The sequence below is a fragment of the Carex rostrata genome, chromosome 6, assembly GCF_964058835.1.
Source record: "Carex rostrata chromosome 6, lpCarRost1.2, whole genome shotgun sequence".
In the NCBI taxonomy this organism is placed as follows: Eukaryota; Viridiplantae; Streptophyta; class Magnoliopsida; order Poales; family Cyperaceae; genus Carex; species Carex rostrata.
In genome coordinates this window covers 11,205,003-11,276,478 of record NC_135923.1, presented here as the reverse complement: position 1 = coordinate 11,276,478, position 71,476 = coordinate 11,205,003, and the positions used below count along the sequence as shown (strand labels likewise).

Below are 71,476 nucleotides of genomic sequence, written 5' to 3'. Positions count from 1 at the left end.
CTCAGGTTGATAAAAAACCACAAGAAGAGCACGACAATAATTTTTTGTTGATCGAGGCTGTCGTGTTCTCAGTTCTGGGGACATCATTAGTGGCGTTTATCCTCTTTTGCTGCTATAGATGTAAGAAAAACCGGGATTTCCATGCATACAGCCAGAAGGATGACCGACCACTTTTGAGCTTGAATTTGAGCGATTTTTCAGGTAATTACAAATAAATAAAAAAAAATACATGTGCTTGACCAAGACCTAACTAATAAAACTTTAAACCCGTAAAAAATGATTGATTTGTGAAATGGTGCCAGAACTCTTTTGGTGCCCAGTGGTTTGTACTGCTACCCCTGCCTGGCATGGTCTTTAAAGGGCAGGTATTATGATCGAAATTTAATGATATAGAAATATCAAGATATATGAAAGGGTTGCTTTGCCAAGTAGAATGTATTTTATGACTCCATATAAATCTGAGATCAATGTTCTTTTGGTAATGATGATCAATTGTTTATTAAATTAGGGTCGTCTCGTAGTTCGTGCTCAACTCCCATTGATGTCAATAAGCTTGGTGCTCTCAAGTCAGATTCTGGCCACCATCAAAATGGATTTCATCATAACGGGTCGCAGCATGGTCATGTGTCCTCCTTGAAACCAAGCAATGCCACTGCTAACACTGTGCTATTAGAAACCGTAGAGACCAAAATGACTGAACTGACCCCCAGCAAAGGCCTCCCATCTACTCCATCAGCTGCACCTCCACCACCGCCGCCGCCCTTGCCACAGAAAACCACGCCTGGCCCTCCACTTCCTCCTCCAAATGGCCCACGGCCTCCAGTTGGAAGTAGGCCGGGTCCACCACCTCCACCAGCCAGCGGTGGGTCAGGCCTGTCACCCCCACCGCCTCCAGGTGGAAACAAGCCGGGCGCGCCACCCCGACCGCCAGGGCCCCCAGTCCCATCAAAATCCCGGCCCCCGCCTCTAAAGACTTCACCGGGCACGGCATCTACTGCAGGGGGGCAGAAGCCAAAGCTGAAGCCATTCTTCTGGGATAAGGTCTCAGCAAATACCGAGCAAGCCGAGGTTTGGAACCAAATCAAATCCGGCTCTTTCCAGTATGCTTCTACCATATTCTTTTTGTTGTTTCTTTTATTTTAAGATTCTAAGTGTTACTGTTGCTTTCTTTATTACTAGTATTTCATTTTGCTCCAGGATGTTGAGTTGTTCCAGTTAGGTAGTTGTTACCAATATTAGATGTTTTTCACTTGTATGGAAATACCCTAGTTCAACCTGCTCAAATAGTCAGCATAATTTCCAAAATGAAATCTCTGGTGTTGCATCTATTGCATGCCAAGAAAGTTATCAGTTAACCTCTTGGTTAAGTCGGTAATCTTGCCTGAATTTATGAGCATATTATTGTCCCTACTCTGGTAAACTTTCCTAATATCAATTTTAGCAGCATTTTTTATCTTTAAAATGTGCAGTGTTTTTTTCAGGTCTTATTGGCATTTTTAAAAATAAAGGGCAAAGTGGTTGATTTCCACCTTCGTGTCTTCACAAATCAAATTGTCTGATGTATTGTATGCATGTTACCTTGCTGTTATAATATGGCCGTTGCATTTATAGAAAGTTAAAAACTGAGTTCAAACAGGCAAACAACGCCTTGCATTTTTTTTTTCTGTGGAACACCCATAGCACGCCATTATTGCTAATTCACCAAATATGCTTCTTTAGTAATTTCTCCGAAAGTGTATTAGCTTTTCATTTTATAAATTTGAGTTTGCCTCTTATATTATGTCTATCAAATTGTCTGATGTATTGTATGCATGTTACCTTGCTGTTATAATATGGCCGTTGCATTTATAGAAAGTTAAAAACTGAGTTCAAACAGGCAAACAACATCTTGCATTTTTTTCTGTGGAACACCCATAGCACGCCATTATTGCTAATTCACCAAATATGTTTCTTTAGTAATATCTCCGAAAGTGTATTAGCTTCTCATTTTATACATTTGAGTTTGCCTCTTATATTATTTCTTTCAACTTGTATAGCGATTATCTTATCACCTTTTTACCATCTTGAAAGTTGAAAGGACAAGATGGACATTTTCATACCGTATAACACTGAGTCTAACCAGAAAAAATGTGAAAAATGAAAACAGATTTAGTGAGGAAATGATAGAGAACCTCTTTGGGTACCAAGCGAATGATAAGAGCAAGACTACTGGCACGAAAGGAGCCGGCCAGTCAGATCTCCAGTCCCCATGTGTCAGGCTACTAGAAGGCAAGAAGTCCCAGAATCTCGCCATCTCTCTCAAGGCCTTAAATGTGAAGATTGAGGATGTGATTGCTGCTGTAAATGAAGGTGACTTTTATGTTTCCATACTAGTTGCTATGAATGCAAAATAACCATATCAGAGGGTTTGTAGGGCTTCTATATTGTGGTGATGCCATGTGTATACCTGCAGAATTAAATATAACAACCTATAAACAATGGATTTGTGATAATACCACCTTTAAAATTTGAAAATTTTCCTCGGTACTATTATCTTCCCTACTTTGCTTCCTAACATGCCAAGTTCCCTCTTTCCTGAGGGAAAGGGTTAATGGATAGCTTTCATTTTTGCTAGTGGCACGAACTCAAAATATTCCTTTTTGTTCTATTTATTTGTTTTGTTATTTTACAAAAATCTCAAAGACCTGCTCCATCTCTATGCCGATCCTTTAGTGTCATGCAGTCTGTTTTGTTTGGGAACCCACCCACCTTTGTAAAAGTTCTAAGGACCTGCTTGCTTAATTGCAAAACAATATAGACTTAAACATTGGTGTAAATTGATTTCTCTCAAAATAGGAAATGAACTTCCTGCTGAATTGATTGAGATATTGCTCAAGATGTGGCCAACTACGCAAGAGGAGAATAAGTTGCTGTTGTATAGTGGGGACCTTGCTCTTTTGGGCCCTGCCGAGCAGTTTTTAACTGAGTTGATAAAGGTTGATCATGTTTATGACAGACTTGACTGCTTGTATTTCATGTCTTCCTTGCAAGAGGAGTTAACCACATGCAGAGAAGCTTTCTCCACTTTAGAGGTACCTACTATTACAGTTGCACCCATTGCATTGTGTTCTGAAACAACTGGTGCCGGAAAGGAAAAAAGAAAGATGGTGCATTTAATTGCATTGAAATTTAATCACTTAACCCCAAGATAAAGGGCTTTTTCTGTTAAAAAAATAAATACAAAAAGTCAAATAGTTGAAGGCCTTTTTCTACGAAGAGAACAAGGGGCTTTTAATGATATGTTATATCTATTTTGTATAAAACTTTTAAACCTGTTTGTGTTTATTTTATTTCTGTCTTCCCTATTTGCAATAATTATATTTGTATATTTGCCAAATAAGGTTTCTCAATTTTCAGATAGTTTAATATCATCTCTTCATGTGCGGTACAGGTAGCTTGCAAGGAGCTTAAGGACAGCCGGCTCTTCAAAAAGATTCTAGAAGCAGTTATAAAGATCGGGAATTTTATTAATAAAGACACCAATCGTGGTGGGGCCGTGGCAATCAAGCTTGACAACCTGCTTAAACTACGTGACTTAAAGGCCAAAGATGGAAAAACTACTCTTCTCCATGTTGTTTTACAAGAAATTATCCGTTCAGAGGGAAAACGCATGGCGTCCCAAAACCCTAACCGTAGCAGTGAATCTGATGAAGATTACTACGAAGCCCTTGGTCTACAAGTCATCTCTGGCATCGGTAACGAGCTCGAAAACGTGAAAAAATCAGCCGGGCTAGACATGGACGTCATAACCAGCACTGTGGAGCACCTAGGTAAAAAATTAGAGGTTATTAAAAGAGTTCTGGAAACCAAGATAAAAAAGATACAAGGAGAGTGCGGATTTCGGAATGTGTTGGAGTATTTTGTGAACCAGGCCGAAGGGGAGGTAAAATTCCTGTCACAGGAGAAGAAACGGGTTTGGGATTTGGTTGAAGACACAGCCAAATCTTTTTATCCCAGCACAAAAAAGGATGAGGGTTTGAGATTGTTTGTAGTGGTGCGGGATTTTCTGTGGATGTGGGATAGGGCATGCAAAGATGTGAAAGAGGCAGCGGCGGCTGCCGCGAGGCCAACTAGACCGAGACGGGCAGGTTCGCTAGGAGAAGGTTCTGGGTCGGGTTCAGGGTCAATGGTACGTGACCCAAGGCAGCATCTGGTTCCAGCAATAAAAAATCAGCGGGTAGACGACTCCAGTTCTGATGAAGAGAGTTAGAACAGTTCATTAGAAGGTACATGAATACTAACCCCTCTCATCCCCTCCACCTCTGCTCCGCTCTCTTCCTCCCGTTCCTGCTTTTCTTTTTAATAAGAAAAGAAATGTTACTGGTGTTAAACAAGTGGTAAATATATACTGGGCCATTGATTGTGGTGACTGTCATAAAATAGGTTGCTGTAGTCACAGAAAGATCTGACTGCAGAGGAAGAAGTTTGTTCTGTATGCAGTATTTGGCATCGTATATGGGGCCAACTCTTGTTTCCTTTTTGGGGTCTCATAAATATCATATGTTTGAACAGCAGGGACTTGAGATAAATAGAAATGAGTGTTTATGCATATCTGGCTGTCTAGACATCCTTTATTTATCCTAGTGGCCAGTGAGATATAGTAAGAAGCTTTTCAGATACAGTTGTAGAATATGGATATGGGTACAGTTTAGAGTTTTGCCAGATATCTGATGTGGAAACGAAGGGTCCAAATTCACTTACTGTCAGTTAGATTTAAATGTATAATCTAACCTAATTTTTTTGGGTACTCAGCAATTTTCTGTTAGTGATGTTATATGCGCAGCACTTTGTTGGGTGTTAATATCAAACGAGCTGACTCTATTTATATTGATAGAGTTCATTTCCTAATTTATTTTCAGAAGTTTCTTTTAAATAGTGGTTTAATTTCTTTCCATTTCTGAGTTATTAGTTATATTATTCTAGATGCGTAGCTATGCCACACTCAATTCCTTTAGATTTCATTTCTTTGATGTCAGGTTCAAGCAGCTGGCAGTATTTCTTTGTTATCTTCATTGTTGGGCTAATTTTATTGCCTGAGGTCTGTACGAGCAACGGAGGTGACCTTGTTGGAATAAAGGTGAGTGTTGCTGCTACAACAATACAGTGTGCTCAATTCAATTCAGGGGAAGAGATGTAAAAATTAGATCAGCTATTTGTTGACCCATAAAAAATAAAAATAAAAATAAAAAACAGAGAGAAAAATAAAAAGAGGAGGTGTCCAGCAGCGTACGAAATGGAGAAGTTTACTATCTCTTAAGCTGGAAAAGAACCAGATCAAGAAAGGAGAAATTGGGCCGAAGAAAAGAAAAGAAGAAGCTGAGCTATAATCTGGGCCGAGGAGAAGAAATCGAAAAAGGGAAAAAATTGAATTGGGCTGAAAGAAAGAAGTGGGGCCGGCAGCCTCCGGTTCTGGGCGCGCTGGAGAAGAGCATAGAAAAGAGGCGGAACCCTTCCTCTCTTGAATCTTGATTAATGCCGACATGTGGCCTCTCTTTTGTTATATTTCTTGAGCACACTTGGTTCACAAGACCTCTGTATAGGCTGGTTGTGTGGTTCACATAAGCCTAGTCCAACGATCTATAGGGGGTTATCTTCATCATCTAAATCTTGCAAACTGCCGAACCCAAGAAATACGCAAACGCAAAAGAAACTGGAGAAAGCATTGCTGGAACCTTTAGCTCAAATGAAATCAGTCAATACAAAATCAAGCACTATTATTTTGTTGGGATCAACTAACAGTCCCCCTACTTCAGTTCCCTAAATGTCCCCCTAACTAACTGATATATAAAGTACGATAGGGACCACTAACTATATAGGAGACTAGACTACTAACTACTTAGGGGACCACCTATATTTGAAAAAATTTACAACTGGCATGTGCATGTATGTATACTTATATGTGCAAGTATTACCATATAATATATTAAGTATTCATACCTAAGACATTAAGTATTAAAAATAAAAACTGGACATCAACTTTCTTTTGTACACCCATCTTTTACACGTTTTTAGAAGCGGATTTGTTTTGTCCATTTAATATCGTCAATATTTCTAACGATTTGTGAGAAATTTTGTGAATTTAAAATCACAAACATCTTCTACATAATTTTCTCTTTCAAATGAGATCCATGATGAAGTACTTTCGGGTTCTTCGTCATTCAAGCATTCATACCTCAGTGTGAAAATATTCATACATTGTCAAGTATTCTTCTCTAAAATGCCGAGTATTCATACTTACTCAATAAAGTGTGAATATTTATGTTGTAAATTATTTCTGAGAAACCCACAGATGTGTCTTTGGCATTAACTACCTGGAGATCACTACTGACTTTGGGGGGCCACAAACGTCGCTTGAAAGCGACTACGATAGGGACCACATGAAAAAAACCAAGGACAAGCGAATGCGTAATAACCATCTCAAGTGTCGGCGTTGTAATTATTGTAAACATTCATTTTTAAAATATCAAATATTCATATTTACACATTAAAGTGTGAATTTTTATATTATAAAATATTTGTGAAAAATTCCTAAATGTGCTTCATGAATTAACTACCTGGTTGGACTACCACTACACAATCACCAGCACGGTAGTTTTTGTAATATGAATTGTTTACATATGACATTTATATTTCCAAAAAAGTATATAACACATTAAGTGTTCATACTTACACATTGAAGTTGAATTGTTATGCTGTAATGTAACTTAAATTAATTAATTTGTTTGGTACTTGAACATATTGATAGGTACCCAGAAATATATTCATACTAATAATTGAAGTATGAATTGTTACATTGTAATGTATCTTAATTTAACATTTTTTAAAATTGATGATATTCAAGCTATTAATATATGAAACGGTAAATAACAATAGTTAAGACAACAAGTATTCATATCTAGTTGGTCAAATTTTGTTGTTACTGTGATGCATATGTTTTTACTAATTTTTAAGACATGAAGTATTCATATCTACTTGTACAAATTTTGGTGTTACTGTGATGCATATGTTTTACCAATAGTTAATACATGAAGTATTTGTATCTAGTCATTTATGTTATTATTTTTTTCATACATACTTTATTTGATTTATTGATATCTAAAACACTTAGTATTCCTACTTAAGCGTGAAGATGTGTATTGTTATTTATAGATAATAGCAATCATATTAACAATTGTATACATACCTATGAATTTATGTACAAATATTAATGTTAAAAAAAAACTTTAATAAATCTCAACCATCTCCAATATTTATCAACAAATTTGTACATGCTGGTAATAAACACCTAGACGCTCCCAGTACCTATCAATACATATACACTTTACAATATAAATATTTACACTTTACTTATTAAGTATGAATACTCGGCATTTTAAAGAAGAATACTTGACAAGATATGAATATTTGCACACTGAGGTATGAATACTTGAACGACGAAGAACCCGAAAGTACTTCATCATGGATCTCATTTGAAAGAGAAAATTACGCAGAAGATGTTTGTGATTTTAGATTCGCAAAATTCATCACAGATCGTTAGAAATATTGATGAGATTAAACGGACAAGAAAAACTCACTTCTAAAAATGTATAAAAGATGAGAGTGTAAAAGAAAGTTAATGTCCAGTTTTTATTTTTAATACTTAATGTATTAGGTATGAATACTTAATATATTATATGGTAATACTTGCGCGTATAAATATCCATACATGTGTGCGCCAGTTGTAATTTTTTTCAAATATAAGTGGTCTCCTAAGTAGTTAGTAGTCCCCCCATGTAATTAGTGGTCCCCATCGTACTTTATGCATTAGTTAGTTAGGGGGACATTTAGGGGACAAACTCAAGGGGGACAACATATTTACTCTATTTTGTTACTTAGGTTCTGGTAATAAAGAATATGTAGTGAGGAACTAATTTTAATTGGATTATTTTCTCTCAGTGCGAATAAATCTACTAATCAGTGTACATACTTTACTGATCAAAAGAAGTCCTCGTAGGATTTTCCTTTACCTCAGGCAAGTTGACGAATATTGGAAATTAGTTTGTCTAACATTAACAATTAATGGGACTGATGGAATTGAACAGACCGGACAAGACAAGCGGTTTGTGGAGTTGATCTTAAGAAACAATTATACGACTTACTGGAGTATATATAATTTGATGTAAGTTGGATAATTTATCATAATATTCCCGGAAACGAATCAACGTAAGTAGAGAGAGTAGCATCTTAATACGAACTTCCAAGGCTTTTTTGTATTAAACCAGTATGACAAACACATCTAAACACCGGAGACATTCTTAGAATAAATATGATTTCAGATTTTCAGCCGTCCTCAAGACCGAATATTTAGTTATTTACAAATATAAGCCAACTATTGTTTGATGTAAGATATAACCAGTTCAATAGCAGTCGGTTTCTGTATTGAATTATAAATTGGTTGCGCACTTGCGCACCAAAACTTCATTAATTACTTCACCACAAGATAATTAAAAGAGAAATCAATTTCATGGCGTCCCTTTGATCCGAGGTCAAATACTTTATCTAGGCCGTTCAAACTGATCTGATCTAGAGTTCTAGACAGTTCGATTAAGATCGGGTGGCTTGTCGGTAGAACTGTCTACTGTTATGCGTAAGATAAACAACTGGAGAGTAGGAATGTTTCTACATCAACACCCATTGAAATGTTTCGTATCGATCTACGTATCCTCTCCGGTTTCACAGCTCCCAATATGGACATGTCCGGTAGATAGTTCTGATTTGAAAAATTGATGGTCCAGTAATCATCAGAATTGAGAGGTGGCACGGCTCCATCACCAAAGCTCTTGTTCAAAATGACACGGCTTTTAATTGGTAGTTGGTAACCACAAAATCTAGAAGGAGAGAAATAATCAGGAGAAAAAAAATCTTATATTACATTGTGTATTTCAATTATAATTATATAGAATCTATTTATAAACTTGACTCTAATACTTTTCTAAATATTTTCAACTAAAAATCTCATTGTTGTAAACAGCATTGTTTACCGCTCTTATATTTGTAATTATCTTTCACAATATACACAACATTGTTGTAAATAATAATATGCGTTTGTTGGACGGATAAAGTACCGTCAAGTGATTAATCAGAATTTTGAGGACAATTTTATATTTTAATTAGAGTTATATACATATACTCGTAATTTATTAAAATAATTATTTTAAACTATCAAACTTATTAAATAAACTTTTTTAACTTAGTTTTATTGTTCATTAATAAAGATTTATAAAATTTTCAAGTGGAAAAAGGTTAAAATAAAAATAAACGAACTAAATTGAACAAATCGGATTAGAATAAAACGAATCATGGTCGAATAAATGACCGGCTAAACGGACTAAATGGTAATTTATATGAAAAGAAGGACGATTAATCAGACAAATCAGCTGATTTGACGTCCTCGTATGCAAACATTCTTTCACATTCTTTGTTCGAGACAGTTTGGTCATTGTCTCCGACTAAATGAATCGGATGACTTGATCGATTTTTACCAGTGTTGTAAATAATGATATGCGGTTATCGAACGGACAGGTTACCGTTAAGCAATTAATCGAGAATAATCGAAAATAATATGCTATAATTGAAAATAATCGATCAATTAATTGAAAAAATCCGTAATAATTTACGACTAATTAATCGCCTAAACGGACGTTTTTTACAACACTAATGCACGAACATCTCGTCTAATATATTTTTAACTGTAACACTACTAGAATACTGATTGTCTAAACCGGTGATACGGAATTTGTCTAAATCAGCACAACCATTGTGCCACCTGGTACTCACTCTATTACATTCCGACAACAGTTCTTATCATATCATTAGTTCTAGTTCATAACATTATGAAATCGTCGACTTATAAATAATACACGGTTTATCACGCTGTCACACAGAACCTTTCACAGACAATCTGTTGCTATTTGTCCGAATGACCAAATCAGTCGGACCAATTATGCCTGGACTCGTTCTCTCTTTCCAGTTTGGAAATAGACTCTCTTTCCATTTTCCTCCACAGCTCTACTTGTAAGTTTAATCATTGCCACATTTGATATTCCAAGAAATTCAAAATACGCGGTAATTAATATTGAAAACCTATTCAATGCTTGCGACGAATTAATTGGAGAATTTGTTTCATTTTCTCCCCCTCCCTTTGCTACTTCCCTACATTTCAAAAGTTCGATTTTTAAACGCGCTTCTCCTCTTCTCTTCCCGTACTCTCTGTCTTTCAAAATTTGACCTTGGATCTGAGCAGAGAGGAAGGAAGAGATGAGTAATATAAACTGGGAACTGAAGAACTGTTGCGACCGCGATCAGAAGGTTTTTATTGCTACAATCGGGATTTTTACTGTCGTTATCTTGGCTGTGAGTATCCCTTTCGAATCTGTTCTTAGTTATTCAGTATTTTTTTTTTCTGATGCCTTTGATGTCTCTGAGATAGATCTATCTGACTATCTATGCTGTTTCTAAAAAAAATGGGCTTTCCCTGAATATGATTCATTTAGTGCGATTTTTTTTTTTTTTGGCAACAAGTATTTATCACAGTCGTTGTCTGTTTCTTAGAAAAGAAATCAGTCATTACCTTTTACAATCACAAAAGCTATAGTGAGAAATTCTTACATATATTTATGATAATATTTTCTTCTGTTAAATGTAGCTATGGAGGACTGTTTTGCTAACCCCTTTCAAGCTTATAACAGTGTTTCTTCATGAGACAAGCCATGCTCTTGCTTGTAAACTGACCTGTGGCGATGTAAGTATAGTTTTATTTTGGTAAATAATGCCTGTAGGCTGTGAATTAAGTATTGTTGATAAGTTATTTATGCAAAACACCTCGTATATCACTCAATTATCTCTTTGCTCCTATCCTACTAATTGTGATTGTTTAGTCCAGCTATCCTAAGAGCGTAAAAATAATATGATGACCTTCTTCATCAGATAAATCCTTTTAGCTTGAATTGGTAATCACTCCTCTTGTATCTTAATTACTAACCAGATGATTGTCACCCTTTATCCTCGATAGAATAACCCACTTATCCATTGTATAGGGTGGTACCGAGATATACTGAACCAATGTACCCCTTGATCGTTTGATACATCTTTTTATCTGAATATTTAAATTAGATCTTTATATGATGCCTTACCTATTCATACATAGCCCAAAAATGGACCTCAAAATTGGTACTGCCTTTTCCTAAACCATTCAGGAATTAACGAAAATAGGTAATATAGTTTTGACTGTTAGATCTCCCTTCTAGCCTTCTAGGAATGTTTATTATTTGCTTTTGCATTTGGGTAATTACTGGAAAATGTACTATATAGGTTGAGGGAATGGAAGTGCATGCAAATGAGGGAGGTGTTACCAAAACCCGTGGTGGCATCTACTGGATTATTCTCCCAGCTGGCTGTATTGGATTTCTCCTTTCCTAATATCAATTATCTTTTTTTCGTAAAAAAAACAGCCAGAATATTGCTTTTGTCAATAATTAAACCACCAAGTTATTACATCCAAGAGTAGTAACTCTGCATCTCAAACCCTAACAACAACAACAACCAAGCCTTCAGTCCCAAACAAGTTTGGGTAAGCTAGAAATGAAACCCCATTGGAGCCAGTAGGGCTTCATTTCCATCAAAGAGGTTGTGGTTTTTTTACGCTGGCTCGCATGCCTTATCACAACCCTCCTCCTTTTTCCTGGCTTGGGACAGACTGCATAGAAATTACAACTCAACCCTCTCAAACCCTGTAAATTGCAGCATGCATTCATTAATTACCCAGTTTTTCGCATTATATTGATTATCTTATTACATATATCTTATGTCGCCTTAGAATAATGAAAACGTCAAACATAGACCTCATTAGCTCTTTACTTTTTTGCCTTTCTGATATATATTATCTTCACATACATTTAAATGGGTCAATCTGAACTTGACTATTATGATACTGTTTGCCAACGCCAGTAGCAGTAGTGTAAGTTCAATACCTCTTCAAATACAGTTGTATTCTGCTTTGTTCTTCTTATTTTCATTGTAATTATTTACAACCTTTTGTATCAATCACTATAGTCTTTCCTTTTTGTGATATATATGGGTTTTAAAATATAACTGTTCATGATTTTTGTGAAATACCTCTCTCCTTATTTTACCATATTTTCTGATCTTGTCGTTCCTTTTTTTACCCCTTGAATTTACGTATTGCAGATCTTGGTTCATCATTTTGGGGAATGATATTCATACTCGCATCAACAAATAGTCTCACCACACGAATTGCAGCTGGTTTATTTATTCTTGCCTTGTTTATCGTCCTTTTTATTGCTCATAATGTAAGCTCCCTTTTTTTTCTTTTTTTTAAGAATTTAACATGAAATTTAATTGAGTGATTTCAAATTACTTAGCGGCCTTCATTCTTTTGAAATATTGCAGTGGACCCTGCGAAGTCTTTGCATAGGTATGTACAAGTTCGCAGTTAGATGCCTAATTTTGTTAAAAAAAATTAACCCTGGTGTTTAAGAAGTTGCTTACTAGATGTGTACTTGGTGCAGGATTTATCTTATTTCTTGCTGTGATTTGGGTTTGTCAGGAGCTGACGAAATTCAAAATTCTCCGTTATGTTATACTCTTCATAGGTGCCAATTATATGCTTTCTAATGTACTTTTGTATTATGTAATCATCCCTGAGAGAAGCCAATTTTGTTGTTACCAAGATGTGATTCTTATGCCACAGGCCCACAACTCCAACCATAAGAAAAATTCAAGGACCTGATTCTACATCATCATTTTGTTAGTAAAACTGCCAAAAGAACATTTGCCACAAAAGAAAATACTAGTGGAACTTAAGTGTATTCTTTCGATTCTTTTTCTGTTAGAAAATGCAGATTCTATAAGCTAATTTTCAGTAATTTCTGTCAACCTGCAGGCGTGATGAATAGCTTATTTTCTGTTTATGGTGAGAACTTTGTCTGATATGTTTCTTTTCTACTATTGAATCTTAACACAATAAAGGAACTATCTCATTATTTTTTATTAGACCTATCTAATTGTTTTGTATTCTTTTAGATATATATGATGATTTAATATCAAGGAGAGTCAATTCAAGTGATGCTGAAAAATTTGCTGAGATTTGCCCCTGCCCCTGTGGTGGTGTTGGATGGGGTGTGATATGGTTAGTACCAAGATACATATAATTACTATAACAATATATGAAAGAAAAATAAATACTAACTCAATTTTGAACTTTTTTGTTTTCGGATATATTCTTTTATTGATTTCCTGTTATTGTTGTTTTCGGATATTAAACTAAAGATGGACATAGACATGCATCTTGTTCATTCTTGTTTTAATATAGGATCATTTCATTCAAGGTTGACTGACATACAGTAACAATTGAGCCCCAACTAAAATCTGATAAAAAATTATATTTACAACCGTGTAATGGTGATAATGTTTGTGGCATGCTTTGTTCTAATTGTAAACTTATATGCAGGGGTTTCATATCATTTATCTTCCTATGTGCATCCATTTACCTCGGGCTAGTTATTTTGTCTTAAGGTCTCTCTCTCTCTCTCATACACACACACACACACACACACACAATTTGGTTATGTTTTCTAAATTATTTCAGTGTTTGCTATTTTCAGGTATGAGATTGCTATAATTCTGATTGAATAGGCAGGTTATTCTTGTCAATATGACTCTCTTAAATTGTTTTGGTCGATTGGAGCTCATATTCTTTCCATAGTGTATCAATATATTGGGGAAAATATTTATAAATTTGTTCATTTTCTGGTTTTTGCGTTGACAGGGAGATCAGATAGTTCATAGTTGTACTGATATATTCCAGATTTGTGATTGTTTCTTAAATGGACCTATCTGGGCCTCTTCATCTCTATTTTATTTTATTATTATTATTTATTTTTTGCAAGGCAGTGTGCCTCAAGGTCAATTTAACCTCAATTCAAGGTCAGCAATGGAAAGAAAGTGCAAACAAGTCCGAAAGGATAATTGAGTTCGTGTAATCGGCAAATAACCCAAATAAGAATTGATTTCATGCCAAGTGCCAACTATTTTTTATTTTTTGCTTCAGTAGGTAGTTACGTATATGTAATGAGGAGAGGTCAAATAATTCATCTCCGTCTTACCTCTATTTTAATTTTTATTTACTAAAAATCTATTTTTTTAAAGCGCCCAAGTGCCCGTTGCGTTGGTTGAAACATTAATTACAATTTGGAAAACAAAAAAAAACCGAGACTAGTGAGCATGAACGAGTTGAGGTATGTTCATGCTCGACTTATTAAGTTAAGGAGCTAGTTAATAATGAGTGAGTTGTTAATGAATTTTTAGTGAGCGAGTTATAAGTGAGTCATGAGTTATGCATTATAGAATTTAACAAATTATCATAATCCATTTAACCTTTGCTAAGCAAATTAACAAAAAAATAGTCTATAAGCAAATTTAATGAAATCAAACAGAAAAATAGTCTATAAGCAAATTTAATGAAATCAAACAGTACATAATTTAAGTATTTAACAAAATCAAACAGTACATAATTTAACAAAAAATAGTACAGAGAGCGCTTTAGGTTTTGATCTGCCGGTTGCTGTGCGTTTTTCATTGACCTAAAATTTTCAATGACAAAACTTGATTTATTTGAATTTCATTCATGAGATTGTGTGTGGCAGAAACCTGATTTATTTGGATTTAATACAGTTTGAGATTGAATGCAGTAGGATTCATGTAACTCAGTTCTTAATGAGCGAGTTGGGGATATGCCCATTCTCGGCTCATTAAGTTAACAAGCGAGTTGATAATAAACTTTTAGTGAACGAGTTATGAGCGAGTCACAAGTGATGAGCAATTTACTCGCCCCTACTCCTATGGCTCTTAATTGATCTCAGCAACACGCACTGCTTCATCAAACACCCAAAAGTTCTTCTCACTTCTTATGCTACCGGGGACCAGTGAAGCTGGTACAGTCAACAAAAGATAGCAAAAGGTGTTTCTACTCCCTTCTTGACATCAATGACCTACCATAAACTCAAAATCCTAGCATACTTTGTGTCTCGCTCATAAAAGGGACCTCACTGTAAGCCCTGGCAGGCTGGTACCAGTCGCATTCTGAGTCAAATAAAAAATAATAAAATAAAAACAGTTGCATTCTGAGCAAAATCTGACAGCATTCTTTTTTACAACCACCCACATTTTTTTTTTGAGTGAAACAACCACCAGCATATTAAAGTGTAAGATACTTAAAATGATATCCGTCACTTCTCCTAAACAGGGGCAATGGGTTCTAGCAGATCAGTTGCATTTTCTGGGCCATTAGTGATACGAAAAGCAACAAAGATTGTGGCTTTGTGCAAAATTGTTATAGAATCCACAGAAATAGTGGCAAAAATTTCCAATTATTCTATGCATGTAGCGAAATTCAAAACGAAAAGGATTAGATAACACCACCTATTTTATCATTTCAGTTCAAATTTATGTTTGCTTTTTAGTTAGTAGGAACTTTTTTTCTTACTATTTTGGTAACTTGCCGACTATTAGGCAAACTTATAATTTGCCTCTTGTAGCTTATAATATGTAACTAGTATCGTGACTGTATGAAAAAAAAATCATACAAAATGACAAATTTTTATAAAAAGTAAACTAAATAATATTTAATATTCTTTAAATAACATCTTACATGTAAATAATATTATTTAAATGATATATATATTTTTCAATCTTTTGCTAAGAATTTTTTTTGGAATTTGAACCATTTAAAATAGGTGGTTGGTCACATTTGCGTGCAATTGTTACACTTGTTATCAATGGCATCAATCGCAGCAGAATGGAAGTCCCGCAATAAATTTTTTCCCTTATTATCGGTCCTCAGTGAGACAGTGACAGAGTTAATTTTATAAAAAAAAAATGCTTTTAAAATTATGTGTTTCTTTTTTTGGGAAAGTAAAATATGTATTTATTTGATTTTTTTTTCTGTCCATCTAATTTGTACTCATCTGCTTTGGGATGACACAGAATTGAAATTGGTGTTTATGTGCTTTGTAGTACCACAAATGATTTTGCCATTGTCCTTTTCCTTTATGTTTCTTTTTACCAATTTTTATAAATTATATATGGTCGGTAGTGGAACAGCAACGGAAATTTAGCCTTGGGGCTGGGCCCTTGACGCCTATTAATAAAAACTTTTATCTATTTGCGCAGCAATTTGCTTAAACGCCAAGCATTTAGCATGCTTTAAAAAGTGATTTTGATATTAGATGCACACTAAATCTTTTAATGTACAATTGAAAAACCAACTATATCTGTGTTATATAGTTGGTTCTCTGTCTTCTTCAAAGTCTGACTTCATTTCCCCAGTGAAGAATTACGGCATGTTCGGCAAATAGGGATTTTTATGGGAATAAGGATTTTAATTTGTCACAACTAAAGTCATATAAGCAATGAATTTTTTTAAAATATAGGTATTTGACAAATGCATGAAAATTTTGTTAGGATGCTGTATTCTTTAGTGTAATACTCAAATTAAACTATATAGAAATGTAATACTCAAATTAAACTATATTTAGTGTATTGATACTCATCACTTATTATGATCAACATAATTGTATATTTCTCAAAAAAAAAAAGAGTGAACATAAATGAACAACTGTGAAATTACAGAGAATTATTTAATCTCCATCATGCACAATTTAAATTGTATTGGAATTGTGCTTGTTTATGGAAAACAAAGTAGTTTCAAAGTAAATATGGTTTTGAAAATTATAGTTCATATATAAAATGAATAAATTTCATGATTAAATATGATTTCAACTATTGTAATAAATAATTGGAGAATTATAAATTTAATTTTTAAATACTGTTTGTCCTAAATTCCTAATTGTGAAACTAATGCCTATACAGTTAAGAACTTAAAAATATGATTTTAAGTACTGTTTGTCCTATACGGTTAAAATATTAATGTTTTTAAAGTTGTTTTAATGCATGGTAAGTGGCTGTAATTAACGCCTTCTCTTAAATATCAAATAATTAATGTCTTCTCTTTTAAACAAGCAACAAATTAATGCCTCATAAAAACGGAGCTTGGAGTTATTGTTTTTTTCTTAAAGAGCAACAAGGAAAAGATGGAAGCGGGGGCGTTCCGATGCCCATCGGATCAAGTCTGGTCCGATGGTTAGTGTTGATCGTTCGATTTTGTTTAGATTTGCGTGGAGTAATATCGCTAGATGATGCCGTTTAGTTGAAACGAAGTTTAATTTCTCTCCGTCTCCGTCAGCGGGATGGGACAAAAAAAAGATAGAAAATAATCTCTCCTTTCCTCTCCTCTCTCAACTCCCTCTCTCTCTCACCTTCGTGCCCCTTAGTGCGACCAAAGAGGGGAGGCACCCCAAGACCCACAGCGCAACCCACGCCATGACCTGCTTCTCTCCCCGACTCCGATTGATCAGACCGTAGCGTCGCACCAAAAGCATCGAGGCATTGAGCAATGAGCGATAGTCAGTCTGCTTTCTCTCTCACTACTTTCAGGTTCAATCTCTCTCTCGCACCTCAGTAAGTAACTACCTTGAAATTAAACCACGTACATCAGATTTTCTTTTTTCTTTTCATTTTTGGGTAAAATTGGTACGAACTACAAAGTACCACCTGTTTCAAATTTTATTTGAAGTGACCTAAATCTAAACCACATATTATGATTATCCTTTGTCGAATTTGAGGCTGATTGTTATGGGCTTGTATGAATTTCATATGTTTTGTGTTTATTTTATTCCAGGTTAAAAAGATTCAATTGGTGACTCTTAATATTGGAGTCATATACAGGCAAGTTTCTACTTGTATCTTTCCCTCTGAACTAGTGTGCTTGGATGCTAGAACTCAGATTGACAATTGCCTTGCAATTTTGTGTGTGTGTGTTTGCATCAATGTATGTAAAAGAAGTCAATGAAATGGATTCTTGTCCTTCCAACTAGATGTTCTACTTATATGCTTTGATATATCTAATATTTGCTTATTTTATATCTAATATTTGCTTAAAACTAACAAAGGACCAGACTTATAATAGAGTGTGATTAGCATTTGATTTAGCACCATAATCATACATTATCAATTTATATTAAATTGATAGTTGGCCCTTAACACCGACTTCACATCTTTTTTTTTTTTATTAAGTAATTACATATGCAATTTGGTACATATGTTTAAACTTTGGACTGGTAATGATAAAAAAAGCTAAAGACTGGTACATATGTATTTCGAATAGGTATATAGTGCTTCAACTCTTTAAATTTCTAATGGATTCAGATTTTACTTATGACAAACATAAGAGTGAAACAAAGGAGGAAACAAAGACTGCAGTCCAAGCATAGAGCTCTGCAACTGAGACAAAAAGACAGGACTTGACCAGACCATGAGAACAGAAATCACACAAAGCATGCCGAAGAGTGCGCTTGGGAATTAGATTGAGGCTGTGACAAAAGCTTTCTTTAAGAGCTTGTCAGATGACATGATTATAGAACTGAAGTCATTATGTACAAAATCGGTACATGAGCTCTGAGCTTGTACATTAGTCAAAACATTTATGACTAAATTGACCATGAATCAAACAGTTGAACTTCACTCACAGAGAACAAGCCATATGCAGGTTGGCCTTTGATCAGTGCCAACTGATTTTGTGACAATTAAATCTTCATTGATCTTACCAACACCATAGAGATAATCCATTTGCCCAAAACCAGAAATGAGCTTGGAATTGAAAACTTTACAAATAAGGTGTGAAGAGCCTGACCCCAAATGAGAATAATTGGTCTTTTGAAATGGGAAATAGGTGATGCTATAAACAGTGATGATGTCTGTGCCAGCTATGGTAATTTGGGACAACTATCGAGGTAAGAAGTTGGGGCTTAGTTAGAAAGGTAGAATATAAAGCCATTTTGGTTGGAGGGATGGATTAGTGAAGGAGCTCAGCAACGACTTAATTTTTAAGAGAATCACTCTTCTTTGTAAGCTGTATTATTTGTCCTTTTTGTTTCTCTTCTGCTTTCAATCTATTCTAGGTGAGGTGGAAAGAAAAATATAGATATCCGTTGGATTGGCATTCACATAATTTTGGATTACCCTTCTAGTCCTCTCTTCTTCCTCTCTAGTCTTGTCTCAATTGGAGTCGGGGAGAGAAGCAGGTCATGGCGTGGGTCGCCTCTCAGAGCTGTGGGTCTTGCGATGCCTCCCCTCTTCGGTCGCATCAAGTTATTGAGAGGAGCCCAAAGGTGAGAGAGATAGAGAGGGAGTAGAGAGAAGTGAGCGGGAGAGGAGAGGATCAGCTGATGCACTGACGGAGACGGAGAGAAATTAAACTTCGTTTCAATTAAACGGTATCATCTAGCAATACTACTCGCCACGCAAATCTAAATAAAATCGAACGATCAATACTACCCATCGGACCATACTTGGTCCAATGGGCATCGGAACGCCCACGCTCCCGGAAAAGATGGGAAAAGTTCTCAGCGGATTTTGAAAATGGTTACTGTAACCAGCTGCCGAACAAACTATTATGACATATTTGGCAATATGGAAATTTTGTAGAAATGAGAATTTTTAATATGAAAATGGAAATTTCAATTTGTCAAAATTAAAGCAATTTACATGAGAAAATTTTTAATATAAATGTTCAGCAAATGCATGAGAATTTGGTAGGATGTTGGTTTTTTTTTTTTTCTCTTTTTGTATCTATGTATTTTAAACTATTTTTTCTTAATCACAATTTAATGATAAAATTAGATCTTGTTGTTGATGATGCCATGTGATCATGATAAAATTAGATCTTGTTGTTGATGATACCATGTGATCATGATAAAATTAGATCTTGTTGTTGATGACATCATGATAAAATTGTAGCAGCTCCTCCAAATGAAAAAAAATACGGAACTCTGACCAAATTTATTTTTCATCATGCATTCTCACAGTTAAAAAGGAAAAAAGAGCAGCTGTTTGAAAATTTAATTAGGTAAAAAACTATGGTGCCGAACAATTCTACTATAAAAAAATACCAACTTGTTACTTTTATCTTGAAAAATCCATGGAAAATGGGATTGCCGAACAGACCTGTACCGTCTTAAGGCCCTGTTCGGCCTCCAATTAAGAGTATGGGCACAGGAATTGAACTGAAAAGTACTGTTCCGGTGGGAAAAAAAAAATTCAGTTCAACTGAATTTTTTTTTTCCCACGGAAACAGTAATGCAGCCGAACAGGGCCTAAGTGTGCATCTAATATTATAGTATATCTTTAGTATGGCCCGTTAATTTAACAGGATATTGCATTTGCACGCTATAAAACAATTTTAATATTTTAATCATAACTGGAATCTGATCGGCGTGATGTGTCAAAATGCAGGAAAAAAATACAAAAAAGTTTGATAATGTCTTTGATACCATATGTTTCAGCAAAACTCTTAATTTGGAAAATTAATTTAAACTAACACCTCTTGCTTCATAACAAGAGTCGAGCAATATTAAGCTCATAATGATTCTTTTATGCTCTTGTGCTATGAAAATGGCGACAAAAATTCGTGTAAACAGTAGGTGTTTCTTTATAAGAATTTGTTCGAAGCAGTTATTAGTTCCACAAGAATATTAGCATAATTTTTTTTTTAAAAGACATGCAATTGGTTCTTGAAAAAACAACAACAACAACTTTGTTGTACTTAAAATCCACGACTTAACAGAAAAGAAATCTAAAAATTGAACATAAGATCAGAAAACTCTACTTTTTGAAAACATCAGATAAAATATTTCTTCATCTAATTATTAACAAAATGTCGATGAAAATTCAAATTTTCCCATCCTCCTCTTCCTCCCTTCCGTTTTTTCCCACTCCATTTTGGCTAAAAAAATGGGTTTTAAATATTTTGAATTGCCAGTTTGAAACATTGAATTTCTTGTATTCACTGTTAATAGCATATGGGGATATTTGGTAGAGGCTTAAAATTAAGGAGATTTTAGATTAATTTTTCTAAGTTCGGTCAGTGCAAGTTGTTTTTATTGGTGGATGTTTAAAGTTCAGAACACTTCTTAAAGTTAAACATGAGAGGAAAAATAATTAAAACTTTTTTTTTACAGACAGAATCCACCGGTGAAATAAATTGTCTAATGTTAGACTTGTGCTGTCATAAACAAACATAATTATTCGATATTTGATAACCTAAGTGTGTCCTAAGCGAGGAAATTATGTTAAGCTGAAAGATAAATTGGAAATTATGTTATTCTTATCACGAAGGAACTAATTTAGCCATTGATTGAAATTTATACAATAAATTTTAAACGTACACTAAAATTATTCTCTTTTAAAAAAATAATGTGATATTATAATATTTAAGATTGCATTGTGTGATATGCCAGTAACCGAATTCTATATATAAATTAAGAGAACTCCCTATGAGAAAACTATTGGGTTAATTCCACCGAAGAAAAAGGAAAAACCGGAAAGTTGCTTCTTTTCCAATAATGAAACCTCACACTTGAAGGTATTTGGGTCCACAAAAATTTTCTTTTTTATTATTATTATGCAAATATGAAATACCCTCATCAAATTAATGGATGCCCCTTTAAAGAAAAAAATAATATTGCCTCAAAATGCAGTTGAAATAATCATAACAAACCCTTCTAGCACCTTCGTTACAAAAAAACGGTGTCAATTATAAATTTATAATTTCAGGTCTCTTAACAAAAAGTCTGCAGCACAAACTTTTGATCTAATATTTCATCTAGAAAGGTGTAAGTAAAATCAAAATGAAATATGAAATAATATTAAATAAAAATTTAGACTACTCTCACAAATTACGTAGTAAATTAACAACAACAACAATAACAACTAATTCTTTAGTCTCAAAAAATAAATTGTACAAAAAAACTACAAGTTTAGTTATAGAGCTACTTTAACTTTAAATAGTACTTTTAGTGTAAATCTAATTATCCTCCTGAGCATCAATTGTTTGATTAAATCTTGTTCCTAGCACCAGATAAAATGAGTTAAGAATAATTATATCATTCCTCTCACCCGTGTCCCTCCATTTATCCCCTCACTTTCTCTCTCCAAATTAACTTCCTTAACTGTCTTTTATCCCCCCATTAATTCTGCTCAAAATTTTCATTTATTCCCGCATTAATTACTGTCATTTAATAACAATCTCCGCATTAACTATATTGTCATTTTAATAACAATTATCGCATTAATTATACTGTCCTCTAATAACAATTTATGCATTAATTATATTGCCCTTTAATAACAATCCCCGAGCCCGCTAACAATTATTTATCTGTTTATTAATGTTCAAGAAAATATTTATCATTGTTCTGACAAGTATTTATCATTATGTCTCAGAAGTATTTATCGTTGTCCCTGACATGATAATACTTTGATTTGATTAAACATTACTTACTGACAAGTTCAATAACAAAGTTCAAGAAAATATTTATTATTGTTCTGAGAAGTATTTGTCATTGTCTTTGACATACATATGTTTTATTGAAATTGCAATTATGTCTGAGAAATATTTATCCATGTAACATACAGTATTTATCATTATGCTTGAGAAGTATTTATCGTTGTTTTTGACATACATATATTTTACTGAAAATTGCAATTTAAAGTTGATAAAAATTGATAACAACCAATTATTAAAAAAAATAACGTTATATGGTTTAAATTATTTATATGAAAAATATACCTTAAACTTCCATTGAGCCGATTATTATACATGAATTCATATAAAACCATGGAAAATACTAACATATTACAATTCGTGCAACATATATATATATACATAGCCTTTTGTACATGTAATCCCATGTGATCCATATAACATATACTCCTCAAGATCCAATATAATGTTTGTATAGAAGTATGTCCTTAGTAACTATGTGATTAAGCTTTGGCCCAAAATTCGTAAAGTTGGGCTCATGTTGCCAAAACACTTGGTTATGATCTAGTTTGGACCGAAATTTCATACATACCTAGTTGTATTAGATCCAACATATCAAAAAAGGAGTGTGCATGTGATCCATGACATGATGCCTCTTAATTAAAGGTCTCCAACAAATTGCATCTCCAATGAAAAAATACAAATATCAACATATATGTGAATACATACATAAGAAAATTATAATGTGCATGCATACATACATAATAGAGAATAAAAATTATCAGTTAAAATTTTTGTCCAAAATTATAAGAAAATTGCAATTATGTCTGAGAAATATTTATCCATGTAACATAAAATATTTATCCATGTAATATAAAATATTTATCATTATGTCTGAGAAGTACTTATTATTGATGTTTTACTAAAAATTGCAATTATGCTTGAGAAATATTTATCCATGTAGCATAAAATATTTATTATTATGTCTGAGAAGTATTTATTGTTGGGTGAGGGGATTGTTTATTTAATGGTCCCCAATTGTGCGGGGACAATCCAAAAAAAAAAAAAAATTGTGCGGGGATAACTGACAAGTATTTATGAGGGGATTGTTTATTTAATGGTCCCCAGTTGTGCGGGAGGATTCAAAAAAAAAAAAAATTTGTGCGGAGACAATTGATGGATTGATTTATTCTTTCATAAATAGAGATCATTGCATAAGGATTAATATTTTGCAAATTCAAGATAAATATTTTGATGTTTCAAGTTAAATGCTAGCAGTTTATGAAACGCTTATTAATGACTGAGCGATCCCTCCATGATTTTTTTGGCAATTTGTGAGAAGTTTTTTGCGGAAATAAAGCTGCGGAGATTGTTATCAGGATCCATGAGTTAATTATGATCCATAAACTGACCACCCACAAAAAATAGACGGATCCGATGAATAACCAACTGCAATTATATACAAAGACAATTCATTCTTCATTGTTTTTATACCTCATGGGCTCTCATTAATGTATGTGGAAAAATTATATTTAATTTCCATAACTGTGAGATCAGAGAAAAACAACATAATATCTGATCAAAAAAAGGCATGCTCTCACGTGTGTGTGTTACATAGGTGAAGTAGGTCAATTGATTGCTTGATTGGAAATCGCTGATAGCATTAAAATCAAATCTATACCCCCCTCATCAATCATTCACGTGCAAAGACGAGAACAGATTAGGTCTGATCAAAGAAGGCATGGGAATGAGGGAAATGCAATGTATGATCATAGCATGAAATTCGGGAAATGGAAGCATGTTACAACGACACAAGTTAAAATAGGTTGACTAAGGTGGGTAAAATAATATTTATCCAACCTAAAAAGCAGCGATGCTCGCATTTCTACTGGACCCCAGCTCTTGTCGTTTTATTCCCAGTTGGAAATGACACTTGCTGACTTGCTCTTGTATTTCCGTGAGATTTTTGACCCCTCTCTGAAGTCTGAACTCTGGAGAAGGCACACACATAAAAAGCTACTGGATTCCGTGGTTACAGAAAATCTGAACGGATAGGGAAAGGTTCCATGTTTTGTATGTAATGCGGGGGGTGGGGGACCCACGACAAAGACAAAAAGGTGCGTGGCGGTTTGTTGGTCGTTGGATTACACGCAATCATACATAGCTGATGGCTCACTTGATTGGCGAACGAATTTTTATGAGTGGGAACTGGGAACGGATTCAAATAATTGCAGACAAGCCTGCGGGATTTCAGGGCCATTACCTTTCCTGATTTTTCGTCTGTCTACGTGCCTTTCCTTTTCATTTCATTTTGTACCTCATTTTTTCAAAGGCTGCTTCTACCTCAGTGATATGAAAGAAAGTTGAAAAAATAAAATCGTAGGTATTTAACAACAATATAGTATATTAGCAAGCGAAATAATAAAATTAATACGTTTGGATCAATACAAGAATAGAGCCATTGTAATTAGTAGACGAGAATAAAGATAAAAATGGTGATTTTGAATTAGTGTGAAAATTGTGTTAAGAATTATGAACCACGAGTTTAGGGCAGTAGCACAAGTCTTCATTTCTCTAATAAGAAATACATGTTTAATTTTTGAAAATAACATTTAAAAATGCAAAAGTATATCGGGGCTCTTTAGTAAGGTCTCAAACAAATTGTTACGATATGGAGATGACAAAAACGATGTTAACTTCGTTATATTGGAATTGTGTTGGTGGAAATTCGAGAATAATACTGCCGTTTGTAATTCTTAGAAATCCAAACGTAAAATTGGTACTTCAATTCTCTCGTTTTTTTCCATATGCATACATGTTGCCGCACCTTAAAACACTTTAAGCACTTGAGTGATTGGTAATTAGTTCACTAAACGTCACTACTACAAAAATGGTCATTGTACACTGCACATTATACACGGATTTGACAATTTTATATAAAAATCATGTAGAAATTGTAATTTTTTGAAAGTCCGAAATATCTGTGGGATCTCTACACGGATATTTATTAAAGAATCAGTGTAGAAAACCTTGAGAGAGCTACACGGACGTTTATTAGGAATTGTACACGGATTATTGTTTAAATAACAGTGTAGAAAGCCTTGAGAGAGCTACACGGATATTTATTAAAGAACCGTGTAGAAAGGTAGGAATTGTACACAGATGTTTTTTAAATAATAGTGTAGAAAGCTTGAGAGAGCTACACGGACCTTTATATAAAGAGCCGTGTAGAAAGGTAGAAATTGTACACGGTATTATGTTTAAATATCAGTGTAGAAAGCCTTGAGAGAGCTACACGAACGTTTAATAAAGAGCCGTGTAGAAATGTTATTTTAGGGTTTTGATTATATAAAAGACCTTCTCCTTCTAGCATTGTTTTGATCAATTAATACTCTTTCTCTCTGTATTGAATGTTGGTCTGATTTCTGCGCATAAGGAGACCGGATCTGAGATCTTTGAAAGTGAGAAGTAAAGAAAACGCCTAAGGTCTCCATTATCAGATCTGAGGAAAACCGTTGAAGATCAGTACTAACGCTTCCGCCTAAAGATGTCTACACTTTAGAACTATAAGATTTAAATTACTTTGCTATTTTATTTTGGATTTACGGATTCTGATTGCTTGTATTTTTTAATTGCAAAACACATCATGAATTATTAAGACTATCATTTGATATGAGAGCAATCATAAATTCATATAATATGTAATAATTTTTTTTACGAAATTGATTTTCAGTGGTTCGTGTAAAAGCTATATAGATTTAATTAATTTTATGTATAAATATTTTCTTATAATTTTGGACGAAAATATTTACTAAGAATTTTTATTTATTCTCTATTATGTATGCACATATATGTTGATGAATGTCATTTGGAGATGCAATATGTTGGAAATCTTTAACCAAGAGACATCATGTCATGGATCACATGCATACTCTTTTTTGATATGTTGGATCTAATACGTCTTAGTTTGTATGAAATTCGGTCCAAACTAGATCATAACCAAGTGTTTTGGCAATTTGAGCCAAAACTTGATCATGTGGTTACTAAGTGGTAATGATATAACTTTTATACAAGCATTGTGATATTGCTATATCTAAGCTATTGTTTTGACCAATTTCAGTACCAAAACATGTATTTTAAGTCATCAAATAACGTCTATTATAATGAATATATGTAGAATGTGGTACTGCTGCGCTTTCATTCTTACTTTGCAGGAAATTGGTGAAATCAGGAAAATTCTAAAGTTCAGAGATTTTGATGCGACCCGCATCATGATCTACGCGGGTCGCATCCAGTCCTCCGAGTCGCACTGACAACCTCTTCAGGTCGCACCAGCAGGTCGCAGTGCCATCTCATGCGAAGCGCATCAGTCATGTTCCGACGCGGGTCGCAACGGTGGTGACGCGACTCGCATCGCGAGTCTCCAGAGCAGACAGTGAAGGCCCAATATAGGCCCAGAATTGAAGTACTCGTTTTGAAAGGTCTATAAATAGACCACCCCTGCTACCAGAGGAGGGAGTTCAGATTTTAAAGATTTAAAAGTCTCAAGACCTTTGGAGTGTCGTTCAAGAAAGAGAAGAAGCTGAGGAGTGAAGATTTTTCTTAGATCCAATTCCTCCTTCGGTTTTATCATAATTTCTTCTCTTTTCTCTTTCTTTATTATGCTTGAGTAGATCTATCTTGTTTCTAGGGTTGATGTAATCTAAAACCTTGTTTGTGATGCATTGAATTTGAATTTGAGTTGTTCTTGTGTTCATTTGATTGAGTATTATTCTTCCATTGCTTGATTGTGATTGTTTGATTGAATCTTGTTGTCTATTGTTGAATGTTTCTTGCACTTCTTCTAATATTGAGACCTTGATATTTCTTGCAATTTGATCAAGTACTTGAGGTAGGTCTTGAATCTGAAAAGATAGATCAATTGAACCGAGAGGTGAGATTTCCATCTATTGAGAGATAGTGGATACCTTTAGCAAACCGATCAAATGACTTAGATTGAACACTTGTAAACGAAAGTTTGAGGTTGTAGATCTAAGAATGTGAAATTGCAATTCCTTACTAGGTTCATTATGCCAATAAATGAGAGTTGAGGTTCAGGAACTTTAGGTACGGTCAATAGATCCTTACACAAGTAAATAACTCAGAAACGGGTTCAATGCTGCATTCACTCAAGGACCACGCGGGACGCGTCACAAGGGTCGCATGCGAGTCGCGTGAAGGTCCAGAGAGGTAAGGTTGAGGATGAAATCTGAAACCCTGGAAACTTCATTTTAAAATCAATTTAAACAAACATTTACTTTCTGTTATCCTCTGTTATTGAATTTAGAAAATTGAAACGAACTCAAACCAAACTCTTCACTTCTAGTACCTGACTAGGATAAGTAGTAATCTAGACTTGAATTGTACCGTCCCTGAGGATCGATACCTGATTGTACCATTGGACAAAGGTTGTGCACTTGCGACCTAATACGAAAGCTCAATCACGGTTTAAAAGGGTACAGCTAGCTGTACCTGAAACTTTGTGTGCACGCTTTTGTGCGAACAAGTTTTTGGCGCCGTTGTCGGGGACGGCTATCATTTCTTTTCTGGATTTTTGCTTATCCAAGTTAATCTAGATTTTAATTTGTATCTTTACTTTTACTTTTCTCACTTACAAAACTGGCATTCTTACCCCCTTCCGCAGATAACTATCAATTGAGGACCAGAAACAACTACTACCTGAGGAGCAAGGGACCAGTTTTTGACGAAACTCCTCCAACTGACATTGATCCTGCCCAGCCACCTCTGGACGCGACCAAGGTCCCATCCAACGCGACTCGCATTATTACTGACGCGACTCGCATAGAGGTGGACGCGACTCGCGTGACAGAGACAATGTCAGAGCATCCAAGCAGGGAAGATAGGGAAGCAGATGCCAGAGAAAGAGAACTCAGAGAAAGGGAAGCCCTGACTGACCAGTCTGATGATGACATGGATGTCTTCATGCCAAGGACCTTGCGAGAGTTTAATGTACCAAGGGCTGGGATGTCAGAGGTGCGATCAGACTACAACGGATACCTGGTCAGCAGCCGAACTTCAACCCTGGAGTTGTAAACATGGTTCAGCAGAATGTCTTCAATGGCATGGATCACGAGGATCCGCATGCTCATCTCCAAACCTTCCTTGAATGTATCACAACCATCAAGACCAATGGGGCAACAGCTGATTACACAAAACTTGTTTTATTTCCTTTTACTTTTAGGGGCAAGGCCAAGAAATGGTTAGGGTCATTACCAAGGGATTCCATTACCAAGAAATGGTAATGCTCAATATGAATTTGTATAATTTAGTGTACATGAATTATTTATACTGTTGTATAGTTTTGGAATTCTGAGTTTAAAAGACATTTGTTTAATGTTTCTCTGTTTTGAAATTCTAATTTTAAATGGCTAGCAAAATTGAAGGCTAGCCACCAAAAAAAAATGAAAAAAAAAGACAATTCTACACAGACATTTAACTAAAGTATGTGTAGAAAGGTATTTAAACATTAAAAAAAAAAGACAATTCTACACGGACATTTAACTAAAGTTCATATAGAAAGGTATTTAAACATATATATATATATATATATATATATATAGAGAGAGAGAGAGAGAGAGAGATGGGCTACGGTGAGTTGCGAAGTAAAGCGACTATTTTACTTCACGCTCATATTTTGCGATTTTAAGTTCAAAACATCGATCCGAACCGTTTATCTTGTTCTCCATATTGAAATGTGCTTGGAGACAAAATTTTATATTTTTTGGAATTTTTTTACTATTTATTAAGCAATTTTGAAAGTCGCTGATCTGATGGTCCAGAAAATTTTACTGTTCACAGCAAAACAACAATTTTAAAAAATGCTTAATAAATAGTAAAAAAATTCCAAAAAATGTAAAATTTGGTCTCCAAGCACATTTCAATATGGATTAAACATCTAACGGTTCGGATCGGTCATTTGGACTTTCAAAATAAAAATACGGCGTGAAGTAGAAACGCGTTTTATTTCGCAACTCACCGTAGCCCATCTATATATATATATATACAGGACTTGGCTACGGTGCTATGGGTAGCTAAGAGGTCTCCCATGCTACGGCTCAATATTCAACTTTTCAAAATTCTAACGGTCGATCCGAACCGTTCATCTTGTTCTCCATATTAATATGTGCTTGGAGACCAAATTTTACATTTTTTGGAAAATTTTTACTATTTTTTTAGATTTATTGAAAATCATTGTTTTTCAGACAAATCTGGACCATAAAAAACAGCGATATTCAATAAATCTAAAAATATAGTAAAAAATTTCCAAAAAATGAAAAATTTGGTCTCCAAACACATATTAATATGGAGAACAAGATGAACGGTTCGGATCGACCGTTAGGATTTTGAAAAGTCGAATATTGAGTTGTAGCACGGGAGGCCTCTTAGCTACCCATAGCATATTAGCCAAATCCTATATATATGTGTGTGTGTGTGTGTGTGTGTGTGTGAATATGCTAGCATGCTATGCATAACATAGAGCCCCTCCATGCAACGCCTTGGATTTCAACTTTTCAAAATCCTAACGGTCGATCCGAACCGTTCATCTTATTCTCAATATTAATATGTGTTTGGGGACCAAATTTTACATTTTTTGGAATTTTTTTACTATTTCTTTAGATTTATTGAAAATCGCTGTTTTTTTATGGTCCAGATTTGCTGAAAACAACGATTTTCAATAAATCTAAAGAAATAGTAAAAAAATTCCAAAAAATGTAAAATTTGGTCCCCAGACACATATTAATATGGAGAACAAGATGAACGGTTCGGATCGACCGTTAGAATTCCGAAAAGTTGAAATCCAAGGCGTTGCATAGAGGGGCTCTATGCTATGCATAGCATGCTAGCATATTCCTATATATATATATATAACGATATTTATGAGGGGATTGTTTATTTAATGGTCCCTAGTTGTGCGGGGACAATTAAAAAAAAAAAAAAAATTTTGTGCGGGGACAATTAATGGATTGATTTATTCAGTCATAAATAGATATCATTGCATAAGGATTAATACTTTGCACATCCACGATAAATACTTTGATGCTTCAAGTTAAATACTAACAGTTTCTGCGGAGTATTAATGATTTGAGCAGTCCCTCCATGACTTTTTTTGCAGTTTGTGCGGGGTTTTTTGCGGGGTTGAGACTGCGGGTATTGTTATCAGGATCCAAAAAAAAAGGTTGCATATTATAACTGTGAATTTTTCAATTTATAAAATTGCGTTTATTTGTTATTCTTAGTTGTAAATTTTTAAATTACAAATAAAGAGGTGAAAAATCAATGCATTGTTTATTTCTATCTGGAAAGCGACTCGTTATACTGAGAGTGCCTCTCGCAAGTTGTTAAGAAAAAATCGATAGGTGGTATCTCTTTGAATTTTTTTTTAAAAACCATAAATAAAAATAATATTGTACTAAGTTACCAACTTGAATACTTTGATTTTTATAAAAATCATAAGGATCGAAATGTCTCTAATTTTTTTTTTTTTTTTAGACTGAAATGTCATTTCGATCCGAATTATTTTTTTTATTTTTGGGATGAAATGTCATTTTCAGTCCGGAGTGTTTTGACAAGTTTTACCATCATTTTTTTTATTCAAAATATGTGAAAATGGTCCAGACCAAAATATCATGTTAGACGAAATAGTATTTCGGTTCTTATGATTTTTGTAAAAACTAAAGCAATCAAGTTATTTTGATAAAATATTATTTTTATTTAAGGTTTTAAAAAAATTTCTATCTGCTATGCACTGGGAAGACCACAGAATAGTGTCAGACAACTTGCAAATTCTGATTGCTATCCCGAAACAGTATACTGGAATCTCTATGATCACAGGTCAATTATCTGCATGTTGGCTTTGTAAATCACATATTTTGCAGGACCACTTGTATCCTATCAGTTAATTTATCACACCCAAGCTTTGAACCGTGCTCATTTTTACAAGCAAAAGAAACGGAATGGTGCGCACTTTAATAATATTTTCTTGACAAACGAGTAAAGACAATTAATAACGATCGATCGATGCAGTATAAAGAGGAGTTGTGTCTTTGAAACTATCAATCGACATTTATTCATTTATTTTCCTCATGCCTAATTAGGTACGGTTAACAAGTCAATAACGCTGTCTAACAAAGCGACAAAGTTTCACAAAACCCGAAGAGATAGATTAACCATACACTCCATAGATAAATAGATTACTGTGTCTGTGTGCCAAATTTTTAGGTGGGTTGTTTGTCTCTGTGCAATTGAAGCCGCTGATTTTGACATTTTCACCCCAGTGAAGTGAGGATGGAATTTATATTCGAATAGTCTAATCTATTTTTGCACGAATATTAACACAATGTATTTCGCTTTGGACAGAATTGATCGGATGGTTCAGATTTAAACTCAAAATTTAAGCTACCTCAGAGGATCCGGACTCGTAAAGATGTCTCTCAAAAAGAGTTGGGGTGATCTGATGAGGATATGATAAAATTCGGTCCGGTGTTTGATCAGATCATTTCGATTCAAATCAAAATTTGTATTGTATCTAATCTGTACGGATCTTACTATTAGTGTGTTATATGCACACGCTTTAATACATATCGAACAATTGTGACATGATATTGGAACAAATTTAGTTCAAGTGTTCCTCGGACCGCCTCCTATTCCTTGTTTTCTTTTTAAACCTAACCAACGTGTTGAGTTGAAACTTGAAACTCATTTTAATTCGTGAGCAAGGCCTAATTATTAGTTTAAATAGTTAGTATAAAACATTGCAATGTGGAGTGTTTTCAACCCGTGGGTAAATTTTGCACAATTTTTAAGAGGTGATGCGACAGGTGTCACAGGTCAGGGCGAGAAGTGCCAACACATGCACGGAAGAGAGAGTGAGAATCAAATCTCTGTGAAAGTCACTGTTAAATATTTTCTGGTCAAATTGCAAGAAGTTAAAGCTAACTAAAAGAAATTGTTGAGTTTGACATCCAAATCAGCCTACATATTTCAGATGATGAATTTTAATTATAACCTTTGATTTGCTTCTTGAGCCAATATGTGAAATCAAGATGCTCAGTGTTACTGAGAAATAAATGCACTAAAATTGTCTTTCATGATCTTGATCAAGTACAAATGTGTTAGAATCTGAATGAAAATAAACTTACTGAATAAGAATTTGGATCGAAACACACCAAGTTAGGAGCCACAATGCACTCCGCAGCAAAAGCTCATATATAATGAAATAAACCAGACGATATCGGGCCATATATTGGAGAGATTTTCTCGAATTCTTACAAAACAATTTCAAAAATTAAAATATACCTCATCAAATAAATCAAGATTAATCATTCTAATTTATTTTTTGAAGTCAAATCAACAGTTTATAAATTAAAATTCGCAAATTTATTTGGTAAAAATATATATTTGTACTAGCTTAACTTAGAATTTTGTTTATATTTTAAGAACTTTCACAGTCAAGCTAATAGGTGGTGTTTGGTTGTGGATTAAAGCTAATGAGTCCTAACTGTTAGTTTGTAATAAACTAGAAGTCAATAATACGATAAATTAATCATAAAGCTTTGTTCATGAATTGAATGTTTATTTATATCATTTTGTTGCCGTGAGTATTATTGCATTTATGGATCATTTCGAGTTCATGACTGAAATTGTGAAACTCCATAATATAGATGATATATATACTCTTAAAAGGTCACTGACCAAGGTAATTAGCAGGAACACTAATTACCGCTATAAGGTTAGTATGTGGATTAAAAGATGGTTAAGTTTTACAAACCACTTGACACGAGATGTCATTTTAATCACATAGATACATGTTCTAGGAACATGGTATTTGACAGACCCCGAATGAAACATTAAATAGAATTGTGTTCGTGTCATTAATGTTTTCATTCAGTGTCAAAGTTCTACAGTATGAGGTATTTATCGTTCCCACTAAGAAATATATATGAGTAAGTGTTATCTAACACTGTCCGTAAAAAGCTGCCATAACGGTAGCATTTCCATATGTATAACTTAGCTGAGGAAGTGATAGTCTGCCAAGAATACTATTTGTCCCTCGTATCTCTATACGAGCTATAACATCACTGGGCCCCTTGATAGAGTTAGATAATCTGCATACGGTATAATTACAAGAGTAATTATATTTGATAATCTACTCAAGATCAAGAAAAGATACAGTTACCAAGGATGACACACATCTACCTTGAAACTGATCTGATAGCTATGAGACAGAAGAACTGACACAAGTAAATTGTTTACTGGATCGTGATATTGTACAGTACAGCATCATCTGTGTAATTGGATGGTCATGATGTGTTGCCAGACCCCACCCATGATTATAGAAGTTAAAACAGTTTTAACTCTGTTTACCAACATAACACAGATCCTATTGGGTCACACCATATAGGAGCTACTCGGAGAATCTTACTGATTAATTATAAATTGATTATAATTAATATTAAGATGGTTATAATTAATTATACATGATATAATTAAATTATAAATGTCATTTAGAATGACAAGCAGAAACAACGGTTAATTTATAAACGTACACGTTACGTTGTATAAAAGTTACCGAACAACAACCGAAAAGAAATATAATTGTACATGACAATTATATATATTTGATTTGGATTTTAATTTGTTAATTATGGGTTTGAATTATGGATTTAAAAGCCCAAAATAATCAAAGCCTTAATTAAAATTAAAAGCCCAAAAGTCAAAGCCCAAAATAAAAGCCCAACACTATTCATGCCTTAATGGACCAAGGGTAAAATGGTCTTTTTACCTTGGTGCCGACTTCCCATGTGTTGACATGTGTCATGTGAGGTGGCAAGGGTATTTTGGTCATTTCACATGATAAAAGGATGAGGTGTCAAGGGCTTTTGGTAAATAGATTTGTTTTGAGGGGTATTTCGGTCTTTTGCGAACCTCCTCAAAACTCTATAAATAGAGGGGTAGGGGTAGAGAGAAAGACTTGCTAATTCACGTGTTAATCGGTTTTTCTCTCTTCCTTGATTTCGGTTATTTCCAGATTAGTAAATAATATATTTTGTGTAATCCTGCGGTTTAGCTTTTAAGCAAAACCGAGTTACTTCGGGACACAAATATATTTATTTCATCATTTTCTCGGTGAATAGTATTTCTACAGAATTCCGCGGTTTACGGTATTACCGGCAGAAGAAGTAAATCGCTCTCCGGTTAGTCCTAGTGGATAACCAATAGAGGTATCACACGTGTGATACTGCGAGTCGATTTCATCCCTGGTGAGGCTCTACTCGCTCGGTCTGCATTCCTACTGAGATTTGGAATCAAGGTATAAATTGTTATATTAATCTATTTAATTTGTAAATAGATTTAATGCTTTAGAAAATCAATTATGGAGTAGATCTGTAAATAGGATTAAACGAATCTTCTTGATTCATTTAATCCGTAGCTTAAGTTAGATGTAAAAAAAATTTGTTTTACTCTTTTCGCAGCTTAAGCTAATTAAATGGGTTTGAACCATTCTCGAAAACCCAACACTAACTAGTTTATTCCAACTTAGGTCGATCTAAAGTATTCATAATTAATTGATGTCTAAAGTTATTATTAACTTAAGCTATTCCATGTTTGATAGGAATTTGGTGGCTTACGAATATTTTTATCTTAATTTTTTTGTAATATCAATAAAAAAAAACTGTTTTCCTATATTTTATTCATTTTGATTGAAAAAAATTGTACGAGAAAATGAATTATGTACAAATTAATTGTTTATATTAGAGATGCACATTGTATTTAGCGAGTGTTGTTTAATTCAACGTATACCGATTTATTTTGTCAAAATGTGATGGGTCGCTCAACAGAAAAAAAATTATTTATAGTACATTTTCAAAAAATATTTTATTTAATTATTTTTAAGATTGCATATTTTGTTAATGTAGAAATGATTTTTTGTTGATTTTATAATTGATAAAATTACAAGTTATGCTAAAATGAAAATGAAATTAATTGTTTATTTTACATTCTTTAAAAGTGATAGAAAATAATAAAAACAATGAAAAATTAAGTTTCACATTCAAATAAAATAAAACCATTTAAAAAGATGAATTAGTTTAAGCCAATCTAAAATCGTCTCATTTCATCCTAGTCCGACTTAATTAAATCATGTTTCACATAATAACTGAGATGTTATTCCAAAGTTTAATGCACAACCAAACATCCATCATAATTTTCAATGGAGAGCGAGTATTATATATTTGTATTGCAACCGCTAAAATTCCCATAAGACCAAGTATGTTAAAATAAATATTCAACAAACTATCAGACAATAGTAGTTTGTATCCTCTCAAGTACCTGAGTTGCAATATATATAAACGGACGATCCAGATTAATCTCAATCGTATCAAATTCGATCCAATATTTGTGAAAATTATAAAGAGTCTGCTTTGAAATTTGTATAAGGTTAAAAGAACGGTGTAGATTTAATAATTGCATCTCAGCTGTCTGGGGATCTCAATTCAGGCAATATAAGGTGCAGTTAAAATTAAAAATGACGACACAAGGAAATGTTTGGATGTGTCAAGAATAAGAATTATTCGAAATAACAATGTGCATTCAAACAACATTTTTGCTATTGAAAATAGCTAGAATAGCTGCTATTCTTTATTCCTTGTAAATGTTAGAATATCTACTATTCAAAAGTGTGAATAGAGAAAAAAAATAATTCCTTCTTGGATTTACATCAACACAGTTTTAAAATAACAAAATTGACACCACTTTTGTTATCCCTGCATTGTGACAATTTATTTGAGACCCTACTTGCATATCTTTTCTCTTAATTAGCGCATTATTAACACTATCATTTATCAGTTACGACTAATCACTATTTCAAATATACAATCCAAATAATATTTTCACTAATCTAAATAGCACCAATTTCACACTAATCTGAAAATTCTTATTTTTTTTTCTATATTCTCATTTACTATTTTCAAATTTTACTATTCTAGTTTTCATTCAAACTTACCCATAGTGGCATAGTGCAACGCATTCACCGTTGAACCTACACACATTGACACGATGAATCAATAGAAGGAGCGTCGCAGGAGATCTGAACAAACTTTTATGGTGAGGGATAAAGCTGCTTTTCTCAACTGGTAATTAGCCAATTTGCTTAACTGGACCCCTCAGTTTTGTCTTTTGTGGCCGGTCGTTAGTTTTTTGTTTTATTTTGCTTCTGAATAAAAGGACTGACCTGTTTTGGAAGGTGTTACAATAAAGCAATGGAGTTCTCAGACTGTGGGATCTTAGTCCTTGGATCGTTGGCTCCGAACTCGTATCCTCTGCATTTAACTCAGAAAGAAATCTTTTGAGTTAATGCATCTGGACTGTCTGACAAGCATTAAGATTCGTACGAATTAAATCCGCACTAATATTAAAGACTCCCTATGTTTTGGGCCGGAACCGGATGAGCTATGTTTACAATCGGACAGCCTATATGTATTAACTCAAAAGATGCTCTTTTGTGTTAATGCAAACGATGCGGACTCGTTGGCTCCGTAGTCCGCATCTGTAAAACAGCGTAAATATTAAACTTTTCAACCTTTTTTATTTAAACAATTGTTCGGTTTGACTGTTTCAACCTTTTTTAATGATAAGATTGAAGATTAAGCTATCCAACATATTTTTTAAAACTCTGTTATTACGACAAAAAGTATTACCTATAGAAATTTTGAAATCATGATCTTTTACATTAGAAAACATGTATATTTTTCACTTAATTTTTAATACATTCAGCTTTTAGCCTTCCACTCTTTATAAAATATTTTGAAGACTTCCAAATTTTGGAAATAAATATGCTGTGATTCTTCGGGAATCACATGATCCTGCTATTTCAATTCCATCCCTTCATTTATTTTGAGATTCGTACATAGAAAACTACTAATTTTGAAATTTGTACATTTTATAAAGTAAGGGTTGGATTTGGAATAGCAGGGTATTGTGATTTCTGAAGAATCACAGCAGATTTATTCTCCCAAATTTTGGTGCGCAGGGACTGCTGGTGTTGGTGCTCAAGTACTTATTATAATATATTACAACACCGTCAGTCCGAGTTAAGGTCTTTTAATATGACAGCTTGAGTTTGTTTTCCAAGTTGAATATTAACACAAATAATGAAATAATTGTTATACTAAAATCTCATTTAACCAAAACAATTTTTACAAAAGAGGTGTGCCTGAAAAGACATCTTCATTCGTTAAGAGCAAGGATAAAGGCGAAACCTGACTTTTAAGCTACGAGGACAAAAACATATTGGAAAATTAATCATATATAATTTTCATAACATCATTTTTGTTGTAGACTTAATATTTTACTTTAAATTATATAAAAAAAAATTTGACGTCATTTGCTAGCACTGAATCCTAACTTAGCAAGGAAAGCATGCCCATATATTTATCCATAATTATAGAACTTATATAAGCCGAAATTAATATTGAATTCAAACTCATTTTTATAAAATACACATTAAATTTACAAAGAATTTATACATCACGTTTTAAATGATCAACGACTTGGGGATAAATAATGGTTCAAACAACCAAAATCAGTTTTTCCTCTTTACCAAATCATGGCAACATCATGCGGTCCTATTTGCGGCATTTGTTGGGTTCTATATCCATGCACGTTAAACCGATAACATGCAACCACCTGGCACCTGTCTTCTCTTCACTAGGTTAAATAAAACTTGGCCAATTGCTCGGGGGACACAAAAGAACAAACACGGACTAATGACCTTCACAAGAAAAAACCACATTTCAGCCAATTGAAGGATTACAACCGCCAAAACCTCCACTTGCGCCCCTAATTAATTAAAGCCATTAAAGTTACCGACTTACATAAATACACATTCTCTCCATTTTCCATCGACACGTATACTTCATAATGATACCTGTCCCCAAAAAGGATCAATAATTAATTTACAGTTGAATATTAACATAGACTTTTTTTTTGTTGGTTTCGGAACTAGCAAATACTGTTCAGTTTCATAGAAACGAGTTTATTAATAGTAAGAGATGCATTTTGTGTAATTTTATGTTAACACATTTATCGATATTTTTACCAATGTCGTATAGATTAAAAAGTGTAAAATATTATTTAAATTTTATTCGATCATCCATCAATTAACATGTAAAATTCAAGGTGGAGGACATTCACGCTGCGTCAAATTAAAACATGGAGAGTGTATATCAATTATAGTTTTAAAATTTAAATATTACCGACAAATGTATTATTTAATATATATAATAAATGCATACCATTTATATTCTTTTCAATTTTAGTGTATAAGTAAAATTAAAAATACAACTAGAAGAATGATCATAAGAACTTTTCAGTTACAAATGGTATACATTTATTATGATGTATTAAATAAAAGATAACATGATAACATTTAAATTTACATTTAAGTTCTTATTGGTATACATTTAAATTTACATTTAAGTTCTTATTGGTATACATTTAAATTTAAATATTACAGACAATTTTAGTAAAATATTACCGACAAATATATTGTTTTATCTCTTTTGAATGAAAATAACAATATTTAAGTTAGAATTTACTGTATAAGTAAAATTATAGTTTTTATAATCTTTATTTCTAATAACATAAAATATAAATAATATTATTAAATATAGTTTCTTCTCAAATATAAATATTTTCCATTAGAAGTGTAAATATGTTTGAGAAGTTAGATGCACCCAATCGTAGTTAGTAGTAACTATCACACTTTTTTATTTGTTTCATATCCAAACCTAGGTGCAGACGTGCGGTCCCATCAAGGCTTAACCTATGCCTCCTGTTTATATTATAATGGAGAGAGGCTTCTGACCTTCTGTTAAAAAGTGCCAAACTAAACGTGGACCCCACGCAACCACACGTTGGCACTTGGCACTTTCGTATTTTCTCTCCACGCGGCCACGCCCCTCCCGTGCTTCCTTGTGTCTTTTCTTTCGAGCCCCCAGCTGCTCTACAAAATTATAGAAGTACCCTTTCACCCGATACATGCTATTCGCACGTAACCCAACCGTACAACCCGGCTCTTGTCACGTGTATCCGGCGATGTTTTCCCTTTTTTATCCCCATAAAATAAAAGAGAAATTTGTATATATCCCCATCAAAACTTCTCTTTTTAGATATATCCCCGTCACAACTCTAAATTTAGTTATATCCCCATCAAAACTTAATTGTTTTATTTATATCTCCGTTTCTTCATTTGACCTCTTAAAATTTTAAATAAATATGAATAAAATATTTAAAAGACTATTTTATCCTTCATCAAAATTACAGCACTAATTCCTTTTCGTTTTCTTTGTCTTTCTTTCCCTCCCGCTAAAACTTCCTTTTGTTTTCTGTTTTCCTTGAGCATTTTCCAAATCTCAAACACTTCTTTGTAGGCTCTCCAATCAGCCTCAGTAGGGGAGGCAATATTTGCACATAAATTTGCCAATGTCTGACAATCTGTATAAAAGATGCAGCTCTCGATTCCCATGGCTCTTGCTTGTGTCACAGCCGCTTTCAATGCTTGAGCATCTACCTGCAGTGGGCAGCAAGCCTGAGATGTCGATGATTCATATACCAGCAGGTCGTTCTTCCTCTTTATGACATAGCCTATCCCACCGTGCCACATGTCACTCCATGATCCATCTGAATATGCCGCATGCTCTTCTTCAAGATCCAATTGGGGATCTGGATCATGTCTTCTATTGATCAATTTGGTGTTTGTTAGCATAGTTTCTTACGAGGTCTCGTTGAGGTGGAACTTAAAATCTCAAAAGATGGCTGCTTTGCTCCGTATGCCATGCCAATTCTGCACCTCCACAAAGACCATATCACATTGGCCATTAAGATATTTACACATACTTAAATCTAATTTATAAGATTTAAATATCATCGAAAGAATAGTATGTTATCTAGCTTAACATTTAATCAAGTGGTAAAAAACATTCAACTTATCTATATTGGTACAGTTTATAAATAACATACTGGTACAATTGAATCATGTTAATAAGATAAACATGAGGTCACCAAATGATATTTATCCATTGTGGTTGGTTTATTAAAGCCATTTTTTTTTCTTTTCCATTTTTCCTTTCCATACTTTATAATTCTTGATAGACATACTGATAAATCGAGGGTAAATTGGTTTTAATTAAGGAATAACTGAGGCACAGTTAAGCTATGTCAGTCATATCCATGTACTGTACCAATATGTCTATATCATAAAAACTAATTTCATATAAGTGAGATTTCCAATCAGCTTAATGACAATTTTTTTTAATCCAGCCTAGAATACTAATTGCAACGATTAATACAACACCCATGACTTCAATTGATCAAAGAATGTAAGAATTGAACAAAGAACAAACAAAATCAATTTGATTAAATCTAAAAAAAATGATACAAATGGCACAAATGTCAAGTCTTAGGTGGAAATCATATACAATCCCTTCATAATTCGCTAATTGACTCCACAATTACATTCCTTATTTACACATGATCCAAACTAGGGGTGTCAATGGCACCTTTTTAGCCGTTTACTCGACCCATATTGTATTCGATAAGGCGGGTATGGGTAAGGTTTTTTTTTCGTTAGCTTATTGGGTATGGGTATGGGTAAGAATATTTTTTCGTTAAATAAATGGGTAAGGGTATGGGTAATAACTATTTCGTACCCGTTACCCTATAGAGTAATTATAAAATTCAAATATATGTTCAATTCAATTTCCAACCCACTTAAATGTATATTTATTTCAATTTCTAACCCACTTAAATGTATATTCGTGTTTTTGAATTTTTATTCTTTATAAAAAATAATTTAGTTGGAATTGATTGCACATTTATTTTATTTTTTATTAGAAATGCAATTATATATGTGTTAAAATGAATGAGTTTTTGATGTTTAATTTGTAAAATATAATAAAACTAATTATTATACTAGTATTATCTGTTATTCACCCGCTACCGTTTCGTTACCCGATAATATTAACGAGTAAGGGTAGGGTAGGGTAAGATCAATTTTTAATGGGTATGGGTAGGATATGGGTAAGATCAATTTTAATGGGTATGAATATGAAAAATGTCTCCACCCGACCCGTACCGTACCCACTGACACCCATAATCCAAATACAACAAAAAATCACTAAATTTGGTTTGATATATCTCTCTGACCGACCAGCTCCGCGTCTTCATCTTCTTCAACGCAATCTTTGACTGGGTCTTCTTTTTGCGAGCTTACTAGTTGCTACGTTCTCTGACTGATTGAAATCGATAGTAATGCTATATCTCCAGTAACAATACTATATGAAAAGTCAGATTTAAGAATGGTGTAAAGGGAGAGGTTAGTTGGAAAAAAGAAAACAAAAGGAAGTTTTAACGGGAAGAGAAGGAATGACAAAGAAGGGCAAAACAATCTTTTAGATATTTTATTAATATTTATCTTAAATTTTAAGAGGTCAAATGAAGAAATGGGAATATAAATAAAACAATTAAGTTTTGATGGGGATATAACTAAATTTAGAGTTATGATGGGGATATATCTAAAAAGAGAAGTTTTGATGGGGATATATACAAATTTCTCAAAATAAAATTTACTTGCACTGATAGGGCCCTGAACCGAGTGCGTATCCTCTGAGATATCTCAACTTTTGCGTGACTGACGTGTCCAGTGTCTATTCGGGAGTGATGTATGGGTCAGTGTCATGTGGACTTTGAGATTCGTGCAGAATGTCTTTAAACGGTTAGGATTTTCTATAAAGTCACGCAAAGTTTGAGATATCTCAGAGGATACGAATTCCCCTGAACCATGACACTACTCTATTGCTTCTCAAGATATGCACCGTATACGTCGAGAGACAGCTTCTTGAGACAAAGATAGCAAACAGTAAGCATCAAGAATGATGTATTTCGGTTTCGGAAGCTAATGATAAAGCCCTGAGCCATGAGCTCAAGACAAGGGCCTCCGAACCGGTCCCTTAAACAAACCAACTTGAATAGATAAATATAAGGACTCCGGCTTAAGTGCCACGGTCCTGTCGAAGACCTGTACAGGCTTTATAATATTCGAGGTCCCGAGGCGGCCTGGCCCAAACTTGAGATCACTTATATGGAGCGATCTCTGTAACAAACTTCGTACAATCTGTCTTGCCAGATAAACTGTCAGGCCTCTAGGTCGGTGCACTACGCTACAGCAAAGGCTCGACCTATATAAGGCCCAAAGCTGAACTTGAAAGGGGTTCACATTTTTCACACACAGAAGAGGTATCAAGGGTCAGAGTTCGAATATCTCATGTACACACGCGAGTCTAGCCCGAGAGTTGCACCTAGTTACCTCGAGGGCTAGCACGTATCATACACCATGCACCATGCACAACACTACGCATTCAATTTCTCTCAGTGACAAGTAGGACACCCACTTCTCAAAACGAAGAGCGATCATATCAAAATAAATAGGGGGAATTTCACGTATCCTCCTCAAAAACTTCAAAATTACATATTCCCCCGCCTAAAGTTTGAAATTATATATTCCCCCGTCTAAACTTCAAATACTCACAAATTTACCCATTTTATTATCTTTTATATTAAAACTCATTCTAAATTTATAAAATACCCATTTTACCCTTTATTAAAAGCATATAAAGCCCATCAAACTCAAATTTGAATATGAACAGTTTTCCTACCGTTCAAACTACTTTTAAATATGTGTGGGCAAGATCAGCACGAATCTTGATGCGAACACACAGGCATATTGAAGCGACATGCATAGATCTTAATGCGATGCGCATGAATCAATATTGCTTTAAGATCCGTGCATGCTAGATCATCACAAATATTGAAGCACTATGCACAGATCTTAATGCGATGCACGCGGATCGAACAGTAGAGTAACCCTTTAGATTTAAATTTGAGTTTGATGAGCTTTATATGCTTTTAATAAAGGGTAAAATGGGTATTTTTAAATTTTAGAATGAGTTTTAATATAAAATACAATAAAATGGATAAATTTGTGAGTTTTTGAAGTTTAGAGAGAAAATATGTAATTTCAAACTTTAGAAGGGAAAATACGTAATTTTGAAGTTTTTGAGGGGTATACGTGAAATTCCCCCAAATAAATAATCCAGGTGCTAGACAGATACCTAGTAGACCGGATATTTTTTTCTCTTACTTGCATACATATACCGAGGCCAAACCGGGTCCACATGGCGAAAAGGGTTTTATTTTCACTGAATAAGGGCCCCACATTTATCGGCCAAATAGTTTATTTTAAAGAAAGTTAACGTCCTCACTGTAGCCACCCCTGTTCCGGAGCTGGGCGCGTCCGGTGGGAATTGGACTCAAATTGGTCCTATATTCGTCGAAACCGTTCGATTCACTTGATGATTCATGCGATGCGCTTTAATATCCGCGTTAAGTCTTTAATAGTGGTGTGGATCAAGCCTGCTCAGATCCGAAAGCTAATCGAACGATTTCGAAAAAGAATTAGACTGATTTGAATCTGATGTTCATCGCGCCTCGATTCCACCACAGTTCCCGATGAGTGCGTATCCTCTGAGATATCTCAACTTTTACTTGACCTACGTGTCCGGTGCCTATTCGGGGGTGATGTAGGGGTCAGTATTATGTGTGTTTTGAGATTCGTGTGAAACGTATTTAAACGGTCGAGATTTTCCATAAAGTCACGCAAAGTTTGAGATATCTCAGAGGATACGAATTCGTTCCCGATTCCCGCCCTTCGTCCAGAGTCCGCATCGTCTGTATTAACTCAAAAGAGCATCTTTTGAGTTAATAGATATTGACCGTTCGATTGTAAACGGAGTCCATCCGGCTCCCGCCTAAAACATAGGATCTTCAATATTAGTGTGGATTTAATTCGCACGTGTCTTGAAGCTTATCGGACGGCCCATATGTATTAATTCAAAAGATTATTTTTTGAGTTAATGCAGAGCATACGAATTCCTTCGTCCTACGTATGGTCCAAATTCGCCTGTCAGAATGCCCCGCAAAAGTGAGAACATGGCCTACACCCGATCTACAAGACACCGTGACTAAGCATGAGGGATCCACAGAAAAATTACTGTGCTCTGTTTTATGTCAGGTCTGTGGGGTTATATCTTCCTATGATGTGTTAATTATTTTTGTATAAGCCAGGTTTTCGTGAGCTGTGCACGGTAATTTCTTGACTGACTAGTAGTGTACGTGGACCAGGTTCTGAAGTTAATCCATCAAAGGGCAATGGAGTTTCAAATTTCAAACATTAATTTAATCTGAAATAGGCCGAAAACAGCGTAAGAGATAATAGATAGGAGGCTAGATGGAGATAGATAGAGAAACAAAATAGAAGCTATTACAGAGAGAGAAAGGATTTCAGACACTCCCCCACTCTCTCTCTCTCTTTCCTTCCTATCAACGCTTCATTTATTAGCCTCTTCTCTCTCTCTTTTCTCTGACAATCCAGAGCTGTTTTCTCGAGTCGTCCAGTCGATCTCGTCTCTCGAGCTATGCAAAATTGTCCAAATGAGTTCAAATTCGTAACATAATCTGAAAAATTGATCCGATGAGTGAGCTTTATTGACAAATTTGGGTTTTGATAGCGAGATTTGCTGGTAAGATGCGAGAGATGCACCGAGGTAGTAGCGCTAGATCTCGCAGTGGAGAAAGAGGTATATCAGATTTTCAATTATCAATTTTGAAAATTTGCCGGAGTGCTTTTCCCTTTTTTAGGTAATAAATGTAAAGTAGCATTGGATTCTTCCGAAATTTGTTTTTTTATTTTATTTTATGGAGGACCTGTCAAAATTTGTCCTTTTTTATAAAATTACTTTTTAAATAAATTTGAAACTAAAGGAGTTCTTTTTGCTATTATTGTGAGCTCATAAAGTTATGTGAGGTTTCATTCATGCAAGTGGAGATCTAGTAATTCGTTGGAGAAATATGCTTGCCTTTGGTTACAGTTAGTTATATATGCTTGTCTTCTGGATTTACTGAGAGGTTCTCTTTAGGTATATAATTGAGATAACATTTAATTATTCTGATCTCCTGGCCTATTTCCTATGTACCGGGTTTCTGACATCCTTCTTTTCTTAATTCCTTTTACATTAATTTGTATCCTTGCGTTCCGAAGTTGTGTTCTTTGACATACTAACATTGCCCAGTCCTGCGGTTGCTAGTTTAGTAATATTACAATTTTCAACTGAAAGTACTGAGTCAGGGGAACAATTTATTTTAACAACAACGCTCTCAATACTAGAAACCAATTTGCTTGGTTTATAATGTAAATTCTAGTTCTAATGCCTGTCTTATGTCATCTATTGAACTTATCTCTTTTATTTCAGGATCAACTCACCTCAAGAAACAGATGGTGGTTTCATCCGATATATCGCAAAATTATTATTCGGTACGTGAATTTCTTAAAACAAGTCAATGAGATGTGCCACATAATTAACATTTTAGTGTTTACTGAATTTACCAAATGAAGAAAAGGAAATCATGCTAGGTATAAGATGCTATATCTGAAAACACTAAATCATATTCATTGTGCGGGATTCAGCACACATAATTTGTGGGGGATCTTATGGTTTTTTTCATTATTATTCCTTGTATTTGTTTTTTCATTAAATATGCACAAGCTAGCTGGAAGACCAAAAAGCTGCATTAATTAATTCCAATTTTATTGCCAATTGGCTGATACATACTTCAAACTCCTTTTTTATTCCCAGAAATCTCCAGAGCTCTCAAGAAGTTCATCGAAGAAATCAATTGGTGTGCCAATGAAATGTCTAATCGAAGAGGAATTGATTATGAAAGAGAAGAAAACCAGGCATCCTTCGTCTGGTGTCATTGCAAGGTTAATGGGCTTAGACACCTTACCCCCTCCACCTCCCCCAAAGCCTTACCCTGACCGTCATGGGTATCATTGCCACAAGAAGAAAGCAGAAGCCTCACCAGAAACTGTATACCATGAACCGTCAATTTCACACGAGAGGTATATTTTCACTGAAGATGAGTTGCCGGAATTCAAGGATGTGTTTGAAATTACCGAGGCGAGAAAGGCAAAGAAAAAGTTTTATTCAAGTCCGGTTCATAGCAAGAACAGCTCACCTGAGATGAATTTTGTGCGAAAGAAGTTCGCAGAGGCAAAGCGGCTCTCGACTGAGGAATCATTGCACAGCTCTAGAGAGTTTAATGATACAATAGAGGCTCTTGAGTCTAACAGGGATGCACTTCTTGAGTTTTTGAGCGAGCCGAATTCTTTGTTTGCAAAACAACTCAAGGATTTGACCTTTTTGCCCCCATCTCCTCCCCAGAGTGCAAGCCAGATCACAATACTAAAACCTTCATGCAAGCAAAATCCCCAGATAAATTTGGAAATAGGTCGAGATTTTGAGAAGGATAGCAAGGTCCATTACAGGAAACATGTCAATGACCTCTCTAGCCACTCACGTGAAGATGATTATGTTTCTTTAACTTTTGACAAGCCAATAAAATCGAATTATAAGATGAGGGGCGAGAAAAGTATTCGACCAACTAATATTGTTGTGCTAAAGCCAAGCCTAGACAAAGCCCGAAAGACCATTGGAGCAGGGGATTTCCCTGTGCTTTATCCAGAAAGTGCACGGCCAAAATTTACCGATAATGAAGACTCTTTTGTTGGCACGAAAGCAAGGAGCTCTAGAGAAATAGCTCGTCAAGTCACAAGACAGATGAGACGTGCTGTCAATGCAAAACCTGAATACTTTCCCAATGCAGACCCTTTGTATGAATTTAATCCATTGTATGATGAGAGGAGCTACTATGCATCTCCAAAGGTCCACCATATTGAGTCACCAGTCAGCAAAGAAGCAAGGAAGCGTATGTCTGACAGATGGAAAACAACCCAGATGGGTGATGAGATGGGCCCCCTTACTGGCGGTGGCTCAAACACACTGGGGGAGATGCTGGCATTATCTGATATAATTTCCCGTGACAAGTTACGCAAGGATAAGTGTATATTGGGTATCAGCAGTAATGATGGCTGGAAGGATGGTACTTTCAGAAACTTACCAAGGTCAAAGTCCCTACCTTCTTCATCCCATGCACGTGCAAGCCACAGATCAGGCCATAGGAGACGCGGGTCCCGTGCCAGTGAGTTTGGTATGCTTAAAGACGTGCTTAATGCAGGGCCTGTGAAGGGGTTGAGGGGGGAGAAAACTCATTCAAGTGATGCTTCAGAAGGAGAGGAGAGTGTCATGACTGAGAGGGAGATACATGTAAATTCAGAACAGCTGAAACCAAAAAAGTCAGATGAAGTTCAAATCGGGGAGATGGATCTTACTGAGGATGCCAGTACTGGGGAGACTATTCCTCTCGACAGTACACTTATGATTGAGACGAACCAACTGGAGACAGACACTATGTTGGAAGCAATAATGAAGGATGAGGATGTTGTCAGCCCCACCATACATGATGTTGCTATGAAAGAGGTAAATTGCTGTCAAATATCAACTCATCTTGCTGTGTTCCTGGTTCCATGTTGTACCATGGAGTCCGGAGATTTGTCACTATCTTTGTTTATAGTGTTTACTTAGCAATTTCATTATACAATTTGACTTCGATTTATTTTTTGTTTTTTAGGAGGTAATGGAGCATAGAGTTTGTTCGAAGGAAGGGGAAGAGCAGCCAAGCCCAAATTCCACATTGGAGTATACTTTTGAAGAAGCCGCAGACCAAGAAGAAGAAGAGGCTTCGACTTCAGGTTGCTTCGAGAAAATCAGTGCCGACCTACAAGGTAAGCCAATTATTCCAAAAGGATTTATCTTTAGTTTCTTGGTGCCTAGTCCTTGAACAGAAAGGAGAAAGTAAAAAGAAAGAAGCACCCCATGCACCACCAAATACACACACATGCCATCTCGCTTTGAAAATGTTTCGAGTTATGGGCAATAGACGTGATACATTTCTTTGACTTTGGTTTGAATAAGTATCTATAAACCTGTAAAAGGTCTCTATAACAGAACTTGATATTTCAATTTGAATTTGAAAATTACAGAGCTGAGGATGCAACTCAATCTCCTTAAAATGGATTCGAGTGGAGAACACGGCGATATTTTCCTTGTAAGTGACGAAGAAGACAATAACACCGAGCAAACCAATTGTCTTGAATCAGCAAGCAGAGATCATTTCAAGGATGATGAGGAAAGAGATTTCTCGTACCTATTCGACATGGTAAATGACCTAGGGCACCATGCTTCTACCCGAGATGAGCTGCTCAGTTTATGCTACTCTCTAGACTGCCCTGTGGGCCCCAGTATTTTCACCAGACTAGAAAAGAAGTATGATCATCTGGTTCTCTGGCCGAAATCAGAGAGAAAGATGCTGTTTGATTTAATAAATTCAATTTTGTCTGAGATTATTGATTCATGGGTTGAGGGGGCCAAGATCTTTAGTGCATTTAGGCCAAAATGGGAGAGAGATGAGTTTGTGGAGGAGGTATGGCAAAAGGTAGTAAAGAGGCGAAGAGAGATAGAATGTGGCAGCGAAGACGTATTTGTAGAAGCAAGGTGGTCTGGGATAGTAGGAAGAGGGGTAGATTTGGTCGGAAGAGAGATCGAGAACATCTTGCATGAAGATCTCTTGTGTGAGCTTGTTACTGAGTTAGTTTATTGTTACTGAGTAGAGAAATAAAGTGCAAAAGTAGGTTCCTTTTTATGTTGAAAACTTCCTCTACAATTTCTTGGTTAGTTGGGTTTAGCTTGTCAGTCAAATGTAATTGGTAATTTGTTTCATATATAATTTAAATTTCCACTTGGACTTGCTCTGTATATCAAGTTAATCTCTGGAAATTTTGATACTCTGCCTTATGTATATGCATACATGCTATTGTAGGACTTCAACTTGTTTTTGATTAAAATTTGAACTCTGTACTAACAAGTTCTAATTGAATAGTCTGCATTGATGGGTCTGTGATCAGTAAATAAATGTGTTCAGCTTGGATATAAAATATATACACTTTTGCATGCCAGATTCTAGTCCAGTGCTTTCACTGCTAGAATCTAGTTCATTAGTGAATCATCATACATGTGTACTAGAATTTGACGCAGAAGAACAACTATAATAATACCAATAATGCCAACCTTTGACCTGTTGTCGTTTTATCTGGTTGAATTGTTATTTTATTCGACTAATTACATAAATTAGAAGTTTATCTTCTATATTAGCGCGGCACTAATAGTGCCATACTGCCATGTCTAGAGGCTACAGGGGATCATAGAATCCAATATCTACATCGGAGTTAACTGACAAGGGCTAACTAAATCACATTATATAAGCAAGAACAAAATTAAATAATCACCTTTCACCTCGTAGTATTATTTTTTTATGATGATCTGTTTGCATTTCTAATGTAAGATTGGAAGCAATTTTGACATTCTTAAATTCTAACTATTCCTACTGCAAAAGAGGTTCTGGTGTTAACTAACACAACATCAAGACCAACTCCACTCAATTGTAGTACCTCAACGGCTCAACCATTCCTATATACGAATCAAAACAATCATTCACATCTCCTATTTATAGTCTTCTCCTCCATTCCCAATCCAAAAAGCCTCCAATTAGCTCCTCTACTTGTCTCATCACAACTACTAGAGCATCAAAATAACCAACACTGAAATGGCACTGAAAACCATACTGTACCTTGTGCTCCTCTCAACTATAGTTCAATTTTCAAACGCTACTCGAATACTTGATGAACAACCACAACTAGCAGATGATGTCTTGCCCCCCCTCATGCCACCTCAGCCTTCAGACCCATTACCAGCCCCAGTTGACCCACCAACTGACCCAACAGTAGTGCCATCAGGACCAGTAGGTCCTGTCGAACCTGCCACCACCACTAGCCCGGCAACAACCTATGCCACAGGCGCTGCTCCCGCTTTATCTCCAGCTGCTCCAATTGGACCTAGTATAGCTGGCACCGGTGCCACCACTGCTGCCATAGGGTCCCACCCCTTAACTTTCTTCATGCATGATATAGTTGGTGGGGCCAATCCGTCAGTACGAATTGTTACTGGTGTGGTTGCCAGCACAGCTGCCAGTGGCCAGCTGCCATTTGCGAGGCCAAACAATAACATATTTCCGATCCAAGGCGCATTGCCCTTACCGGAGGGAGCAAGTAACATGTTCAACAACAACAATGTACCATATGTTGCAGGACTCAGTGGAACCTCCACCTCAATAGTCCAAAACAATGCCAATCCTAATGGGGCCAGTGCACCGAGCGGTGATATTCCTTTTGTCAATGCCGGAGACTTACCCACTGGTACAACTCTCGAAAACCTTCTCTTTGGTACGACAACGGTCATAGATGATGAGCTAACTGAGGGTCACGAGATCGGATCTGCTGTGATCGGACGTGCTCAGGGATTTTATGTGGCAAGCTCGCAAGATGGCACGAGTAAGACAGTTGTTATGACTGCTTTGTTTGAGGGAGGAGATCACACCGATGATACAATAAGCTTCTTCGGCGTGCATCGTACTGCTGCACCCGAGTCACATATTGCAGTAATTGGAGGAACTGGTAAGTACGAGAACGCAAGAGGTTTTGCAGCAGTTCAAACACTGCATCCTGGCGACCAGGGAACAACAGATGGTGTCGAGACTTTGCTCGAGTTTTCTGTGCATCTCTCTTGAGCTTGTTTTGTGTTTGTTTTTATCATCTTCTACAGGTGTGAAATTCTCTCAGTTTGTGCTGTTTGTTAACTGCAAGTTGTAACTTAATGTACCAGTGTTATAATGAATATTGTACCTCCTACTGTAAATTGTACCAGTGTTATAATGAATATTTTCTAAGAACTGTTGCATGCAACAGCGTTTTTAGATGAGAATGATACAAATTTACAAACAAAAAAATAACCACAAGGATAAATATCATGCATGCTACAACTTGAACAAATAAAGCTTGAATTAGATGGAATTGGATTAAAATATCTTTGGTTTTTTCTCATAATGAAACAGAAATGGATGGGAAAAATTATCTAAACAAAACATTATCATTCTTACACAAAAATCTTGTAGTATAACAAAGGACTTTCTGAACTTTGACAAAGAAAAGTCAAAATACATCTACATATTTATATAGATACGAAAAAGAAACCAAAATCAATCAACAAGGGGTATTCGTGAATAAAGGAACTGCGGAGCACACGCCAACTACCGAAAGAGAATGAATCTGTAGAAGCACTAAGCTAGGGGCAATAAACTCAAGATTTCATGTCTCATTTTTCATCTAAGATGCGCTTTTGGAAATCAGATACCATACGAGGAAGCCCTTGTCTGAGGGAGACCTTTGGTTCCCAATTCAAGAGCTGTTTAGCCTTGGTGATGTCAGGTTTTCTCATGTGCGGGTCATCAGGTGTATTGGCCTTGAACTCAATCCTTGCACTAGGGTCAATTGTCTCTTTCACAACCTAAGATTCATAATTTTGAATTATTTTGGTTTCAAGGAAGAAAAGGAGAAGTAAATTGATTTAAAATATTATAAGAAACCTCCGCAAGCTCAAGCATGGTGAATTCTCCAGGATTGCCTAAGTTGAACGGTCCAATATGCTCACCTTCCATCAGTGCCACCAATCCATCAACCTGAGCATTTTTCATTTTTATGCATGAAACTAGGAATAAACAACAAAAAAGAATTTTATAATTTGCTATGAATAAATGAGAGATCAATACCAAATCAGAGACATATTGGAAGCTTCGAGTTTGCTTTCCATCACCATAAACAGTCATAGGTTCCTTTCGCAGAGCCTGAACAGAAGTCATTAGATTACATTAGGCCAATATTTCATGAAATAAACATCATATGGATGATTTTTAAATTTTAAAAATGGCAAACCTGTGCAACGAAGTTGCTAACCACACGTCCATCATCTAAACACATGCGGGGCCCATATGTGTTGAATATACGGGCAATACGAACCTGTCAAAAAAAATTAGGTAGTTCTGATAAGTATGGTGCTTTTTTATTAAAGCGGTTCCCCAGGTTGATGCTGATTATATTACTGCCAATTAGTTGGTCTGAGTTGATTAATAAGCTTGACTAGTAAACAAAGCTGTGCGTAATCATATTCGACAGTGACACTCCTTGTAGACTTCTTCAAAAATTAGGTCGACATTACCCAAGAAAAGGACAAATTTAATACAAACAACTAGAGTCTAAATCAATTTTTAATTAACGCATAAATGCAGCATTTGGGATTAAGTGACACCAAATTGGACTGTCTCTTCCTATGGAGCTCAAATGAGTCTCAAAGAGCCTCCTTTTGGCTTTAAGGAAGGCAGAAGCTGGGACAATGCCTTATCTTAACTGTAAAACATTGCCTCCAATGCGGTACCGTATGTTATTGTACCAGTAACTTTTAGTGAGCACCACTAAGTTAAGAACTAAGAACTCGCCACAAATTTGGTTTATTGGCCAGGATTTACTCGCAAAAAACTATATTACCTCAACACCAGCACCACGGTGATAATCCATGGTTAAAGTCTCTGCTGTTCTTTTCCCTTCATCATAGCAACTCCTCTCACCTGCAAATGCGTGTTAGACCAAGGAAAAATAAAACGCAACTAAAAACTTGGTAAACGCCTCCAACAAAATTTACCAAATTAAGAGAGAAAATCAACCAGGATACTGGTACCTGTACTACAAAGATGTCGGCTTGAGTTTTACTGCCTTTTGGACAATAATTTCTGTATGATACTTGTCTAAGAGTCTAGAATGCCTTCTTGAAAAATGATTAAAAGGTTTTTTTTGGGTTACTAATGCTTTTCTATTTATTATATTAGTGTACATGTTGTTTGTTGTTATAAAGTGATATATCTATTAGTACAAACTGGCACCACAAGCTACTTATTTTAGAAAAGAAACAGAGAGAATCAACTAACCTATGGGGTTAACATGGCCCCAGTAAGTCTCCTTTTGAGGATGTTCAAGTGGGTCACCATAGACCTCACTGGTACTTGTCAGAAGAAATCGTGCACCTATCCTCTTAGCTAATCCAAGCATGTTTAGTGTTCCCATTACATTTGTCTTGTGTGATTTATTAAGGAGTAACCTAAGGATCCGTACCAGAAAAGATTGCAACCAAAATACATCATAAAAGCTTATAGCAATAATATTACTTATTGCTTATTATCGCGTTGAGTTACATGAGATAAGGCTAGTTTTGGAAAGGCAAAATAAGCAAGTAATAGCCCTATTAACCTAGGATGATCTGAAAATGCCAAGTCTATACAACTATCAGTTGAAACGAATCTCAAGGGCAATCATCTCCAGAGATCTACAATTCTGGAGCTCTAGGTTTCCAAAACCATAGCCTAATTGAGCAAAAAAAAAAATTAAAAATAAAGATTAACTTCCGTTTCCAATTTCAAGTAATAAGTGTACTCCATAAAAGTTTACTAAAAAGGTTTATAAGGAAATCTTATCCTAAACTAGTTGGATCGAAATTCTGCAGTACCTAAGCCTACTCCTTTAAAGCACATACAAAAATGAAAATCAGATCAAGTTCCGACATGAATAGAAATGTATGTTAGAAATAAAAAAGGATATGATTGTCTTGATCGGGTTAAACTTGTAATGCACTGGAGAAGCAGGGCATGCGAGATGGTAGATCTGATCGACCTCGAGCAAGATCGGCTCGACCACATCATGCCGGATCAGCTCAAATCTTGGATTACCGAAATGATGCACCAAATTATCTTTCCTTCCCGTGAAAAAATTATCAACGACAATTACGCTGTCTCCTCTGGCGAGCAATTTATCCACCAAATGGCTTCCCACGAATCCAGCGCCGCCTGTCACCACGATCCTAAGACCAGGCTTCTTCAGATCTGTGGGGACCCGCCTCGGGAGGTTGAAAGAAGGAAACTTTTCAGAGCGCGAGACAAGAATAGAAGAGGGATTTTGATGCGAGGGGAGAGAAGAGAAGGGATGCAGGAGGAAGAAGGAGGAGGCGATGAGCGCGCCTAGGAGGATGAATAGAAAGCGCTGCTCTTTAAAGAGATATGACACGGCAGAGCGGGGGAAGGTGGCAGCGCTGGCGGCGCGGTGATGCCTATACTTATTCATCATGGTCGGAGAAGAATAGAGGAGAGAATGAAGAGAGGGAAATGGAGAGATCAAGGAAGAGGGAAGAAGAAAGGAAGATCAAGGAGGGAGAGGAAAATCAATTGCATGGGCGAGGTGTTTGTCGAAAAGGGAATGTCTGTTCGATTGGTGTAAGAGGTGTGTCTACGGTTCACGGGCAAAGAAATGCGACCGGATCAGCTCGTCAGGTAGTAATCCGTGATGAGATTTGAGGAAGTAGGTGATAATTAACTATTTTTAATTTGGCTTTTATGATCGTTCTCTAACGTGTTTGGTGGGGAAAGAGTGACACCAGAGAAGTGGAGGGAAAGAAATATGTTTGTTGAACGTTGACTTTGTATTGGTGTGAAAAGTTTGAAAGTGGAAGGAGAACTAATCTTCAATTACAAGAGCAAAAGCCGAAAGGGAACTTGATTTCCGAGAGTACGAAGTACTAACAATCTAACATGCGTTTGTTTACATTACAATTGTAATAAAAATAATCTCAATACACTTTAATAAAAGATAGATCGGAAATCATTTAAAATAAATAAATTTTATAATTTTGATAACAATAAAATATAATTTACTATAATTTTAAAATTTGACAACTAGAATGTTTTATATTTTGTAAGAGGAGGGTTCAAATGCATCCAAATTTTTGTGCACCTAAATGCATCATATTTTTCAAATTCTTTTTCTCTGTTTTTAAAGTCCGAATAGTCAATCCAAACCGTTAGATGCGATATATATATTAAGATGTGCTTGGAGACCAAATTTTACATTTTTTGGAAATTTTTTTACTATTTATTAAGCCACTTTGAAAATCACTAATTTTACATTTTCTGGACCATTGGATCAGCGATTTTCAAAGTGGCTTAATAAATAGTAAAAAAAATTCAAAAAATGTAAAATTTGGTCTCCAAGCACATCTTAATATATAGATCGCATCTAACGGTTCGGATTGACTATTCGGACTTTGAAAACGGAGAAAAAGGATAGGGTATATTTGGGTGCACAAAAATTTGGGTGCATTTGAACCCTCCTCATTTTGTAAACATTAGTAAATCTGCACTTAATAGAATCTATTAGGTCATTTGGTTATCAAATTATTTCCCTTACTTCTTTTTGATGTAAAAGTAGGAAAGATGATGATTTTTTTCAAACTTGCTCTTATTTTGTTTTTTGAATGTAGGAGGATGGTGATGACAACAATCTCTGGGTCTGGAATCAGCCATAGCCCATGATGATGGTTAGAAGGTAGTGGCAAGGAGGTGTCTTGGTAATTCTCAGTGTTGTTTTTTTTTTTAACAATTTAATCTTTTTGTGTAAAATGATTTATCTGTAGATCTAAGATGAAACTACCTCAATTTGTTGGTTAGCTCATGGTTTTTATTAGCTATTTTACAAGTAACACCAGATGTTTAGTGCTCTTAAAAATATTGTATGGTATTCATTTTCTAATGAAATCGGTGAGAGGACTATCCGCTTTTCTAAAAAAAATATTGTAAACATTATATATTTAAAAAGAGAAGGGATCACTTGTAATATTTTATAATTACAATATCTTATAACATGATTTTTCAAATCCAAACTGCTTAACATATCTTTATATTAAAAATATATGCTTGGAGATCTAATTGTAGATTTTTTTTTACCATTTATTAAGATAGTACAAAATTTAATGGTGTGAAAACAGTAGATTTATTAAATACTTAATAAATAGTAGAAAAATAAATAAAAAATGTAAAATTTGATCTTTAAATACATTTTAATATAGAAATCACGTTGAACGGTTTGAATTGTTTGTTTAGACTTTGAAAAAATTATATTGTAAGCTGTAAGTATTGAATTTCAACACAAATTTTATTGGTTATCAAATAACTCAAAATTTACAATGATCTGTAATTTATTTAGTAAATTTGTACTCTGCGCAGGTTTTTGTTTTTTTTATCAGTAAAATTATTGTTCATAGTAATAAAACACTGCTGGTAGAAATAAAATCATTTATAAATAGTAATACATGTCATAATAATGCATATCTTAATAAGAGACGAGAGATTTTGAAATGGAAAGGGAATTGAAAAATTAAGGCTTTCATCAAAGATCAGGAAGGAAAGAAAAAAGTCAGTCAATATTGGTCTTAAAATGTAAAGGATAGAAAAGTAAATTAATCAAAAACAATTTACAAAAATGGAAAATAAGAAAAGAAAATCAACATAAAAATCCAAAGAGGAAGACGACAACAGACGAAGTGGTTGTGAACCAAATAAGCGACATGATTGATTAATATGACTATATGAGGACCCATTGATTCTTTCCATTCCTTGGATTACCATTTAATAGAAACCAAACATAAATAAATAAAATACACATTTAAAGCATCCATCAATGAACTTAAAACAGAACAACAAGACTGAAAACGAAGCGCATAGTGGTAAAACCATATTTATATTTTCGTTTTCTTTTTTGAATACGGATATGAAGCAGATATTAAATAGATCTGAATACAGATACGGATTGACAAAAGAAATAAACTGTTCTCTGGTTAGTCCTGGTGGATAACCGATAGAGCTATCAGACGTCTAATACTCTGAGACGAGTCATTCCCAGATGTCGCTCTTCTCGCTCAGCTGCATTCCAATTAGAATTTGGAGACAAGGTATAATATGTTATATTAATCTATATAATTGGTAAGTAGATTAAAGTTTTAGAAATCAATCATGGAGTAGATCTATAAAAGGATTAAATTGGATTTTGATGCCAAAAGAATACTGAAGGTGGACCGCTTTGAAAAGTTTCTTGACATACCCCATTTAATCCTTGGCTTAAGTTAGAAGTAAAATTTTTTGTTTTACGTTTTTTCCGCATCTTAAGCAAATAAATGAGTTTGAACAATCAAAACCCCAACAGACTTAATCAATGGGTTTGAACAGTCAAAACCCAACAGTTAGCCACTGGTACATACCTTAGTTCGAACAAATTTTGCTACTAGTGCGAGTCATATGAAACAAAGAGGACACTGAGGTGTTACAAAACAAGGTCTGATTTAGTTTCAAAAAATCTATCTTTATTTCTTTCAATTTTCTTTTCCTTTTAATTTTAATCATGATCATATGAATAAAAGTAAAAATAATTACATTCCTTGTTAATGAATCCATAAATATATATAAGATCTGCCATTTGTATTGTTAAGTCTTAAATATTTTCTTTGTTAATAATAACTTACTTTAAAAGAAAGTTTGGAAGAAAATTTATTAAGGACAAAGTTGGTATAAAAGAGAAAAAAGTTCTCTCAGCTCTCAATAATATAAATCTTGCATTCAAAATAGCACTCCCCGAAAGGAAGAGAGGGTCGGGCTAGAGAAATTTTTTTGTTGTTTTCAAAATTTACGGTTATTTGCAAATATGTGTGAAAATATGTGTGGCAATAAGTGCGGTGGGTCTAATTTGAACTAAATGTAGACTTCTACACATATAAATGATGTATTTGATCAAAGGAATGCATATTATTTAACTGGAGAGTTCAGATTCAATTCGAATTTAGATCAATCAATCATAGCCGTTATAGTTTCAGCACAGCCAATTCAATTTAAGATGCATAATATAAAGGAGAGATAACAAGATATTACGGAGACTAGTAGAAGTGGGGTGTTCCGAATTCATCAAATTTCTTTGTCAACTCAACTCTAAAATCTATCGAATTGGCTTTAAACGAATAATCCAAACCGTTAAAATCCTTATACCTTACCAGTGATGCGTCTACATGTGAAAATTTTAAACTTTTGAATTAATTTAGTATATAGTCAATTGGGCAAAATTAGAAAGTCTATAAAATAATTTTAATGCATTCATTTTTCGAACGTATCACATGTACATGCATCACTCGTAAGGTAGAAGGATTTCAACAATTTTGATTCGTCGTTTGAAGTCAATCCGATAGATTTTATAGTTGAGTTCACAAAAGAGCTTGGTGAACTTTTGAATTACCTAGTTCTACTCTTACAGAGACAATTAAATAAATCATATATGCGTCTAATTACCTCCAAATGTTAACCTATGTAATACAAGTTGAAAAGAGTAGGTATACACTAATTAATAAATTAGATTAATTAGGGTTTTAAAATAGTTGATCTAGGGCTGCTAATGAGCTGAGCCGGCTCGCGGATTAATGAGTTGAGCGGCTCAATATTTCATAACGAATCGGACTCGAAACTAAAAAATGCCCTAACTCGACTCAGCTCACTTTTGAAAGAAAAAAACTCGGCTCGGCTCAACTCATGTAAACACTTGGCTCGACTCGCGAGCTCGCGAGTCGGCTCATATTATATGTTAAAAAAATAATCATTTAATTATTTTAAAAAAATGATTGAAGTGGGATAGAGGTATTCTTGTGACTTTAAATTACATATTGAAAAACTTTGATTATTTTTTAAAGAAATGATCTAAAGAAATTTGAAAAAAGATTATTTTTTTAAAATAATTTTAAAATGCCGGCTCATATTACATGTTGAAAACTTTGAAATTTGAAAAAGAAAAAATTTGAAATCTGAAAAAATTTGAAATTTGAAAAAAAATTGAAATCTGAAAAAAATTTGAAATCTGAAAAATTTGAAATCTGAAAAAATTTGAAATTTGAAAAATTCGAAATATGAAAAAAAATTAAAATCTGAAAAAATTTGAAATATGAAAAAAATTTGAAATATGAAAAATTTGAAATTTGGAATTTGAACTTTTTCCAAATTTCAACTTATATTTCATTTTTTTTTTGAAATTTCAAAATTTTTCAGATTTCAAATTTTTTCAAATTTTTCCTTTTTGAAATTTCAATGTTTTTCAACATGTAATATGAGCTGACATTTTGAAATTATTTTAAAGAAATGATTGTTTTTTCAAATTTCTTTAGATCATTTATTTAAAAAATAATCAAAGTTTTTCAATATGTAATTTAAAATCACAAGAATATCTCTATTCCACTTCAATCATTTCTTTAAAATAGTTAAATGATCATTTTTTCAAGTTGTAATATGAGCCGGCTCGCGAGCTCACGAGCCGAGCCGAGTCAAGCCAAGTGCTTATATGAGCCGAGCTGAGCTTTTTTTTATTAAAAGTGAGCCGAGTTAGAGCCGAATCATTTTGCTTCTCTCATTGAACTGAGCCGAGTTTGAGCAGAACCTTAATCATTAGCAGCCCTAAGTTGATCGTTAAATTGCTCCTTACTGTCAAACCTTTAACCTTGTCAGATTATTAGGGTTTTTATTTGGTACAACTAACAACCATAGTAACCACTAACCATCACTAATTAATCAGAAACATCTTAAAGAAAGAGCAAAATTCCAAAATAGTTAACAAATTAGGCCAGCCTAACCATGACAACGGATTCTATCAAAGAAATAAATCATCTAACTTTTCTGCAGGCCTTGCTTCGATTGAGAGTGAGGTGCAGCCGTGCAGTGCTATATGAATTGTGTGATGGAGATGTAGTCAATAAGTAGAATGTAAGACTGGCGTACAAATAGTTCTAGTTAATAATATAAATATTACAAAACTATCACATAAGACCGCATAGCGCAGTGGATTAGCGCGTCTGACTTCGGATCAGAAGGTCGTGGGTTCGACTCCCACTGTGGTCGCTTTTTACAATTAATTTATTTTTATTCAGCATAACTCTAAAATCACAGCAAAAACGACAAAAGTTCCAATCATAAGGTCGTGGGTTCGACTCTCGCCGTGATCGGTTTTGGATCGAAATTTATTTTTTCTATCAAGCACAAATCAAATTATAGAAAAACCACAAAAAGAAGGTTCCGTTGCCGGGACTCGAACCCGGGTCTCTCGGGTGAGAGCCGAATATCCTAACCAGCTAGACTACAACGGATTTCTGTGCAATTTGTTTTTTGTTTCCTTACAAACAAAATTCTCAGTTTTCAGATATTTTTAATCTGTATATGCAAGCTCAAGCATATCAACATTCGGTAGAAATTAGCAATCATGTTGACTTGTGGGTTTCTTGACATGATGTGTGGTTTTTACCTGAGCATTTTTTTATTCGCACATAATTATGCTGTTGAGGTGGAGAGAAGACGAGGAGTTTTAAAAAAAAAAAAATCGAGAGCTATGGGAGTTTTATCACGAAGAGAGAGCCGCAGAGGCAAAGTAAGTTGTGAGCGCGTGACGTGATATTAGCAAAGCAGGTAGGACGTTATTTTTAATTAAAAAATAAATAATAAATAACTTGTTATTATGTTTACATCATTCTAGTCGATTTTTCATATTTAAATTTTAAATTTTAAATATTAATTTGATGAATTATTGTATATTTTTGTATTTAATACTCTATTTCTATATAATTGTTAAAAAAAAAACATCACAGCAAAATTTAAGGGCGAAAGAGGCGCTAGGACAGGTGTTTTGTTCAGACTTCAATCCAGATAGACATCTTAGATAAAACAAATAGTAATTTAATGATTGAAGTTGGGAACAAAACAAAAAATGACAAACAAAATTTTCAAGTGCTCCTTTTGTTATGAATAAGGATAAGCTGAACTGATTTAAATCATTTTTGTTAGTTTTATTTTATTACGTGGCGGCCTATGTTATTACTATGCACCAATTTCATTTAAAGAAATTAACGAAAATGCGTCTAAATTTTTGATTGAAAAATTCGGATTGCTATTAATAATTATATTGGTCCCAAATGTTGCCTTAGAATATAAAAAGATCTCTTTTCTATTGGGACGAATAATATTCCTAAAATGTTTTTCTGCCCATTTTTTTAAGGGATCATTTTCTAGAAATGTTTCTCTCCACTTATTTTGAAGGATATTATTCCGAAAAAGTTTTGTCCATTTTGAAAGAGAAAAGTAAAGAAAACGCTGAAGGTCTCCATTATTAGATTTGAGGAAAATTATTGAAGATCAGTATTAACGCTTCCGCCTAAAGATGTCTTCAATTCAGAACTGTGAGATTTACATTAATTTGCTATTTTATTTTGGATTTACAAATTCTGAATTACGTGCTTTTTTTAATTGCAAAACACTTCATAATTTATTAAGTCTATCAATTTTTTCACATGTGAACTGAGGCAGCGAGGCCTCAATAATGGACAAATCTGCTATCCCCGCATAGCACGCGCACCAGTTAGGGGAAGAGATCAAGTAGGGCCGTACAAAATCGCTCAAACTCGTGATCCGTTCATAACTCGCTCGTTAATTGCTCGCTTAAACTCACTCCTTTACAGCTTGAGTTGGCTGACTTGTTTAATAAATGAGCTGAGTTTGAGCATATCTCAACTCACTCATTAACAACTCGAGTTACACAAAAATCGTCACAATAAATTTTATGCCCTTCTAAATGACTTCTAAGTTGCTGTTTGAATTTTTTGTTTTGTTAGTTATCTTGTTAATTATGTTTGAATTATTTGTATTTAGATAAACTCTTACTAAATCATTTGAATTGTTTTTTGTTTAGATAAACCATTACTAGTATATAACTATAACTAAAAAAATTAACTGGTCAAATGAGATGTGAGCCAACTCGAATTAGTAATGAGCTAAACTTGAGTTGACTTTGCAGCTCGTTATTAATATCCCAGCTCGAATTGACTTTCTCATTTACTAAATGAACTGAGCACGAGTTGAAGATAACTTGTTCTAACTTAGCTCATTTACAGTCCTAACACCAAGTCAAGTTCGTTTCAAAATAAAAATATTAGGGCCCTAAAAGGATAGAATTATAATGACGACTATTGCTTGCGAACAGGCCATGGTTGGCTAGGAAAAATAATTTTGATTGGGCTCTCTCTTTCTTTCGTGTGTATTTTAAGATAGGAGTTGCTTTTTAAAGGCCCTGATCGGAAGTTCGGAACCAAGACATAAAAATCTTTTAAATTGAAATATTTCAGTAAGTATCGAATAAAATAGAATGGTTTTGAATTGAAATATTTTACTCAAATTTATTTGGAGTTACATACATTGACATCAAATGGTTATTTCTAAAATTTCAGTTTGCAAGAAATAAAAAGCATAAATAATATTTTTTTTAGAGCCCTAACTTGTTTGAGACTAAAGACTTGATTGTTGTTGTAATATTTTTTAGAGCACAAAGAAAGAAGAACAAAGAAGAAGCATATTCTTACCGGAAGAGGGGGGTGTTCGACGCCCATCGAACCAAGTTGGGCTGTCTAGACCGTTCGATGTGTCATCAGATTGGATTGTTCTAATTAAAATTGGGGTAAGGCTACGGTGCTATGGGTTGCATAGAGGGCTATGGTGCTACGGCTTAATATTTGAGTTTTCAAAATCCTAAGTTCTTCGTATTAATATGTATTTGGAGACCAAATTTTACATTTTTTGGAAATTTTTTACTATTTTTTTAGATAGGCAGAAAATCAAATATATGAATGGTGCAGAATTTTTTAGATCAAGTAATTTTCTACCTATCTAAAAAAATAGTAATTTTTTTTCAAAAAATGTAAAATTTGGTCTCCAAACACATATTAATATGGAGAACAAGATGAACGGTTCGGATCGACCGTTAGAATTTTGAAAACTCAAATATTGAACCGTAGCACCGTAGCTCTCTATGCAACCCATAGCACCGTAGTCTTACCCTTAAAATTGTGGTTCAATTATACTGGATTTTCCCCACTCAAACCCGATCCACTAAATAAATCCGATTTCTTACTTCTCTGTTTTCCTAATTGTTGCCATTTTTTTTCGCTCTCCCTCTCGAATTCGTCCAAAATAACTCTCTTTCCTCTTTTCCCCTCTCTCGCTCTCTCTCACTCGCCATTCTCTTCCTGGCATTCCTGAACTCATATACTCATGAAAACTGAAAAAACTACACTAAGCATTGACTAATCCATCATCTCAGAATCCGAGAAATATTCAACTAGAAATAGACAATGGCAGAGCGCCACTAGTGGATAAAAAACGGGATCATGGTTGCCTTCGTCGGAGAGCTTTTTGTCCTTGCCACATAAAGCATGGAGTTGAGACAAGATCCATGATTTCTCCTTCCCTTTTCTTTTTAAATTATTTTAGAATTTAATATATTTTACTTCTCTGATGGTTTAATAAGACAATTGTGATAACGTATTTAAAATGGCAAATCTTGATTTGCCCAAAGTTTTTAAATCTACTATATTTCTTAGAAAAATTAAGGAACATTGTGAGCAGACGTAATTTTTTTTAAAAAAAAAAAGAGAGGATTAATAGCTAAATTTATTACTAACAAGAAATTATTTACAAGTCCTACTTTTGTAACTAAAAGCAAGAAAACCCTAATCTACCTTTGCTATGTTCTCGGTACTCAACACATATCATAGACCTATTAGCATTCCACTTTCATCATACAGGAGTTAGAAAGGTGGGCATAAATGGATAACTTATATTAGAAAATTATGTGCTGCGGAATTATAAGATGAATAATGAATGACATTTTACATTGACAAATATACTTCTAATTAATAAAATTTATATGAATGGATGCAGATATATATGTGGATAAAAAAATATTGAACATGGACCTTTGCAACAACAATCTTATCAGCATCAAATGCTGTAGTTAGGAGCTAGGAGAGATTAACATTTCAGTGCCAAAACTGTACTGGTTGTGACAATGTTATGGGTTAGTGTGTGATAAGGCCATGTACCCAGATCCTTATAAAACAAGTCTTGGGTTAAAAAAATAGCTTGAGAATCTCCTTGAGAGACCAATTCAAGAATGAACAAAAGGCCAAGACCAAAAGACAAATTGAACCACTTATCGGGCTCGAGCCTAAAATGCGGATCTCAGCCGAAGGCCTGGAATCCGAGGATGGCTCGTACCTCGACAAAACTTTAGCTTAGTATTTTCATTTTGGAAATTTTTACAGAAAAAAGAGACCAAAATCGTTATAATTCATGGCGGTTCACATCCTAAAGGATTGTTAGGATTCCTGACGATTGGGTCAATTTGGAAGGATGGTCATTCACGTCTCCGTAATTTGGATTATGTGTCGTGTCGTGCTAAATTTAGAAGAATGGTCATGACACGTGAACGGTCACATCACGTTAATCACGCTGTGACCACACGTGACGTGTTCAAACGTGACCAGTTACATTTGTCACATTTAACTATTTTTTTCGTAATTTAGGTTAGCTTATTTACGATTCACCATTCGATCAAGATCTAACAGTCCTAATTACACATGACTATGTGTTGTGCCGTGATAAAATATTTTGTATGACGTGCCTTGTTGTGTCAAATTTTTGAAAGATGATCACATCACGTAACCGGCATACATGCCATGATGGAATTGCATTGTGCCGTGACTTTTTTAGATTCCTATTCACTACTCCGCTCTGATGTTAGAATAAAAAAAATTACACTCTTGTCAATATTTTGTATTTATTCCTATTCTAAATCCTAGATCATCTATGCGCATAGTCATAATAATATGCAACTCGAAGAGAAACTCAAGTCTCTATACCGATTCATACCAATTAGAAATACACTAGTCTTTCTTTTCTCTCTATTAGAACAAAATAGTTATAATTATATAAAATATATGTTAAAATTTAAATTTAAACTCTAGGTTTCCTTTTCTCTTTGTGAACTTTGTTGAAGCAACTCAATTAAAAAATTTCCTTAACCTCTCTTTTCCTTTCACCCTCTTTCCTCCCTTCTCTTTCCTTTCTATTTAAGTTTGTGAAGAACATCTTATACTCTGTTTGGATGAAGAGTAGAGGAAGGGAGAGGAGGTGAAAAATAGAAAGAAATGGAATGGAATATAAATGAAGATGAACGTATTAACATCTTTGTGTTTAAATGATTAATGAGAAAAAAAATTAACTTTTCTTTCCATCATATTTTTTATTTGATTGATTAAAATTTATAAGATTAATGAGCGGTGATTATTGTAGGATTGTGACAAAAAACTTATATGAAAATTATATAAATAAGATATATAGTTCAACACTTGTATTACTTTTTTTTAAAATATTTGTAACAAAATTCATTTCCATCCGTTACATCTTAAATTGAGAGAGAAGTCAATTCTATTAATTACAATAATACAAGATTAAATATTTCACCTTCAGTATCATTCATCTCTAATATAACTTTGTCAACCAAACAAAATTCGACAGAAAAATTTCTTTTCTTTTCATTCCCTCTCTTCCTCTACCATCCATCCAAACAAGGATTTGTATCCTCTGCATTAACTCAAAAGGAAATCTTTTGATTTGATGAATCTCAACCGTCTGATATGTCTTAAGATTCGTATGAACTAGATCTGTACTAATATTAAAAAATCCTATGTTATAAGCAGGTATGATTGACTTCATTTAAAATTGACAGTTTATTAAAACAAAAGATTCCCTTTGAGTTAATGCAGAGGATACGGTTGATATGAATTGGCCCGAACCGCCTAATATTTCGAAATCGAATCCATTCGCCACTCGAATAGTCGAATTGAGAAGAGAGCGGAGAGAGTACCTTGGCAGTCTCTGGAAGGTTTAAAAAAGAGGGAGAGAGAGAGTTTTTGGTGGCCTTTATCGAGCCTTTCAAAGAGAGAAGAGAGATGGCAAGCTACTCGTTCCCGGAGCTGCCGGCGGCGGAGATAGCGAGAGTCTTACAAGAGGAGGAAATAGCCGCGGTGAGCACGGCTGACCTGGCCAAGCCCTCCGCCGAGCTTCTCTTCGCCATCTTCTCCAATTTATTAGTCTATATCGACCCGCTCAGGTACCATGCTCCCCGTCTATTCATCTCCTAACGAAATGTGTGTGTGTGTGTGTGGGGGGGGGGGGGGGGGGGGGGGGGTTGTCTATGACGTGGATCGTGGTTTTTTTGGAGTTTTGACTGGAAAACAGTCCAAACCCTACAAGAGAGAGATTGCGATTTTTCATGCTTGTTTAATCCTCGAGAATATTTGATTCCAGAAACTTCGTGGGTTTTGAAAAGGTTAAAATGTGACAAAAATGGACTACAACTCTGCTATAGAATAATTACTGGAATCTGACCTTAATTGTCAGTGTAAATGAACTGAATCTGGAGTAATGTACCCCAATTCCTTCTGCTACTAGAGAGTCCTACTTGTAGAGTGTGTTATTGTTTTAGAGTTTCCTGATAAACTTGATCCACATGCACCTAAAACGTGTTGGACATTCATTTACTAATTGCCTATACCAATTTGCAAATTAGGGGCCTTTTGTTTGAATACACCTTGACTTCTTTTGCTGCTATATATGCAAAAATAAATGGTGAGTTTTCTTTGCAAGTACAATAGACAATGGTTGTAATAGGGTTCTCTTAATTTCCAAGAGACTCTAATAGTGTCCTGATAACAGTTCCTCTTTTATTGTACCAGAAATGACCCTGATCAAATCGGGTTTGAGGCTCTGACAGTGCTTGAAGATCCATCCCAGCATGCAGATGCCATCCGGGTTCATAGTTTGTACCAAAAAATAAGGGCATTTTTTGCCTCCATCCAGTATCATGCATTCACATTGCGGGATCTGCTGCGGCCTGATCCCAAATCCAAACGCACATTGCAACATCTCAGTGCTCTTGTAAATTTTATATATTACAGGTGAAACGAGCTCTTACTATGTTCTATTGGTTAGATTGTGGTATATAGCAATATGTACTGGTTGAAATTTTGGCCAGTACCGGTTGATCTCATTTAGTTATTATTTTTTTTTCTTGATACAATTTTACTTGAGGTTTCTTCTATGGATAAACATGAAGACGTGATACAGTAATTTCAACTCAACAAAGAATTGCAAATATAACAGTTGCCTTTATCATCCAATAGAATTCTTCCTCATGAACTGTGTTTCGATATTGTTAATTGTGAGATTTTGGTTTCAATTCTATGCTTTGGTGATTCAGAAATGAAAAGCTCCAGTTCCTGAACCCCTTGCTCGCTGAGATGCCCAGTTCTGAGGATAGAAAAGCTGAGCTCACTTCAAGGATATCTGAGGTACTGCTTTTACCTTTCCTAAAATATTTTGTGGGAGGTGACAGCAGCCCACAGAAAAGAACTAAGCTAAGTACTTATTTAGACTACATTTTTATTTTTGAAAAAAAGTGGAACAGGCAACTGGATTCATAAATGAGAAAGACATTCACATTACAAGGTTCACAATAAAAGAAGATTACCTGTTTACTAACCAGCTGAAACCATTTCAACCGGTATTACCTACCCCCCTTAATCTAACTAAGCTGGAACTGGTGCAAGCTGTAATGTCCCTAAATGCTAATAAATCTAAAGAAACCCCTCAGAAGTATTACTTAAGCTAGACAAAACACAGGAAAGCAGCCATTAAGCATAATTGCATAAAACCCTTCAAACACTATTAAAAGGAAATGTACATAAAGCACCTCAATTAATTTATAAAATTTAAGTTTGGGTTTGGTACTAGCAATATATGAGATGATCAAAATGCACTTGACATCTGATTAACTTCTTGGATGTACAGCTCAATGAAGCTATACAAGGTCATGAAATAGAGGCGAAAATGGAGGAACCAGTGGTACAGCAACTGGATGCGGAGGTGAGGGAACTGGAACAACAGATCCAAAATTACAACAAGCAACAGATGTCTCTTAAGACCCATGCCAAGGAGCTCAAAGATGAAATTGATGCAGTCAACAATCAGGTTCTCAAATACATTTAATCATCTCTTTTAATCTTTGCAGTACACAAGTCGCCAACAAGGATTGTATTTTTTTTGCTAGTCACCTGTTTATCCAATTGGCTTCTTTCCAGTAGTTTGAATTATTAAAGGAGTCCACAAATAATTTGAATCTGTTCCTGCTATTTTATCGTGACTCAAGTGTACCTCTAGAGAGCAAGACTATAAAAGAAATAAAAAATAGAAGTACTTAGTTGCTATTAGAAATTGTTGTTAATTCTATATTTTCTATTATTTTATTGTCAGATATCTCAAGCTGATTTTCAGCTAATGAATAAAGCGCAAGAAATCTCAAAATTATCTTCTCAAATTGTTCAGTCGCCAGATAGGCTACAGGTAGGTTCCATAACATGCTTCGTGAATTTTTTTCTGGAAAACCAAACAATATAAAGCATTTTGTTTGACTCAAGCACACCAAAAGACTGGTTAGGTACATTCGCCAAGAAAGTCACTAAAAACAGTCCATTGGTCCAGGTCATACTTTTTAAAGGAACATTATATGGCCCTCCTAAAGTAATTGATCAATAACTTACATTACTTTCATACCTTCCTTATCCATATAGATATATGGATAAAAAAAATAGAAACTATGAGAAAGAAGCTGTAGTTTAGGAATGATAGTTCATACCATTTTGTGATCAAATATGCTATGTTAATTTCTTTTTTTCTTTAAATTCCTTGCCACATTACTTTTATTTTATTTTGTAAGTTTAAGTACCCATGAATTTTATTTCTTTGGTTAAAAGATGGCACTAGAGGAGAAGAAATCGGCTAGAGCTGAGGCAAAGAACTCTGAGAAATTGACAAAGCAAAAGGAGCTGGAAAAAGCTGCAATTCGTGAGATCTACAATAAGGTAAGTGTGTGTTTGAAGCTATGTATCTAGAAGTCAGTTCTGCAAGGGCCTCCTTTCAGCTGAATTTTTTCTTCCACTTGTGTGCAAAAGGGTACCTTCAATTATGTAGGTTTATTATCTTTTTATTTTTATTTGTATTGAAAAGCGCAATGCTGAAACTTGTTACCAATGTAGGCACATGAGAAGTTGTGTAAGCACTTGGAGAAGATGCAAGCCTTACAGGAGCAAGTATGGTTTTATTTAAAAGTTCTATTGTTAAGCTTATATCATTCAAAATGTGGAGAACTTGTATGGTTTATCTGTTGGCTTTGCTTATATTATAGAAAGTTCTATTTATTTATTTGGTTTTTGAAATTTAGGTGAATGAAAACAAAGCCCTGGAGAAGAAAATAAAGGCACTGAAGGCAAAACTGAGTGATGAACATGTATCTGTTATGACACTTGAAGCTAAGCTAGTTGACAAGCAAGGAAAAGGTTTGTGTGTTGTATAGACATCGTGTGTAACGGTGCAAAATAACCGTAAAACAAGAAATGAAAGAGAAGAATAGCAATCTGAACTTCATATTTTATCCATATCAAGTAGCTTTTTATTTATTTTTATAATCTTTATTTTAATCTTTACTGTTGTTGCCTGTATTGATCAGTGCAACAAGCTGAGGAGATGCTAAAGGTGGCTGAGAAAGAAAGAGAAGAAATATTGTCAGAGGAAACTCAAAAACTTAATGTTGTGAGGTCTCAGATTGAACTTAAATTAAAGCTTCTTGAACCTAGGGAGAGAGAGGCCGAAGCCATGGTTTCTAAAGTATGAATACTAAGATGGAAAGCTTAATCTTACTGTTTATTATTTCACAAATTACACCCTTGTTCCTATGCAAATGAGATCCCAAAATTTTCTGCACTTGTAATTAACACCCAATTTTCTTGTGACTTTTGCAAATATGATACCAAAGCACAGCATGAATATCAATTAAGAAACAAATCACTAAATTGCCCCTGACTTCTTTAACTCCACTGGAATCTTTTGATAACTTGTTCATATATAATTGAAATCCAATGTGGATCCACTTTGCCTAATCTTGGTTTAGTACGACTATAGGGAATGAAGTTTGCCAAGTCATGGCAATAGAACTGTTCATATTACCAGATTGAACCCTTCTTCACCACCATACTCAAATGGTTGTCTAATTGAAATTCACAATAATGTCTGTGAAGATAGATAATTTGGTTATCGGCAAATACATATTATAATGAGTGGAATTTGCTGTTTCTGTACCAAGGTGGTTAGGCCTGGTGTTAAATATATCAGACAGTACAGACAAAATCTAATCCTTACTGTAGTCTTACATGAAAGCTTCCTTTTTCTTCTTTCTCATTCTTTTTCTTTTCTGATGCCTTTCAAAGGGTGAGAGACTAATCCAAGAGGCTGAGTCGGAATGGCAATCAAGCATCGCTAAGCAGCAGCAGCTACTCACCAAACAGGAAGAAATAATTCAAGCGGTATGTCTGATTAGTAAATTGATGCATTTGTATTATTTAATTTTTGGGCTTTGATAAGGTCCCATTTTTTATGACCGTGAATTGTTTGTATACTGGCACTCGTTTTTTAAGTACATAGCTGCTTATCTCACTGTCCTCCCCCCACCCTCTCTATCTCTCATCACAGTTTGACTACTATTCCAAGAACAACATAGAGCCATTTGTGCAGAAGGTTGAGGATTTGGAGAAGATTTCTTCTCAACATAACAGGCAGGACGGGCACTAGTGAGAAGAATGCATGCAAATCCCCATTTCTGATCTAAGTTCTAGTGTTGTAAAAAAAGGTCTAAATGGCCGATTAAACGTCCGTTTAACTGTTAACGGTGGCCAAACCATTACAAATACACTAATTGAAGATCTGTTTGCAGATTTCTCTAATTAATCAGCCAATTATTCTCGATTATATCCTATTTTTATTTAATCGTCTGTTTATTTCTGTTCATTCTAGTGAACTGTCTAATTCGACTAAATTTCTATACTAAAAGTTAGGTTTATGCGTTTGTGAACTGTCTATTTTAAGGTAAAAGTAAGTTTTATTTTATTAGCTCTTGCACTCGCTCATGCTTCATAACGGTCATGCTATCTTTCGAGATTTTTTTTAAAAATAATGCTTAACTTTTTTATTTTTTATTTTGAAATGCTACTGATGTTAAAATTGGGTCTTGGACTATTCGTATCATTTTATAAAACAAAAATAAAATAAGATTGCCTACATTCAGATCTTATAAATAAATTGATCGATCCGTCCGAA

The 71,476-nt window shown here is 34.6% G+C and overlaps 6 protein-coding genes and 2 non-coding genes across 11 annotated transcripts in view; 6 read left to right on the top strand and 2 right to left on the bottom strand.

Moving 5' to 3' along the window:
- LOC144555671 (formin-like protein 11) overlaps positions 1-5,771 on the top strand; it is an 11,151-nt gene extending 5,380 nt beyond the window's left edge. For both annotated transcript variants that reach the window (XM_078304074.1, XM_078304073.1), the window contains exons 4-9: positions 1-201; positions 509-1,100; positions 2,147-2,349; positions 2,836-3,071; positions 3,431-4,265; positions 5,016-5,771. The exon at positions 1-201 is cut by the window's left edge and continues 643 nt beyond it. In XM_078304074.1, coding sequence (XP_078160200.1) covers positions 1-201; positions 509-1,100; positions 2,147-2,349; positions 2,836-3,071; positions 3,431-4,249 — 2,051 coding nt within the window. In that variant the 3' untranslated portion in view covers positions 4,250-4,265; positions 5,016-5,771. The remainder of the gene's footprint in view (positions 202-508; positions 1,101-2,146; positions 2,350-2,835; positions 3,072-3,430; positions 4,266-5,015) is intronic.
- Positions 5,772-10,120: 4,349 nt separating this feature from the next.
- On the top strand, positions 10,121-13,929 carry LOC144555427 (peptidase M50B-like protein). Of its 2 annotated transcripts, XM_078303748.1 has the most exons (10): positions 10,121-10,431; positions 10,724-10,819; positions 11,389-11,473; positions 12,265-12,386; positions 12,487-12,511; positions 12,606-12,689; positions 12,980-13,009; positions 13,120-13,225; positions 13,547-13,611; positions 13,701-13,929. In XM_078303748.1, the coding sequence occupies exons 1-9, from the start codon at positions 10,336-10,338 to the stop codon at positions 13,608-13,610; spliced, it is 708 nt and encodes a 235-aa protein (XP_078159874.1). In that variant the 5' UTR covers positions 10,121-10,335; the 3' UTR covers position 13,611; positions 13,701-13,929. The 2 variants fall into 2 exon arrangements, with proteins under 2 accessions (XP_078159874.1, XP_078159875.1); XM_078303749.1 differs by lacking the exons at positions 10,121-10,431; positions 10,724-10,819 and adding an exon at positions 10,965-11,027.
- A 30,887-nt stretch (positions 13,930-44,816) lies between these two features.
- TRM19 (afadin) lies at positions 44,817-49,401 on the top strand. 2 transcript variants are annotated; one of them, XM_078304336.1, is made up of 6 exons: positions 44,836-45,222; positions 45,441-45,561; positions 45,895-45,956; positions 46,279-48,021; positions 48,173-48,326; positions 48,585-49,401. In XM_078304336.1, exons 3-6 carry the CDS (start codon positions 45,918-45,920, stop codon positions 49,205-49,207), a joined length of 2,559 nt encoding a protein of 852 aa, XP_078160462.1. In that variant the 5' UTR covers positions 44,836-45,222; positions 45,441-45,561; positions 45,895-45,917; the 3' UTR covers positions 49,208-49,401. The 2 variants fall into 2 exon arrangements, with proteins under 2 accessions (XP_078160461.1, XP_078160462.1); XM_078304335.1 differs by lacking the exon at positions 45,441-45,561 and having other exon boundaries at positions 44,817-45,222.
- Positions 49,402-49,694: 293 nt separating this feature from the next.
- On the top strand, positions 49,695-51,691 carry LOC144555899 (dirigent protein 24-like). The gene has a single exon (XM_078304338.1). It carries the CDS (start codon positions 50,204-50,206, stop codon positions 51,221-51,223), a length of 1,020 nt encoding a protein of 339 aa, XP_078160464.1. The 5' UTR covers positions 49,695-50,203; the 3' UTR covers positions 51,224-51,691.
- On the bottom strand, positions 51,551-54,827 carry LOC144555898 (UDP-glucuronic acid decarboxylase 1-like). The gene is made up of 7 exons (XM_078304337.1): positions 54,133-54,827; positions 53,471-53,613; positions 53,034-53,113; positions 52,425-52,508; positions 52,262-52,336; positions 52,079-52,171; positions 51,551-51,999 (listed from the first exon to the last, which is right to left on the bottom strand). Exons 1-7 carry the CDS (start codon positions 54,657-54,659, stop codon positions 51,808-51,810), a joined length of 1,194 nt encoding a protein of 397 aa, XP_078160463.1. The 5' UTR covers positions 54,660-54,827; the 3' UTR covers positions 51,551-51,807.
- A 5,385-nt stretch (positions 54,828-60,212) lies between these two features.
- On the top strand, positions 60,213-60,286 carry TRNAR-UCG (transfer RNA arginine (anticodon UCG)). Its single transcript has one exon. It is a non-coding gene; the product is annotated as a tRNA-Arg (tRNA).
- Positions 60,287-60,458: 172 nt separating this feature from the next.
- TRNAE-CUC (transfer RNA glutamic acid (anticodon CUC)) lies at positions 60,459-60,531 on the bottom strand. Its single transcript has one exon. It is a non-coding gene; the product is annotated as a tRNA-Glu (tRNA).
- Positions 60,532-66,117: 5,586 nt separating this feature from the next.
- On the top strand, positions 66,118-71,128 carry LOC144556110 (kinetochore protein NUF2 homolog). The gene is made up of 11 exons (XM_078304601.1): positions 66,118-66,380; positions 67,006-67,227; positions 67,530-67,620; positions 68,120-68,299; positions 68,582-68,671; positions 69,082-69,189; positions 69,364-69,417; positions 69,549-69,663; positions 69,834-69,991; positions 70,591-70,686; positions 70,853-71,128. The coding sequence occupies exons 1-11, from the start codon at positions 66,220-66,222 to the stop codon at positions 70,949-70,951; spliced, it is 1,374 nt and encodes a 457-aa protein (XP_078160727.1). The 5' UTR covers positions 66,118-66,219; the 3' UTR covers positions 70,952-71,128.
- Positions 71,129-71,476: the final 348 nt, after the last annotated feature.

Bases quoted from the DNA above. Each gene is read 5' to 3' on its own strand.
- LOC144555427 (XM_078303748.1), top strand. From the start codon at position 10,336: ATGAGTAATATAAACTGGGAACTGAAGAACTGTTGCGACCGCGATCAG. The intron at 13,010-13,119 runs GTGAGAACTTTG...GTATTCTTTTAG, and splicing joins TAGCTTATTTTCTGTTTATG to ATATATATGATGATTTAATA. The intron at 13,226-13,546 runs GTTAGTACCAAG...ACTTATATGCAG, and splicing joins GTTGGATGGGGTGTGATATG to GGGTTTCATATCATTTATCT.
- TRM19 (XM_078304335.1), top strand. From the start codon at position 45,171: ATGCGAGAGATGCACCGAGGTAGTAGCGCTAGATCTCGCAGTGGAGAA. The intron at 45,957-46,278 runs GTACGTGAATTT...TTTTATTCCCAG, and splicing joins TATCGCAAAATTATTATTCG to AAATCTCCAGAGCTCTCAAG. The intron at 48,022-48,172 runs GTAAATTGCTGT...TTTGTTTTTTAG, and splicing joins ATGATGTTGCTATGAAAGAG to GAGGTAATGGAGCATAGAGT.
- LOC144555899 (XM_078304338.1), top strand. From the start codon at position 50,204: ATGGCACTGAAAACCATACTGTACCTTGTGCTCCTCTCAACTATAGTT.
- LOC144555898 (XM_078304337.1), bottom strand. From the start codon at position 54,659: ATGATGAATAAGTATAGGCATCACCGCGCCGCCAGCGCTGCCACCTTC. The intron at 53,614-54,132 runs CTTTTTTATTTC...ATCACACAAGAC, and splicing joins CCGATCAAGACAATCATATC to AAATGTAATGGGAACACTAA. The intron at 52,509-53,033 runs GTAATATAGTTT...TTTTTTTGACAG, and splicing joins ACCGTGGTGCTGGTGTTGAG to GTTCGTATTGCCCGTATATT.
- LOC144556110 (XM_078304601.1), top strand. From the start codon at position 66,220: ATGGCAAGCTACTCGTTCCCGGAGCTGCCGGCGGCGGAGATAGCGAGA. The intron at 66,381-67,005 runs GTACCATGCTCC...TTATTGTACCAG, and splicing joins GTCTATATCGACCCGCTCAG to AAATGACCCTGATCAAATCG. The intron at 69,664-69,833 runs GTTTGTGTGTTG...TGTATTGATCAG, and splicing joins AGTTGACAAGCAAGGAAAAG to TGCAACAAGCTGAGGAGATG.